The sequence below is a fragment of the Neoarius graeffei genome, chromosome 15, assembly GCF_027579695.1.
Source record: "Neoarius graeffei isolate fNeoGra1 chromosome 15, fNeoGra1.pri, whole genome shotgun sequence".
In the NCBI taxonomy this organism is placed as follows: domain Eukaryota; kingdom Metazoa; phylum Chordata; class Actinopteri; order Siluriformes; family Ariidae; genus Neoarius; species Neoarius graeffei.
Genome location: NC_083583.1, coordinates 22,793,877 through 22,865,965, shown reverse-complemented (window position 1 = coordinate 22,865,965; position 72,089 = coordinate 22,793,877). Strand labels below are relative to the sequence as shown.

Below are 72,089 nucleotides of genomic sequence, written 5' to 3'. Positions count from 1 at the left end.
GTTTTACTCTGTATAGCATTATAGCATGTATAAGCATTCTCTCCGCACTCTTACTGTGATGTAGAATTGACATCAGAGTCATCATTGAGAGAAAGCTGCGATTTTCAGTGCGGAAATGTGGTTGCCAAGCTGATGTCATCTACCCGAAATGCAAGCCGAACATACAGCCTTCTGCCACCATTACCGTAATGAAAAGGAAGGAGGAAAGGCCTCAACTTCTCATTATGGCTTTTTGAAGCTACAAAGAGGATTAATGTTGGAAATCCAGGGCTTTTCATGATGAAATGTTTGAGGAGAGATAACAGGTAAGACAGGAGAGAGAGAGAGAGAGAGTATGGCAGTTCTCTTAGCTCATACACCTTTCTATTATAGTCCCTTGGTTTCTGGGTCTCAGCAATTTCGAAACTCTACATATACTCAACTAATGTTAGATCAGCAGCCATATTAAACATTAAACTCTGGCTTGAATCTGTAATTAACAAAGAGAGAGCTTAATGTAACAGAGCTCGTGCTATGTTCTTAGCTTGTATGCTTAGCATAGTAATGCTAAGTGTATTCAAGTATAATTTTAGTCACATGGAGTCTTTTTTGTAGTGGTTATCCAATACATCTGAGGAAACTGTTAATATTCTCAATAGTCTTTACTTCTTCTTCTTTCAGCTGTTCCCGTTAGGGGTCGCCACAGCGGATAATGTCCCTCCATCTCCTCCGTATCTTTTTCTGTAGCATCAACCGTCTTCCTTCACCACATCCATAAATCTGATCTTTGGTCTTCCTCTTTTCCTTCTACCTGGCAACTCCATCTCCAGCATTCTTTCCCTGATATCTTTTTTCAATAGTCTTTATATTGTCTATTTAAAAAAAAATCTTAACAGCTACTTCTTAGCTAGCTAGCTACTGTATATCAGAAGCTCCAGTCATTAGCGAGCTCCTGCTCTTTTATATTGCAGTACTGGAGAACACAAGCTCTTTCACATACCTCGGTAGAATTCTCTCTGACGATGTCTCACTGAATGAAGAGATCACCTCCCGTATCAGGCACGCTTCTTCAGCATTTGGCCACCTCCGTAAGCACATCTTCATGAACCACAACCTCTGCATCCACACGAGGGTCATGGTCTATCATGCAGTCCGCATCTCGACCCTTCTGTACAGATGTGAAGCCTGAACGCTGTATAGGAAGCAAATCAAGTCCCTTGAAGCCGTCCATATGCGTTGCCTCCAACGCATCCTCTGAGTGACTTGGCAGGACAGGATCCCCCACATGCAGATCCTCAGTAAGGCGAACTCCACAAGCATGGAGTCCAGGATCCTCCATCGTGTCCTCCAATGGACTGGACATATCATCCGAATGGCCCCCAACCGAATGCCCAGGACCCGCTCCTGTGGAAGACCCAAGAAGCGTTGGAGGGACTTCTTGAAGTGGTTCCTGCAATCCTGCAACATCCCTCTTGCTGACCTTGAGCTCCTCGCCGAGGACCACATGAATTGGAAGCGGACTGTGTCCCAGGGAGTCTGCCGTTTTGAGGAAGAACGGACCAGGCTGAGGGAGGAAAAACGGGCCCAGAGACACCTTTGGCAATTCCTTCCCTCTGCTCCCACACCTGGTCCCTTCGCCTGTCTTCGTTGTTCCAGGATCTGCCAGTCCAAGATCGGGCTTCTCTCTCATGAGCGGGCGCATGAGAGATGGCGACAGATGGCGACAACCCCAACAGCAACAGCAGCAGCGAAGAGGAAGACCTCGTCATCGTCGAATATCGACAGACAGCCATAATGTAAACGTAACGCTCTTTTATATTTCCCAGTTGCCTAGCAACAGTGTTCACGCCTCTAACCACTTGAACAATGAGTATTTGCATGTTGCAAGCATGAATTCACAAGTACAACACTCTGTTAGTATACTTTATTAGTCAGAAATGTATAATTTGAGTCTGTTATTTATCAAGAGTTAGTGATGTAACACAAGACGAATACATTATTTAGAATGAACAGATAATGCATTTATAACACATACAAAGATGAATAGCAGCTATATTATTATTATTATTATTATTATGGGCGGCACGGTGGTGTAGTGGTTAGCGCTGTCGCCTCACAGCAAGAAGGTCCGGGTTCGAGCCCCGTGGCCGGCAAGGGCCTTTCTGTGCGGAGTTTGCATGTTCTCCCCGTGTCCGCGTGGGTTTCCTCCGGGTGCTCCGGTTTCCCCCACAGTCCAAAGACATGCAGGTTAGGTTAACTGGTGACTCTAAATTGACCGTAGGTGTGAATGTGAGTGTGAATGGTTGTCTGTGTCTATGTGTCAGCCCTGTGATGACCTGGCGACTTGTCCAGGGTGTACCCTGCCTTTCGCCTGTAGTCAGCTGGGATAGGCTCCAGCTTGCCTGCGACCCTGTAGAAGGATAAAGCGGCTAGAGATAATGAGAGAGAGAGAGATTATTATTATTATTATTATTTTAGAAAGCTTGCCAAAAAAAAAAGGTTTACAGGGCATCTGGTTGAAACTAGAGTTGTGCAACAAAGGACCACAGTCAAAGCAAAAAAGTTACACAAGCAGGAGGTTTATATACAGTACGAAGGTCATACTGTATATGAAGCGTGTGGCTATAAGCGAGTAATCAGGTAAGAAGCTTGTGGGTGTGAGAAAATATTGCAGTCAGGTACAAACAAAAAAAAAGTAATAACTGTATGAGTGGAGTTTTTAAAAATAAATACAGTCACATGTGCATCTGTAGCTGAGACCAATTTCCAGTGTTTCCAGGAACATAATGAAATGGTTCATCATTAATAAAAAAAAAAAAACAACTTCCAGTTTAGGCCATGCCCACCTCTGGTTTAAATCTGAATACAGACACTCACTCACTTCTTCCAGCTTGCCTCACTTATGTGTGTGGGGTCACTGCCATGTCAACCCCATTGCTCCACATGTCATATTCATTGGAGCATAGTTTTACACTGGTTGCCCTTCCTGCCGCAACCCTCCCATTTCCAGGCTTGGGAAACAACCATTCACACCTCATTATCTCTAGCCGCTTTATCCTGTTCTACAGGGTCGCAGGCAACCTGGAGCCTATCCCAGCTGACTACGGGCGAGAGGCGGGGTACACCCTGGACAAGTCGCCAGGTCATCACAGGGCTGACACATAGACACAGACAACCATTCACACTCACATTCACACCTACGGTCAATTTAGAGTCACCAGTTAACCTAACCTGCATGTCTTTGGACTGTGGGGGAAACCGGATCACCCGGAGGAAACCCACACGGACACGGGGAGAACATGCAAACTCTGTGGTTGGTAGAAGAGAGCAACTGGACTTGCTTGAAAAGTCTTGAAGACGTTTCGCCTCTCATCCGAAAGGCATCCTCAGTTCTGTCTGTCTAATAGGGAGTATCAAGTATTTATCCTCTCATGGATCATCATAGAATCATAGAATGCTGATGGCTGCATTGTAGGTGGCTGATGACACCCACCTCTGTTCAGTGATGGTCGTTCCAGGTTGACAAAAATGAACGAACCTCTCTGGCTAAGATGTCTGCCAGTTTTCTGGAAGTCCTCTCATACTCCCGCACCAGTTGAAGGGATCTCATCCCAAAGTACATAGAAACATATCTGTGAAGATACTCAGTCATCCAGGTACATAGTAATCTGTGGTTGGTAGAAGAGAGCAACTGGACTTGCTTGAAAACGTTTCGCCTCTCATCCGAAAGGCATCCTCAGTTCTGTCTGTCTAATAGGGAGTATCAAGTATTCAAGACTTTTCAAGCAAGTCCAGTTGCTCTCTTCTACCAACCACAGATTACTATGTACCTGGATGACTGAGTATCTTCACAGATAAACATGCAAACTCTGCACAGAAAGGCCCTTGCTGGCCACGAATCCGGACCTTCTTGCTGTGAGGCGATAGCGCTAACCACTACACCACCGTGCTGCCACAACCATTCACACCTATAGACAATTAAGCGTAGCCGTTTAACCTAACCACATGTCTTTGGACTGTGGAGGAAACCCACACAGACGTAGGGAGAACATGCAAACTCCACACAGAAAAACCACTATCGGCTGCTGGGTTTGCACCCAGAACCTTCTTGCTGGGAGGCAACAGTGCTAACCACTACACCACCCAAATCTGACACAAAACAAATATTTGGAGCACCAAACCGATACAGATTACTGTATTATGTTGCCTAATCTGGATGAAGTCAGGACCACAGATCTAGCCTGAACAGAACCAGTGATGAGAGATCATGGCAGTTTATTTACAAGTACTGTACTATTAAGTTTGCCTCGTCAGCTTCATCTTAAAAAGGACCAAGAAAAGGCTCTCATCTGAAGACGTGGCAGTAAAATAACGCTCCATGTCATCACTAAGTACCAAGACTCTAAAAACAGCCACAACGGCACTCCACCAGCGAGAGAATGTGCAGCCATGACGACCTGAGTGTGTTGCACACAAACATATCATGCCCAATACCAGCCATGTCTATTATCAACGTGATGTCAGGTAATAATCAGACACACACTCGCAGGTAATTGAAATCTGGTTTATTGAAAGCAGCAGATGAAAGGAGCGAAAGAAAACATAGCAGTATCGCTATTATAAGATAAGTGGAAGATAACTGTGTGTGTGTGTGTGTGTGTGTTTCTTTCTTTTTCTTCATTTCTCTATATTGGATACTGCAGTGAAAGATGGAGGATAGGCTGCGTCTTAGTCCCCAAGTCCCCAAAGTAAGGCTCATGGCCACACACACACACACACACACACACACACACACACACACACACACACACACACACACACACACACACACCAAGCAAATCCTGAGCTTTCAGCACTGGCTGCTGTTGGGGCAAACAGCTTCCCAAAGGTGTCACAGCAGCTGCTTCACTCCCACTATAAATAATCATGGTGACAAGAACACACCCACCCACACACACACACACACAGACGCACAACTGGCAGTAGCTAAAACAACTCCAGCACCCAAGAAAAAAATCCTGTCCCTGGGAGAGAGCTAGAGAAACCTCCAAAAGCTACAAGTCCTGCAGGCCTACAGCAGAACAGATTAGCCAATATTAACACTGAATTGCAGCCATTTATTTTACTGTCTGTGTTATTGGTTTATTTTCTCGTGACAACCGTTGTTAATATATTACTCCCCATGTCAGTTGTGATAGCATCTTGGTCTGAAATGTCAGATTTAGTTAAACACTGATCCTTATCTCCAGTCCCAGGGCGAGTTTGAAGGACACACCATGTAGGCCATGTGTGGAAAGAATGAAGCCTCGGGTTCAAAAATGGAGTCCGAAACACATTATTAATGGGTATATGAAGACTTTTTGATCCTCACAGAAGTCTTGACACAATGAGGGCATGAGAAGATTCTTCAGTCCCATGATTGTGACGCAAGAATCTAATAAGGGACAGATTTCCCCCTCATGTTATAATATTAACTGATGCTTATCTGGAGACTCCTGCATGGATATTAATATTCTCCTGTCGGCCAGCTATCTGTAAATCAGCTCCCTGTCATGTCCTCGAAGATTGGATTAGACCGCATTGGTTTAACCGACTCTTTTAACATTTCTTTTATAAGCAGAGAAGCTACTACTTCATTTTCCTGTATGACTTAGCAGTATTGCTATTTTTCACACTAAACATTTGTATAAATCGTAAAGAAATATATTACACTACAACACTATGACAGCAGCTCTGACAGTAGTGCAGAGTGTACGTTATTCACATCACAGGCTTATATTAATGCGTTATCATTTTATAGTAAAAACACATTCACAGGGACTTGATTGCTGACTCTTCATGTACTCTAAGGCTAATAATAAACAGCTTAAAATCATCCACTATCGGTAGCCGCTTATCCTGTACAGGGTCACAGGCAAGCTGGAGCCTATCCCAGCTGGCTATGGGTGAGAGGCAGGGTACACCCTGGACAAGTTGCCAGATCATCACAGGGCTGACACATAGACAGACAACCATTCACACTCACGGTCAATTTAGAGCCACCAATTAGCCGAACCTGCATATCTACGGGGGAAACCGGAGCACCTGGAGAAAACCTGTGCAGACACGGGAAGAACATGCAAACTCCACACAGAAAGGCCCTCATCGGCCGCTGGGCTCAAACCTAGAACCTTCTTGCTGTAAGGCAACAGTGCTAACCGCTACAACACCGTGCCGCCCCAGCTTAAAAATGTTATTTAATAAAGAGAAAACAGCTAATTGATATTGTAAAACGGTCTGTTATTTAATATCTGTAATGATCAGTATGTTTTCTGGCACAGGAAAGTAGCAGGACAGATATCGTCACACTTTGTGGTTTCACAATAGCATGACAAGCTCCAGTTTTCATTTTATTAACGTCAAATGAGAGAAAAAGTGACACTGGGGAGGGAGTAACTGTTTATAGCTTTACTATGATGTAATAGGAACTAGTAATAGGAACTAAATTGTTGTTGTTATTTATCGACATATTATATATCTATTTCGCTTGTATTTTTATATCTATATACCTTTAATGTAATTTATCTTTTTATTTATTCATCTATTTTTTTATTTTTAATTAAAAAAATTTTCGTGTGCATGTAACCATATGTAAATGGAATATCTGCGTTATAAATATTAAAGTTATTATTATTATTATTATTATTATTATTATTATTATTATTACTATTATTTCCTCTTCAAAGGCTGATCTTTGCCTGTTTTAGCCAAGTAGCGTGTCATAACAAATGACCAAGGGTCCTGGGCATCCACTAAATGTAGCTATTAACGGTAAAAATAAAAGTATGACATCATTCATTAAACATTAGAGTGCATACCTCCACCAAGCCACATACTATCAACATCAAAATCAAATCACTTGAACCTAGGATAGTACTAAAGCTGTCCACCAAATTTCATCCAAATCTGTCCAATACTTTTTGAGTTATGTTGGGAAAAGACAAAAAATCCTGGATCCACATACTGTACATATCCAGATTTGCATCAAAATCTATTCAATGGTTCTTTGGCCCATGACCCACCTTTCCTCAAAATTTCATCAAAATCTGTTCACTACTTTCTGAGTTACATTGGGAACAAACAAACAGAGGCGAAAACATAACTTCCTCCAACAAAATTGGTGGAGGTAATAAATAATTTCTCATTTTTGGCAAATTGTCATGGGATAAGAGGAATAAGACACTTTAGGATGTGCTGTCCTTGGAAAATAATCAACTTCAGGATGGTAATAGTATCTCCACTTCACGTCGAGCCACATCACACCATTCAGCCACTGACTTTTTCCCTATAACAGCATACCCTGCTATGTTTTATGCATTAAAAATCAACCAAGCCATGGATCAAAATTAATGTTTCTTTTTTTTAATCATACACAAGTTATTTATTTCGTGTCAGCTGCCCTGACTAAAGTTTGTTTGGTTTTTTTGTCACAACACATTATAACATATCTTTTCACAGTAGAAGACCAGTCTAATGCCAAATGGCATCATATACAGAAAGAATGAGAGTGGCCCTAATACTGATCCTTGGGGAATATCCCATCAGATATTGTGCTTTTTAGAAACAAATTCATTAAATTATGTGGAAAAATTCCAATCTAATCTATACCAAGACAGTACATTGTGTCAAATGCAGGACGAAAGGCCCAAAAGGAGAACTTTCTTCTTATCAATATTTAAATATCTGAGGTTTTTGCTAACCTTCTGTGCTGTAACCTGAATTTGAAGTCTGACTGACATTTCTCATTGATGATGTTATTGAGGAGAGCATCATTAATATGTCTAAGTTTAACGTTCTTCATGAGAGATCTAGTGGGGCTCTCCAGGACTGGTATTCTGCAGGATGATGGATTTCTAAGAGACACAGTTGCTCATGGGTTAGCGACTGTAGACAACATGAATCAGGTGGCCATATGACTCTGTGGCCTCAGCCTTATCTTATCTTCACGCTTCATCAGGGCTAGAGCCACCTTCCTCCTGCTCCTGATAAGAGCTGCCACACAGGGCCAAAAGTGCCAGAAGTCCTGCTGCCTTCAAACAACATAATCTTATCTCAGTCTTACTGCAGGTATTAAACACACATACACATAGTGTACATGTGCGCACGCACGCGCGCACACACACACACACACACACACATATATATATATATATATATATATATATATATATATATATATGTATGTGTATGTGTATGTGTGTGTGTGTGACATGTTCAAGGATAGAAAAACTTGATAACTAATATGATGACAGAAAAAACTGTTGATAAAAGAGTTGACAAGCTGTTCCATATTTATTTGAGGTGAAAGACGGGTGAGGTTGTTCTAACGGCATGTTAAACTGAGAAATTAGATAAAATCCTATTTATACATACTCTCAACTTGAGAACATCTGTGATGTTATACATTATACTTCAATTCTCTCTGTCTCTGACACTCTTTCTTGTATGTGTGTGTGAATCTCTCTCTCTCTCTCTCTCTCTCTCTCTCTCTCTCTGCCATCTTAAAGTTTGTGTCCTACTTTCAGAGCTCTTTGAAAAACAGTAGTTGGAGCGTATCGGATGAAAGATAGCAAGAGATGAGAAGAGAGAGAGAGAGAGAGAGGGAGGGAGGGAGGGAGGGAGAGGAGAGCAGAGAAAGAGAGGCCAGTGGAATCGTGTGAAGGCTTGCCTCCTTTATCACTCAGCCCGAGATGCCTGACTTTAAAAAGACACAGCAACCTCTCCCGAGACCAAAAACATCCTTTGGCTTTAATGATCAACCCTCCGTGTAAATAGCGGGACACAGCATTTCCACATCAGCAGTCTGTTTAAATGAAAATGAGAAATTTTCCCTTTTCTCTTTTCCAGTTTCTGTTTCTGCAGTCCACAAAGTCTAGGACAACGATAGCAATCTATGATCCATATGGCTGGAAAATTTCATCAACCGAACACACTAGGCCACTTAGAAGAGAGCCAAGTGACTCATTCAGTGACAGCGTAGCTTAGATGTAAAACTGAAACTATCATGAGCCACCTGTCCCATATCTGCTCTGTTACTGAAATATACGGAAAAAATTTCTGGGTCATTTAAAGCCCTTGACTAGAGCGTGACTCCTCTGCACGAAAATAAGGTCAAAACTAAAAAGGACATTAAATTATGTGTGCTAATGGTTTGGACTGGTGTGTGTGTGTGTGTGTGTGTGTGTGTGTGTAGTAGGAGGTGTCTGAAGGGCACAGTGGTGCTGAATGTAGAACAGGTCTATTTTGAGTGCTGGTGTTGGTTCACTATTAGGGTCCAGACTGCACTGTGTCCCAGGTGTCACTGCATGAGATTTCCTGCTGCACTGACACCTCATCCCATTTAGATCAGGCCCCTGCTGAGAGCTAGCTGTGTGCGTGTGTTTGTGTGCGTGTGCGCGCGCACGCGTGTGCGTGCGCTATCTCAGGGCTTTAGGACGAAGGTGAAGAAGGATTTGGACCTGGTCAGATTATCCACCAGCTTAAGCCATGTGGCAGACTTTGTGTGTCTGTATACGTATATACGGTACAACCCCAATTCCAATATACGGTAGTTGGGACACTGTGTAAACCATAAATAAAAACAGAATGGTAAGATTTGCAAATCATGGAAACCCTATATTTAATTGAAAATAGTACAAAGACAACATATCAAATGTTGAAACTGAGAAATTTTATTGTTTTCTGAAAAACATATGCTCATTTTGAATTTGGTGTCAGCAACACGTTTCAGAAAAGTTGGGACAGGGGCAACAAAAGACTGAAAAAGTTGTGTTCTGCTAAAAAAAGAAACAAAACTCTAATTTGGTTAATTAGCAACAGGTCAGTAAGATGATCGGGTATAAAAAGGGCATCACAGAGAGGCGGAGTCTCTCAGAAGGGGTTCTCAGATGGGGAGGGGTTCAGCGCTCTGTGAAAGACTGCGTGGGCAAACAGTGCAACAATTTAAGAATAACGTAACATTCTCAATGTAAAACTGCAAAGAATTTGGGGATCACATCATCTATGGTCCATAATATCATTAAAAGATTCAGAGAATCTGGAGAAATCTCTGTATGCAAGAGACAAGGCTGAAAACTGACATTGGATGCCTGTGATCTTCAGGCCCTCAGGAGACACTGCATTAAAAGCAGACACGTGTCTGTAGTGGAAATCACTGTATGGGTTCAGGAACACTTCAGAAAACCATCGTCTGTGAAAACACTTCATTACTGCATCCACAAATGCAAGTTAAAACCAAATATAAACAATATCCAGAAACCCCGTCCCCTTCTCTTGGCCCCAGCTCTTTTACAATGGACTGAGGCGAAGTGGAAAACTGTCCCGAGGTCTGACGAATCAAAAGTAGAAATTCTTTTTAGAAATCATGGACACCACGTCCTCCAGGCTAAAGAGGAGAGGGACCATCCGGCTTATTATCAGTGCACAGTTCAAAATCCAGCATCTGTGATGGTATGAATCAGCATTAGTGCACATGACATGGGTAGCTTGTACATCTGGGAAGGCTTCATTAATGCTGAATGATATATACAAGTTTCAGAGCAATATGCTGCCATCCGGACAAAATCTTTTTCAGGGAAGGCCTTCCTTCTTTCAGCAAGACAATGCCAAACCACTTTCTGCACATATTAAAACTGCATGGCTCTGTAGTAAAAGAGTCCAGGTGCTAAACTGGCCTGCTGCAGTCCAGACCTGTCTCCCATTTAAAACATTTGGTGCATTATGAAGCGCAAAATATGACAAAGATGTGAGACCCCGAACTGTTGAGCAATTGAAATTGTATATCAGGCGAGAATGGGACAACATTTCTCTTTCAGAACTACAGCAATTGGTCTCCTCAGTTCCCAAATGTTTACAGAGTCTTGTTAAAAGTAGAGGTGATGCAGCAGAGTGGTAAACACACCCCTGTCCCAACTTTTCTGAAACGTGTTGCTGGCATCAAATTCAAAATGAGCATAGATTTTTCAAAAAACAATAAAATTTCTCAGTTTCAACATTTGATATGCTGTCTTTGTACTATTTTCAATGAAGTATAGGGTTTCCATGATTTGCAAATTATCACATTGTTTTTATTTACAGTTTACACAGCGTCCCAACTTTTTTGGAATTGGGGTTGTATTATATACATCACTGTGTGTGGTTGTGAACAAATATTTGATATTAATATATGTTAAAATGTGCATGGCTTGATGAAATAGGAAGACACATTTCTGAGAGGTCCATACACAGAACTGAAGAACATTCTGAACATCAAAAAAGTGACATTGATAGAACATACCTAATATGAAATATTATTCTATCCGCATTCAGTGGATATGAACAATCACGTGCTCTGTTTGGCTACTCTACTACTAGGCTATCAGCTCATATACTGTGAGGAGAGAAAAACAAAATGGTGGAGTGTGTTGCTGAACCAACCGAGGACAAAATAAAAACTCTACTTGAAAACAAAACCCTAAAAAATATTTTAAAAACCAACAAAATATGGAATGAAAGTAAGAACGTATCTTTTTTTATTTTTCAAGAATTATTATTATTATTGCATTTTTCACAAATTGCTACTGTCATTTCGCTGATTTGTTTACATTCTAAGCGGAAATTATTTTGTTGGATGTTTTGTATAAAGTTTTTATTGATTGAATTTGCAAAACATAAAAATAAAAATGCTCTGTTTCTCAAAATCCAGTTAACATGGATAGAATAAAACAGTTATTCCACTCAATCTCGTCGTACATGGCTTATAGCTGACTCGGTGCTATGCGCCTCATCGGCTATCAGCTTATGTATGACTCGATTTCGTGGAATAACTGTTAAATATATGAATGTGTATTTTTATATGTGAAAAACATATCAAATACAATAGCATATTTCAGAACTTTTTTGGCTATTTTCATATATTGTATAAATGTACTGTATAATAGGGTTATTTCCGTATTGTATAGGTAGCTAGCTTGCTAGCTAACTTGGCTACTGGTTTTAACTCTTTACCCCTTAAAGCAGTTGCTACAGCCACCCTTGTATATGTATATACTGTTCACCCTGAGAACATATTTACAAGAAAAAAAGTCTAAAGACAAGGTTTTAGACAAGGCATCATATGTCATCATTTAGGGATATACACGGGGTTGTCATATGTCGTCATTTAGGGATATACACGCGGTCGTCATATGTCATCATTAAGGGGTAAAGAGTTAAATAAAATAGCTACACTCGTTATCAAACAATTGATTTTAATGCCACAATATTCTGTAATCACGAGACGAATATTAGTTCTTTTGCTAGTGAGTTTGCTTATCTACATAAGATCAAATATTAACGTTAAAAGTAATTTCAGCAAACAGCATAGCTGGATAATATTATCATAGTGCTCTGTTGAGAACAATTTTATGTGAAGATGTGAAAAGGCTAACAGTGATCAGGTTTGTTAGTGCCTGATCAGAGTTTTTCCTTTATGGAACCATGGACGTCTGTCACTCAGCAAAATGAGGACCATTCACCAGTTTGCTCTTTGTCCACCACACACTCACACACACACACACAGCCCATCATCTAATGCTGAGGGCTTTGAGTTGGATGGCAGTGAAACCATGTGACCATGTTGTTAAGCTGTGCCCAGCTGGTGTGAACTCACTGGCACAGATATAAAGCCTCAGTGATGGGGTCATGATCCTGCTGTAAATAGCTCGGCCTGCCACAACCAGGACCCGCCCGCTCTCAGTTCTGGCTTAACATAAGCCCTCACTCACTGGAGAATGCAAAAGATTGGAAGATGGATAGCGAGAGAGAGAGAGAGAGAGAGAGAGAGAGAGAGTAAAGTACAAGCACTATAACCAATTATATTTGTCACTTGTGCATGGATGTAATAGGTTTATGAGTCATATGTGTAGTCCCTGAGGAACTGTCATGTAAACATTACCTCAGAAGGGAGACGCAAATGGAGGTTTACTAGTGTGTGCACAACATAACTGTGTCCTTTAAAAGGGGAAATATAATTGGCATGATTTGTCTGACATTTTACTTTTTCAGCTTCGAACTAGATCTATGAGGCTAACGTAGTTGACGAGCACTTTCTACAAGTACAAACCAAAATCTTGCTTCGAACTGCAACTAATATCATTTTAAAATCAACAAGCTAGCCAAGGTATTACATATTAATGGCTTTCAGTGGAACTACATAATCATCTGCTCTCAGTATTGGCCAGAAAAGTGTACAAAAGATATCAGATTCTCTAGAGTGTCTGATGTGCTTTGTACACTTTTCTGGCTACATGCTTCAGAATGGTGAAGGCTGCAATCTGATTGGTTCTCTGCACTTACCAGTAGTGGTGTGCGGTATTATCAGAATACCGATATATTGTGGTGCAATTTGTAAAAGATACATAATGTGGTGCGTTTTTTTACATACTGGTTCACTGATTTGTAGAATTAATAAAATAATGCCAGTGTTTGTGTTGAATGATGAGCTGAACGAGCTGTCAGTCATTCAGTAACTAGTTACTTCACTCATCTTCACTAACCATCTTTATCGTTTTATCATGGTTTATATTTTCGGAAATAAAACATTCAGGTTGCCTACAGATGAACTGCAGCAAAAACCGCCTTGTGCTGGCGAAGTGCAATCAGTTTCAAAGTGCGACCAATAAGACGGTAGGAAGGACATGTGTTTTCTCTCGTCTCCTCCAAAGACGACTAAAGAAACCTTTCCCTGTTTGAAATGTATAAATATGCAGGATTAGCTCTTGACGTAGCAGCACTTAAACCTCATGGTAGCCATGCAGTTAGCATTACATTACGTTAATGGAATTGAGCAGACGCTCTTATCCAGAGTGATGTACAACATACCCAAAGCAGCCTGGGGAGCAGCTGCGGGTTAGGTGCCTTGCGCAAGGGCACTTCAGCCATTCCTGCTGGTTCAGGGAATTGAACCAACTACCTTTTGGTCCCAAAACTGATTTTATAACCATTAGGCCATGGCTTCCCCTAATTAGCCACGCGGTTAGCCATACAGTTAGCCACGTAGTTAGCCATACAGTTAGCCACATAGTTAGCTGCACAATTAGCCATACAGTTAGCAGCGCAGTTAGCCATACAGGTAGCTGCGCAGTTAGCCAAACAGTTAGCAGCGCAGTTAGCCATACAGTTAGCTGTACAGTTAGCTAAACAGTTAGCAGCGCAGTTAGCCATACAGGTAGCTGTGCAGTTAGCCAAACAGTTAGCAGCGCAGTTAGCCATACAGTTAGCTGTACAGTTAGCTAAACAGTTAGCTGCGCAGTTAGCTAAACAGTTAGCTGCGCAGTTAGCCATACAGTTAGCAGCGCAGTTAGCCATGCAGTTAGCCATACAGTTAGCTATGCAATTAACCATACAGTTAGCCATACAGTTAGCTGCGCAGTTAGCCATACAGTTAGTCATGCAGTAAGCCATATAGTTAGCCATACAGTTAGCAGTGCAGTTAGCAAATTTTGTTGAAAAGAGTTCAATATGATTATAGTTGTTTCCTGATATAATTGTTTTATTTAAAGAAAATAAGAGCCATTCTTACACTAAAATTTCATAATATGTATTACAATACGCTGATCATGTATCGCGATACAAAAGTTCCCTACTTACCAGTTTACAGCAAGGAAAAAAAAAAAATCTCCACAATCAGCTTTTCAAATCAAAATATAATCACTGGACTGACAAAACATCCAACATCCAGTCTTATTAAAAAGGTTTTTTGTTTGTTTGTTTGTTTGTTTGCTGTTTTATTGAAGTCATTAGTGGTGAGTAATCAAGATAATTCTGTGTGTTTGCTTTACAGAAAAAGTTCTGTGGTTGTCTCCTCTGCCAATCAAATGACCTCATTCTGTAAAAGTATGTGGTTTTGGCTGCATTTATGAACAAAACACATCAGACTCTCTAGTAAATGCTAGAGGTCTGGCTTGCGAGACTGTCATCTGTAGAACTACCAATTTTCTGGTATAATTTTGCCTTTAAACTTTGGGAGGCAGAACCCAGAGAGTGGAATGATACCAAATTTTATGGAGGAAATAAATCATTCTGATTGTCCAAGATGGCTACGCCAATAAAGTCACAGAGTTCAGATATACAGTGACGTTTTAATTTGCTTTATAGATTACAGTAATTACAGGAAGATTATATTCAGATGTTAGGTAAGACAGCCTACGATTACTTGTTAGACATCAAAAAGAGCGAGCAAGTAAAAACAATTTCTGTGCTTTTGTGTGTTAAAAATGGTGCTCTTGAGTCTTCCCTCATTGGTGAGAGAGAATGTCAGTGCCGTGTCACCACAGCCGTTGCAACACGTATTTGCCAGTGTGAGAAGGGAACAGTATCTCCTACGGTTGCCTTGTTTGAACCACACACTTGCTGAAACTGATCCGAGGCCACTTTTGGTCCTTCAGCCCTTAGCAGTTCAGATTACAGGAGATATATCAGGAACTGACCCTTCAACCCATCTCTGTCAGTTATTCTAAGAAGCAAATCATTCAGCTATCTGCAGTATGTGCTCTTTATTTCCAAGCTGAGTGGTGTAATCACTGTGCCATGATGATCTCAGTCATGCATGCGCCAGATCTCTCTGATGCCCTGCCAGCTAGTTTTCCTGGAACAAGGCATATCTATAGGAAGGAACACCCAGCTTATCTATCCAAGAATGGAGTGCGTCTGGTCATGTGGGGTTTGTTTTGGCTGGGTGCAGTGAAATGTTTTTGTGTGAGAATGAGAGAAAGAAAGAAGCTTTGGTTAGATTGTGGCTAGATGGCAGTGAACAAAAAGAGGAAGGGGTTCTTGCAAAAATGTGTGGAGATGGCACAATGCAAGGGAGCAGCATGATGAGTCTATTCACTGGCACAGGATGGAATGGCTGCCAGTCCATTTGGCACACGAGGACGTGTGAGAGAAAGAGAGAGAGAGATGTGATATTGAACTGAGGCCAAGCTGTCATCAGGCTGCTGCAGTATCCTACCACATAAAAGAGAAAGCCAAGCATTAGACATTTTGTGTCAAGCTGCAAGCTGCTGCTTCTATCTAAAGCCCAAGCTTCAGTATTACTTCAGCAACAAAAAGATCAATGATCAATGTGAGAAGTCCAATTCTGCTCTTTATCACCACAGTGAATTGTACAGTGTGAAATTTCAGTCCAATCATTAAAGACGTTCATTGACAAACCACTAATTCAAAAATAAAAATTGATCTCTTTGTACAACTGAAGGAATAACAAATAAACAATACCAGTCCCGTGGGGTTGTTTTGTAAGCTCTTGTTTTGTCAGATTATGCCACTGTTTTCAACTGTTTTAAATCTCTCTATGACATCTGTAGCATATGTACCAAGACCACAGAGAACAATTTTGACACATTTCTCTGTACTGAGAAAATAATACTCTCTAATAATAGAAATCTAAGGGCACTCATCGGGGCAGCCAATAAGAGGCTTATTTTTTTAGCAACAGGCTTATTTTTTTAGACAATGTTTTCATGAATTATTCTGAGAAGGGCATTTGTGAGCTCAAAATCAATATATCTGGCCATTTCAAAGCTCGAACAACTGTTTTAGAGAATAATTTGTGGCTAGGTGTTACCAAGATAGTCAACATTGGTCCAAGAAAACACAGAAATACCTTCTGGAAAGTGTATATTTTTCACAGCAAGACTGTATAGCATCTTAGAACCTTCACTGGTACATTATAACAGTTGTACAGGTTTTGAGACCGCGAGTTGGCCTGCAAATCGCAAGTTCTACTCACAATCGGGTCATACCAAAGACCATCATAAAATGGTACCTACTGCTATCTGGTGAGACACGTGGCAGCCACAATACAGATGGGAGTAGGGAGTCATACGGTACTCTTGCGGTAACCAGAGGTCCAGCCAGAGTTCGTCTTCAAATGCATAAAAGGTTATACCGTTACAGAATTCAAGGATTTATTTGCACAGAGGAATTCAAGCCGTGAAAGTCGAAGAAATGGAGACATAATTCTTCCAAGTCCAGAAACCAACAATACTAGGAACTCCATACGATACAGAGGAGCAATAGCATGGAACAGTCTATCTAGCAAGGAATCAACGGCCAATAACTTAAACGAATTCAAGTGTTCACTGGCTAAATTTGACATTAGCAGAATAAACTTTGATCCTATTTAAGCCTAAACACAAAAGTTATCTATCCATCCATTATCCGTAACCGCTTATCCTGTGCAGGGTCATGAGCAAGCTGGAGCCTATCCCAATTGGTTATGGGCGAGAGGCAGGGTACACCCTGGACGAGTCGCCAAGTCATCACAGGGATGACACATAGATACAAACAACCATTCACACTCACTTTGGAGCCACCAATTAGCTTAACCTGCATACCTTTGGACGAAACCAGAGCACCCAGAGGAAACCCACACAGACAACATGCAAACTCTACACAGAAAGACCCCCGTCGGCAACTGGGCTCGAACCCAGAACCTTCTTGCTGTGAGGTGACAGCAGAGCATTTTTTAACATAGTTACTGGGAGACCAAATGGTCTCCCAGTGGCCAGATTTGGTCTCCTAGTCAATGCCAAACCAGCTTCACTGGGAGACCAAATTTTAGACCAAGTTATGTCTTATCATTTGGTTCAATCAGTTGCAATTAATTAACCAAGTACCATGTAAGTATACATTTAACAAGGAAAACTTGGCACTGCATTAACTATGTTGATATTATGCTGGCTGAAACGAGGATTCATAATGCGACAACTTGCATCACAGAATATGCCGCAGCGGTGCAGCCGCATGGACTCTGGGGCCTGTGATTGTATTGCCCAGACCAGTTGGTCTCCTAGAGGAAAATCCTTAAAAAATGCTCTAGGTGACAGTGCTAACCACTACACCACCGTGTCACCAACAATAGTTATGCATGTTATTAATTAATTTAATGTGAAGATAATTAACATATTTAAAAAAAATTTTAAAGACTGTATATGTTTTTAGTTTTTCGTATTTGTAATTGTAATTATCTGTATCTGTATATGCACAGCCCTACCAGTTCTACTCATAAACTTACCGTATCATGTTTAAATAAAGTCATTCATTCATTCCACTGTAACCGTAGCTGTGTAATAGGCGAGAGGCCGAGAGCATACATGTCAACCTTTGGTCAATCAAACCTGTATAACCAACCTCCAAAATCCGTATTTCCCTTATAAAATCCGTATAAGATGCAAATTAAAATAATTAACCTAAAATTTGAATGATAATTAACAATGATATATCCCAGTTACTTTTTCATCTCATCTCATTATCTCTAGCCGCTTTATCCTTCTACAGGGTCGTAGGCAAGCTGGAGCCTATCCCAGCTGACTACGCACAAAAGGCGGGGTACACCCTGGACAAGTCGCCAGGTCATCACAGGGCTGACACATAGACACAGACAACCATTCACACTCACACCTACGGTCAATTTAGAGTCACCAGTTAACCTAACCTGCATGTCTTTGGACTGTGGGGGAAACCGGAGCACCCGGAGGAAACCCACGCGGACACGGGGAGAACATGCAAACTCCACACAGAAAGGCCCTCGCCGGCCACGGGGCTCAAACCCAGGACCTTCTTGCTGTGAGGCGACAGCGCTAACCACTACACCACCGTGCCGCCCCCAGTTACTTTTTATTCAATATTAATAACAATAAACCTTCAGAATGAATACAAAGCTCCAATGTTTGACAAAAACACAAAGTGTTATCAGCGTAGTTACGAAGGAAATACTTCGTTGTTTGGAGACAGGTTTCACCGAGCGGCTATTATGCACGAGACTTCATATTAGCCACAAAGTCAGGAAAATCTGTTCGTAAAATTACATTATAATGACCAAATACAATGAAAAGTATTTTTCCAGTCTCACCTGTGAAAGGTAATCCCATGTGATCTCGTTTGGATGGTAAACCTGTTGGTACAGTTAAACGCAGCACATGAATGAGGCATCTTTATATTCGGCTACTGTCTAGACGCTATACCAGAGACTGTTGAAGAATCTTCACTTTGCCACATCCAATATGGCGGCGAGGATGACGTATGATTCTACGCAGAAGGTGGTGTCTATGTTTATATGTCTATGACTTCCCGGTTGGCGGGATTCTCACAATGCGGTGTGCGCATGATCAAAAGTGGAACGAAGTCTCGCTACCACAAGACAACACGCGATTTCATAAGACTCTTTACTGGCTGTTTGTGCTGTACAGTACGTTTGTAAATGTTATGCGCTCTTTTATCATCGTGGGAATTGATTATAGCTCTAAATAAATATTGAAGTTTTTTTAAAGAATCCGTATAACTTTATTTGTACGCCCATATACTACGTTTATTGAATCAAATCCGTATAAATTACGGACATTCCGTATAGGTTGACATGTATGCGAGAGTGATAGAAATGGATATCGGCGCTATGCCGATGCCCATTAAGGGACTGGTTAGTACTTGTTGGGAGACTACCTGGGAAGACCACGTCCTGGCACGGGAGGGACTTTGCCTTTTTTTTTTACATAGGTTTTGCATTTGTAATGCGTAATCATGTATTTTAAACAATTATTCATGGAATTCAATAAACACCCTAAAACCTCCAATATACATGGAGTAAATAAATGAGTAAGCATTTTTTTCATTATTGTGAAACCTGTCAAAAATATTATCTGTGGTAATCAGGTGTATGCCAAAGACGTAGCAAATAGAGATTGAGAGAATTTAAAAATCCTAGGGTACTAATTTAATTGGTCTGTGAATGCATCTAACTGCAAAGAATATCTCATCTCATCTCATTATCTCTAGCCGCTTTATCCTTCTACAGGGTCGCAGGCAAGCTGGAGCCTATCCCAGCTGACTACAGGCGAAAGGCGGGGTACACCCTGGACAAGTCGCCAGGTCATCACAGGGCTGACACATAGACACAGACAACCATTCACACTCACATTCACACCTACGGTCAATTTAGAGTCACCAGTTAACCTAACCTGCATGTCTTTGGACTGTGGGGGAAACCGGAGCACCCGGAGGAAACCCACGCGGACACGGGGAGAACATGCAAACTCCACACAGAAAGGCCCTCGCCGGCCCCGGGGCTCGAACCCGGACCTTCTTGCTGTGAGGCGACAGCACTAACCACTACACCACCGTGCCGCCCTGCAAAGAATATATTGTATATTTTTGAAAACATCACATTTTTGTGCCCTTTGAAAGTGTGTTCGGTGGTGTAGTGGTTAGCGCTGTCGCCTCACAGCAAGAAGGTCCGGGTTTGAGCCCCGTGGCCGGCGAGGGCCTTTCTGTGTGGAGTTTGCATGTTCTCCCCGTGTCCACGTGGGTTTCCTCCGGGTGCTCCGGTTTCCCCCACAGTCCAAAGACATGCAGGTTAGGTTAACTGGTGACTCTAAATTGACCGTAGGTGTGAATGTGAGTGTGAATGGTTGTCTGTGTCTATGTGTCAGCCCTGTGATGACCTGGCGACTTGTCCAGGGTGTACCCCGCCTTTCGCCCGTAGTCAGCTGGGATAGGCTCCAGCTTGCCTGCGACCCTGTAGGACAGGATAAAGCGGCTACAGATAATGAGATGAGATGAGATGAAAGTGTGTTCGTGTTAAGTGGTTGCTATTTTGAGCTTTCATTAAGCACGTCACGCAATGTTATCTGTCATAGGACATCATTCACATCATCTACTTAAAGTAAACAAATAACTCTCATCTCATCTCATTATCTCTAGCCGCTTTATCCTTCCACAGGGTCGCAGGCAAGCTGGAGCCTATCCCAGCTGACTACGGGCGAAAGGCGGGGTACACCCTGGACAAGTCGCCAGGTCATCACAGGGCTGACACATAGACACAGACAACCATTCACACTCACATTCACACCTACGGTCAATTTAGAGTCACCAGTTAACCTAACCTGCATGTCTTTGGACTGTGGGGGAAACCGGAGCACCCGGAGGAAACCCACGTGGACACGGGGAGAACATGCAAACTCCACACAGAAAGGCCCTCGCCGGCCACGGGGCTCGAACCCGGACCTTCTTCCTGTGAAGCGACAGCGCTAACCACTACACCACCGTGCCGCCCACAAATAACTCTTGCAGATAAAATGGGAAATCAATCCCATAATGCAATGTGACGTCGATGCCCAAGCACTATGCAATACAAAATCCATGGCAGTTACTAAATCAGCCGTCACTACACAATTTAATATTTTGAGTATTAACTAATTTATAGTTGTTGTTTTTTAAAGATCGTATTTAGTGAAGCACCGCAATTACCAGTGTGTCTCAGATGAACAGCATGTCTTTACTGTGTATATATTTTAAAAATTAGATAATAAGTATGATAGAAAAATTAATAGAAATTAGTATAAATACGCAGGTGATTATAGAAAATTGCACGTGCTGACTGGGTGAGAAATTCGGATTATTTCTGGATAATCACCCCGAATGACTCAGCAAAATGGCGGCCAATTGCTTTGTCACCGTAAGTGAGGAAGAATTACAAATGATGAAAGAAAATGCTGTTCCTAAAAGCACTAAAGATGCTACGAAGTTTGGTCTAAAACTATTCAAAGGTAAGGTGGTGTTGTGATTTATTTTGTAGATTTCAAAACAAAGTGTTTTATGTGACTTGGCAGAGATAGTGAGACAAGTCTGTGCTGCACCTTTATTGCATTTGCATGCCACTTTTAAAGATTGAAATAAGTTTTTTTTTAAATATGATTTTTTTTTTTTTTACAAAATAATCACCTGTGTATTTATACTAAAACAATTAATCCTTCTCAGGCTCAGTGACTATCAGTGAATAATAACCTTGGCTTCGTCTTGGTTATTAATTAAATAATATTGGCTGACTTTTTTTCATGGTCTATCAGATATATTCCATTCAGCTAGCATGATATTCAATGAGTCGAAGATGCTGAATGGAATATATCTGATAGACCATGAAAAAAAGCCAGCCAATATTATTATTATTATTATTATATATAGGGGGTGGCACGGTGGTGTAGTGGTTAACACTGTCGCCTCACAGCAAGAAGGTCCGGGTTCGAGCCCCGTGGCCGGCGAGGGCCTTTCTGTGCGGAGTTTGCATGTTCTCCCCGTGTCCGCGTGGGTTTCCTCCGGGTGCTCCGGTTTCCCCCACAGTCCAAAGACATGCAGGTTAGGTTAACTGGTGACTCTAAATTGACCGTAGGTGTGAATGTGAGTGTGAATGGTTGTCTGTGTCTATGTGTCAGCCCTGTGATGACCTGGCGACTTGTCCAGGGTGTACCCCGCCTTTCGCCCGTAGTCGGCTGGGATAGGCTCCAGCTTGCCTGTGACCCTGTAGAACAGGATAAAGCGGCTACAGATAATGAGATGAGATTATATATAGGGCGGCACGGTGGTGTAGTGGTTAGCGCTGTCGCCTCACAGCAAGAAGGTCCGGGTTCGAGCCCCGTGGCCGGCGAGGGCCTTTCTGTGCGGAGTTTGCATGTTCTCCCCGTGTCCGCGTGGGTTTCCTCCAGGTGCTCCGGTTTCCCCCACAGTCCAAAGACATGCAGGTTAGGTTAACTGGTGGCTCTAAATTGACTGTAGGTGTGAATGTGAGTGTAAATGGTTGTCTGTGTCTATGAGTCAGCCCTGTGATGACCTGGCGACTTGTCCAGGGTGTACCCCGCCTTTCGCCCGTAGTCAGCTGGGATAGGCTCCAGCTTGTCTGCGACCCTGTAGAACAGGATAAAGTGGCTAGAGATAATGAGATGAGATTATTATATATACACATTCTCTTCATATCGGTGTTCTCGAAGGCCAGCGCTAGCTTAGCTGATGTTATAAGAGTTTATAACATCAACAAAACTGACTTCATGTTAAAACTGTTAATATTATAGTCATGTTGTCTGTTGTTGCCCAAATGAGGATGGGTTCCCTTTTGAGTCTGGTTCCTCTCGAGGTTTCTTCCTCATGTCGTCTGAGGGAGTTTTTCCTTGCCACAGTCACCACAGGCGTGCTTATTGGGGATAGATTAGGGATAAAATTAACTCATGTTTTAAGTCGTTCAAATTCTGTAGAGCTGCTTTGCGACAATGTTTATTGTTCAAAGCGCTATACAAATAAACTTGACTTGACTTGGCTAGCTTAACTGCGACTTGGCGCTGTCAGTGTAGCAGTGAAGTCACCTTCCAGCCGGTGTAGCGTTCATCAGTAGTGTTAGCGAATGCTAATAAAGCGATCAAGCCAGTGCTATCGAAAGCAAGTAGCACAGGCTAACAACCGAGAAACTAAGATTTCTGTCTTTACACTCTTCTTCCATGCACGCTTACCACAGTATTTTTCATTCAGACTTAAGTATTCATTTCCCTCTGTAATTTACTTAGTTACTTTTAAAATCAGCATCGACAACTCCATACAACAGAGCTACCTGGCAGCCTGCCGCTAATCCCTTGCAAAATCCTTCGTCCTGTTGCTTTTTTGGTGTGTCTGGCTAAGTTTTAGCTGAGCTAAAGTCCCAGATCCAATAGTAACGGTGCGCCACTGCTTGTAAATACGCGTGAAGAATATCTAACGAAGAAGTTTTGGTAGCCTTTCAGGTGTTCAATGTGTCCTTCTCTTTCCTGACAAACAAAGAAATGCTTCTGCGGATGCGCAGCAGAAAACTCGCTCATTGGATATTTGTATCAGCTCCGACGTGTGACGTCATGTTGTCTTGACAACCATACGATATCGTAAACTGTATTCAATGCTCATTCTCCATTGGGTAGAGTGACATAATACATGTAGGATAAGCGGTATTCTAACAATATTGCATGCTATCAAACCAAATGAATGAAACTGGCTAGAAGAGAATAGAATACATGGTTTTATTCCATCAAAAAGTGGCCTGTATGTATAATAAATCATTGATATTCACCTCACCTTCGGTGAATAATTGTTATATAAAAGTGATAGCTGTTCATGATATTAAATGGGAAGGCTAAAAATATTCTACTACCTCTGAGTTACCTGGTATTAGTCTTATGAAATCTTGAAAATGAGCCTTATAGTACGGGCATTTATGCATCATTATAGACATAAAACTATTACACATACACACAGGAACACACACGCTCACTGAAAGACAGACAGGCAACACCATAAATGATTGCTATTTGTTGAAATCACATCTTTCAAAGCCATAATCATGTCGTGTCTCTTCTGAACAGCAAACGGGGCAAACAGAAACACAAGCTGTGCTTGCTGTGAGCCAGCTCTGTCTTTTTCAAACCACGCAAAACATACAGCTCCGTCCTTTCTCCCGTCATATAATTTGTACTTTGATTGGATTGTTTATTACATGCTGTATTGTATTCCATGTGCTTTTTCTCACTCACTGCTGATGATGTGTTACGGATGCGTCAGCATCAATAAATTAACCCCAATTTGCACAAATCCTAGGGTGCATTTCACCAAGTGTAAACATTTGACACGAGTGTAAATGAAAGGCTGTATGAAACTACACTCTGAGCTCGGAAAAAATCAACCCCAGGCTCTACTTCATACCATTCTCTGTATTTAAGAGCCAGTAAGATGACGTGAATGTCAAATATTTACCCTTATTTTGTTACATTAACTTTTTCCTTGAAAGTCAAGGAGGGCTAAGACATTGGTTATGTATAAATGTTAAATTATAACTGGCTTATTATTTGTGAAGTGTAATGATTTCACTCACTATGTCATAAGTTTGACATTCCCCTTAGAATTGCTGTGCTGTCTGGCCAAGTTCATTGCACTATTCCAGGTCCTGATGAATTAGTTTCGTTTGGCCAGGCGTCCTGTAGGGCTTTTTGTCCTCTGTGACTGGCTGTCTGTGCGTGTGAACATGTGGGCTGGCGCAGGTGTTTGGGTAACTCTCTACATCTCCGCCACTTCCCCAACACAATAACTGGCTTGTTTGCGGCCCTATCCTCCTCATGCGGTGGCTCTGAACTGGCTTTACAGGTGCTGTGAGTACACACACATGACGACCCGAGTTTGTCACACTTCTTCAGAAAAAGGAAGCAAAAGAATTTGCTAGAACTTATATATATATATATATATATATATATATATATATATATATATATATATATATATATATATATGGAGGAAAATGTTGCATCCTGTTGTACCATTTTAAGATCCTCTTTGTAGAATTATATATATATATATATATATATATATATATATATATATATATATATATATATATATATATATATATATATATATATGCACAATATGTCACACTTTCTTTCTGTCTTTAAAACACTTTTTCTCATATTTTTCCAGTCTTGTTAAATGTAATTTACTAACCAAGACAGTTATCATCACATTTTTAAATAAATTATTTTACAAAAACCAGCACTAGTCCTGAAAATTGAATTTAAATTTAAAACTCCTGATTATTATGTCGCACAGTGGTGTAGTGGTTAGCACTGTTGCCTCACAGCAAAAAGGTTCTGGGTTCGAGCCCAGTGGCCAACGAGGGCCTTTCTGTGCGGAGTTTGCATGTTCTCCCCGTGTCCGCGTGGGTTTCCTCCAGGTGCTCCGGTTTCCCCCACAGTCCAAAGACATGCAGGTTAGGTTAACTGGGGACTCTAAATTGACCGTAGGTGTGAATGTGAGTGTGAATGGTTGTCTGTGTCTATGTGTCAGCCCTGTGATGACCTGGCGACTTGTCCAGGGTGTACCCCGCCTTTCGCCTGTAGTCAGCTGGGATAGGTTCCAGCTTGCCTGCGACCCTGTAGGACAGGATAAAGCGGCTACAGATAATGGATAGATGGATGGATGGATGGATGGATGGATGGATGGATGATTATTATGTCCTGACTCATTGTGTCCATCTGGTGCAAGGAAAAAAAAAAGTGTAATGTCAGATTTTTCACCACCCTCTTCCTTGAACGTGTAAACTCTAGCCATTACTTAATCCATAATCTCACTAACACATAAAAGTGCACTGCATCATTTCCTGTGTTTTCTAATGAATAAATACACACACACACACACACACACACACAGAGCATCTCAGCAGTGCCCTTGCGTGCGCCATGCTCTAATGGAGCGTGTTATGGTGCTGATGAGAGCAGGGAGGCAGTTGCAGGTCGCTGACATTTAGCAGAAACTTGCCAGAGCTTCATCACAATCTTCAGCACAGTCAGGCAGAACCAGGACACACACCTGCCTCAACAAGGACCCTGTAAATACAGCAGGTTGCTATGGAAACCCAGGTGGAGGGCTGCATCCCGAACCCATATGGTGGAGGCGGTTTGAATGCAGTTGAGGTGGAAATCTGTTCAAAGAGAAACACTCTGTCCTGCTAACACCATGCTGGTCCATTCAGCATTTCTATGACAACCAGGAAGCATGCTTTATGGTGGGTTTGGTTCTTCTGTGGCGCCAGCATGCTTGGTGTCTTTCATGATTTCTGAGGAGGCTGTTTTTCCCATATTCCAAACAGTTTGCGGTGCTTTATGTCAGCAAATCAAGCTGCATCCTCCCATACATAACTAAGCACATCACGTTTGACATTATAATGACACTCATAATGTCTCACATATCCTTATATTTAATTATGTTTCTATTGAGTTATTGTGAAGATCCAAAAATCCTGAGTCCACTACCAGGAGCTGTTTTTATTATTACATCATTTATCAAAAACTACTGCAAATTTGACAAGTTACATTTCTCACATGTTTACATCATCCTTCTTTAATATAAACCGTGATAGCAGTAGGCAGAATAACACATAACATAAGATGTAGTGCTTGTGTAGAACTTGTACAGTGGTGCTTGAAAGTTTGTGAACCCTTTAGAATTTTCTGTATTTCTGCCTAAATATGGCCTAAAACAACATCAGATTTTCCTAAAAGTAAATAAAGAGAACCCAGTTAAACAAATGAGACAAAAATATTATACTTGGTCATTTATTTATTGAAGAAAATGATCCAACATTACACATCTATGAATGGCAAAAGTATGTGAACCTTTGCTTTCAGTATCTGGTGTGATCCCCTTGTGCAGCAATAACTGCAACTAAATGTTTCTGGTAACTGTTGATCAGTCCTGCACACCGGCTTGGAGGAATTTTAGCCCATTCCTCTGTACAGAACAGCTTCAACTCTGGGATGTTGGTGGGTTTCCTCACATGAACTGCTCACTTCAGGTCCTTCTACAACATTTTGATTGGATTAAGGTCAGGACTTTGACTTGGCCATTCCAAAACATTAACTTTATTCTTCTTTAACCATTCTTTGGTAGAACGACTTGTGTGCTTAGGGTCGTTGTCTTGCTGCATGATCCACCTCCTCTTGAGATTCAGTACACGGACAGATGTCTTGACGTTTTCCTTTAGGATTCGTTGGTATAATTCAGAATTCATTGTTCCATCAATGACGGCGAGCCGTCCTGGCCCAGATGCAGCAAAACAGGCCCAAACCATGATACTACCACCACCATGTTTCACAGATGGGATAAGGTTCTTATGCTGGAATGCAGTGTTTTCCTTCATCCAAACATAACACTTCTCATTTAAACCAAAAAGTTCTATTTTGGACTCATCTGTCCACAAAACATTTTTCTAATAGCCTTCTGGCTTGTCCACATGATCTTTAGCAAACTGCAGACGAGCAGCAATGTTCTTTTTGGAGAGCCGTGGCTTTCTCCTTGCAACCCTGACATGCACACCATTGTTGTTCAGTGTTCTCCTGATGGTGGACTCATGAACATTAACATTAGCCAGTGTGAGAGAGGCCTTCAGTTGCTTAGAAGTTACCCTGGGGTCCTTTGTGACCTCGCCGACTATTAGATGCCTTGCTCTTGGAGTGATCTTTGTTGGTCAACCACTCCTGGGGAGGATAACAATGGTCTTGAATTTCCTCCATTTGTACACAATCTGTCTGACTGTGGATTGGTGGAGTCCAAACTCTTTAGAGATGGTTTTGTAACCTTTTCCAGCCTGATGAGCATCAACAACGCTTTTTCTGAGGTCCTCAGAAATCTCCTTTGTTCGTGCCATGATGCACTTCCACAAACGTGTTGTGAAGATCAGACTTTGATAGATCCATGTTCTTTAAATAAAACAGGGTGCCCACTCACACCTGATTGTCATCCCATTGATTGAAAACACCTGACTCTAATTTCACCTTCAAATTAACTGCTAATCCTAGAGGTTCACATACTTTTGCCACTCACAGATATGTAATATTGGATAATTTTCCTCAATAAATAAATGACTAAGTACAATATTTTTGTCTCATTTGTTTAACTGGGTTCTCTTTATCTACTTTTAGGACTTGTGGGAAAATCTGATGATGTTTTAGGTCATGTTTATGCAGAAATATAGAAAATTCTAAAGGATTCACAAACTTTCAAGCACCACTGTATCTCATAACTATGAATCAACTTGAATTGACTCATTAAATCAATAAGTTTTGCCAGATTTTTAATTTTCTTGTGTAAACAGGATACATTTAACAGTTATTCCACGAAATCGAGTCGTACATGAGCTGACAGCTGACAAGGCACGTAGCGCCGAGTTGGCTATAAGCCATGTACAACGAGATTGAGTGGAATAACTGTTTTATTCTATCCACATTCACTGGATTTTGAGAAACATTTTTATTTTTTGCAAATTGGATAAACAAAAACTTTATACAAAACATCCGACAAAATCATTTACGCTTAGAATGTAAACAAACCGGCGAAATGACAGTAGCAAATTGTGAAAAATGCTATAATAATAATTCTTCAAAAATAAAAAAAAACAAGATACGTTCTTACCATCAAATACTTTCATTCCATATTTTTTTGCTTTTTTTATTTTTTGGGGTTTTGTTTTCGAGTAGAATTTTTATTTCGTCCTCGGTTGGTTCAGGAACACGCTCTGCCATTTTGTTTTTCTCTACTCATGGTATATGAGCTGATATCCTAGTAGTAGAGTAGCCAATCAGAGCGCACGATTGTTTATATCCAGTGAATGAGGATAGAATTATAGTTCTTATTGATGGCAGTGAATCTAATATCTATCGATATCTATCAATAGCTCAACAAATAGTCAACAAAAATCAAATCTATTTCACCCTGTAGAATCACCTGACACGACTGTTAGTGATTGGCTGTATGAATCTACAACCTGGGATAGAAAGAAATCAACCCTATCACTGTAAAAAATGATTTGTTGTTTTAACTTAAAAAAGTTAGTTTCGGGCTGCCTTAAAATTTTGAGTTCATTGAAATTCATATAGTAAGTTAAATTGTTCGCCTCATTGTGTTAACTTACTATATGAATTTCAATGAACTCAAAATTTTAAGGCAGCCCGGACACTAACTTTTTTAAGTTAAAACAACAAATCACTTCTTCCCATTATTGTGTACAACCCCAATTCCAAAAAAGTTGGGACAAAGTACAGATTGTAAATAAAAACGGAATGCAATAATTTACAAATCTCAAAAACTGATATTATATTCACAATAGAACATAGACAACATATCAAATGTCGAAAGTGAGACATTTTGAAATTTCATGCCAAATATTGGTTCATTTGAAATTTCATGACAGCAACACATCTCAAAAAAGTTGGGACAGGGGCAATAAGAGGCTGGAAAAGTTAAAGGTACAAAAAAGGAAGAGCTGGAGGACCAAATCGCAACTCATTAGGTCAATTGGCAATAGGTCATTAACATGACTGGGTATAAAATGAGCATCTTGGAGTGGCAGCGGCTCTCAGAAGTAAAGATGGGAAGAGGATCACCAATCCCCCTAATTCTGCACCGACAAATAGTGGAGCAATATCAGAAAGGAGTTCGACAGTGTAAAATTGCAAAGAGTTTGAACATATCATCATCTACAGTACATAATATCATCAAAAGATTCAGAGAATCTGGAAGAATCTCTGTGCGTAAGGGTCAAGGCCAGAAAACCATACTGGGTGCCCGTGATCTTCGGGCCCTTAGATGGCACTGCATCACATACAGGCATGCTTCTGTATTGGAAATCACAAAATGGGCTCAGGAATATTTCCAGAGAACATTATCTGTGAACACAATTCACCGTGCCATCCGCCGTTGCCAGCTAAAACTCTATAGTTCAAAGTAGAAGCCATATCTAAACATGATCCAGAAGCGCAGACGTCTTCTCTGGGCCTCATTTAAAATGGACTGTGGCAAAGTGGAAAACTGTTCTGTGGTCAGACGAATCAAAATTTGAAGTTCTTTATGGAAATCAGGGATGCCGTGTCATTCAGACTAAAGAGGAGAAGGACGACCCAAGTTGTTATCAGCGCTCAGTTCAGAAGCCTGCATCTCTGATGGTATGGGGTTGCATTAGTGCGTGTGGCATGGGCAGCTTACACATCTGGAAAGACACCATCAATGCTGAAAGGTATATCCAGGTTCTAGAACAACATATGCTCCCATCCAGATGACGTCTCTTTCAGGGAAGACCTTGCATTTTCCAACATGACAATGCCAAGCTACATACTGCATCAATTACAGCATCATGGCTGCGTAGAAGAAGGGTCCGGGTACTGAACTGGCCAGCCTGCAGTCCAGATCTTTCACCCATAGAAAACATTTGGCGCATCATAAAATGGAAGATACGATAAAAAAGACCTAAGACAGTTGAGCAACTAGAATCCTACATTAGACAAGAATGGGTTAACATTCCTATCCCTAAACTTGAGCAACTTGTCTCCTCAGTCCCCAGACGTTTACAGACTGTTGTAAAGAGAAAAGGGGATGTCTCACAGTGGTAAAAATGGCCTTGTCCCAACTTTTTTGAGATGTGTTGTTGTCATGAAATTTAAAATCACCTAATTTTTCTCTTTAAATGATACATTTTCTCAGTTTAAACATTTGATATGTCATCTATATTCTATTCTGAATAAAATATGGAATTTTGAAACTTCCACATCATTGCATTCCGTTTTTATTTACAATTTGTACTTTGTCCCAACTTTTTTGGAATCGGGGTTGTATTTTTCTTACTACCAATTGTGCTGTTTTTGCACGTGGTTCGACAAAAGTCCAAACTGATCCAAACATACTGACTTTTGTTACAGTATATACAGTAATATGATGACAATAACATGATAAATACCAAAAATGAGCTGATATTAGTAGATGAGCCAATCAGAGCGAGCGATTGTTCATGTCTAGTGAATGTGGATAGAATAAAAGCGCATAGGATTCAGTGATATTCTTCATGCTATACTGCTACAGTTGACAGTGCTGCTAATACTGTCATATATTTTCATGACCAGAGACCAGAGAAACATCCCTTCAGTGGGTTCTCTTTAGGGACTTGATTTGTGTAGTAGCTTAGGGATATAATAGTTGGATTAGGAATGCCCATGTGCTGCCAGTTGAATAAAGCATATGATAGTTTTGCAGCGAAGATGGCCAACTGTCAGACTCCATTAAGTATGGAACAAATCACTGCAGGCTGGTGTGTCGAGGCCCGACGTGAAATGGACCAGAGACACTTTGAAGTTAGCGGCACATCCTGAACTGTTTCTCAAAGTATTTTATTTCTCTTATACCACAACAATTTTCCAACACCAACGTTTTTTCATTTATTAAAGAAGGCATGTCATCATTTTTATTCATCTGAAAAGCAAGTTCTTTCCTGTAAGCACATTACCAGAATTACTGTAATAGCTGCTGTTATAAAAATGAATGAATCAAACTTTCTGGCCGATCAAATTTGAGAATTCAACAGTCCTGTGGTATAGTTTAGTAATTTTTCTGGTTAATTTCACATGATTCAAATCACAAGGTAATTTCCAGGTTTAGTAGGTGTGTTTCTGCAGCGCATTTCTGCCAGACTGTGCAGTATGTTATGATACACAAACAGGTCTGTGATCCAAAATTTGTTTTAACTTAAAAAAGTTAGTACCCGGGCTGCCTTAAAATTTTGAGTTCATTGAAATTCATATAGTAAGTTAAATTATTCACCTCACTGTGTTCACTTACTATATTAATTTCAGTGAACTCGAAATTTTAGGGTAGCCCGGGTACTAACTTTTTAAAGTTCAAACAACAAATCATTTTTTACAGTGCACTAATTCCACTACCAGAAGACTCATACTAACTAAGCACCTATTCTTAAATTGGTTATCATTTTTATAGGGTACCAAGTGAACAGAACAGGAACTGGAAATAGTTTACACCTTTGATTAAATCTGATCATTGCCTGAACCTTTACACCCACGACAATATTAAAAATGTTCAGCGAGATAAATGACCTTTCTGTAAAGAGTACAACAAGAAATCAACGGGAAAAATTAATAAAAGTCTACCAAAGGGTTTTTTCCCTCTCTCTCTCCTTTCAAATGCCTTTTGCTGGGAGCATTTTAATGACATCACAAATTTTATTTCATTTATTTATTAATTCACAGTCATGTTATCTATTATCAATATACTTCTTACTCTACCTGTGATCCAAATAAAATCTGCTGTCTTCAAGTCAGGCAAATACGAACTGGCCTCATAGTTACTATCTATACATATATATAAAGAAAATTATTCTATCCACATTCACTGGATATGAGCAATTGCACACTCTGATTGGCTACTGTACTACTAGGATATCAGCTCATATACCATGAGTAGAGAAAAACAAAATGGTGGTGCGTGTTGCTGAACCAACCGAGGATGAAATAAAAACTCTACTCGAAAACAAAACCCCAAAAGAAACAGAAATAGCTGAAAGAATATAGTCTCCCCCCCCAATATCTCCTGTTCCACACTCCAGCCCAGTCAGTGATGGTAATTCACCTTTAAGTTGGTTTGCCAACCACCAAAAACGCTAAAGAAGAAGAAGACCCCAAAAATATTAAGAAAAAAGCAACAAAATATGGACTAAAAGTATTTGATGGTAAGAACGTATCTTTTTTTTATTTTTCAAGAATTATTATTATAGCATTTTTCACAATTTGCTACTGTAATTTTGCCAGTTTGTTTACATTCCAAGCAGAAATTATTTTGTTGGACGTTTTGTATAAAGTTTTTATTGATCGAATATGCAAAAAAATAAAAATAAAAATGCTCTGTTTCTCAAAATCCAGTGAATGTGAATATAATAAAACAGTTATTCCACTCAATCTCGTTGTACATGGCTTACTACCAACTTGGCGCTACGCTCCTCATCAGCTATCAGTGCAGGTACGACTCGATTCCATGGAATAACTGTTAATTATCTGCACATAGGATATTAAGATATTTTAAAATATTTTTTTAAATTGTCTGCATTTAATAACACCATCTTCTTGAATAATATGTATCAACAATAAGTCAAATTCTACAAATTGTACAAGTATCATGGTGTGGTTGATAGATGATGAATACCATGGTGTGGTCCCTGACATCAGACTCAGTAAATTTTTGGACTTTATTGCGGCATCAGTTATTACCAAGGATCGATTGTGACTCATTAGTTGTCAGAAATATTTTAAGATCATAAACTAAGCCCACATTTTGACACTTTATTCTGCTGCAGTGTACAGAGTCTGTTGGACTAACAGATGTATATCAGATTAAAGAAAAAGTTTTGCCGAAGTTCAAAGTAAACATAAAAATAAGTTAAAGTCCTTCCCGCGCCATGTGGGGCATCAGGCAGCGCTGATCTCCGTTTCCGTAGCCCTCTGCCTCTCACATATACTACCGTTCAAAAGTTTGGGGTCACCCAGACAATTTTGTGTTTTCCATGAAAAGTCACACTTTTATTTACCACCATAAGTTGTAAAATGAATAGAAAATATAGTCAAGACATTTTTCTGGCCATTTTGAGCATTTAATCGACCCCACAAATGTGATGCTCCAGAAACTCAATCTGCTCAAAGGAAGGTCAGTTTTATAGCTTCTCTAAAGAGCTCAACTGTTTTCAGCTGTGCTAACATGATTGTACAAGGGTTTTCTAATCATCCATTAGCCTTCTGAGGCAATGAGCAAACACATTGTACCATTAGAACACTGGAGTGAGAGTTGCTGGAAATGGGCCTCTATACACCTATGGAGATATTGCACCAAAAACCAGACATTTGCAGCTAGAATAGTCATTTACCACATTAGCAATGTATAGAGTGTATTTCTGATTAGTTTAAAGTGATCTTCATTGAAAAGAACAGTGCTTTTCTTTCAAAAATAAGGAAATTTCAAAATTACCCCAAACTTTTGAACGGTAGTGTAGCTAGGGTTACAGTGGGGGGCTAGTCCTCTGGTAATCACAAGAGTTTAACTCCCCACTCGCATCTGTATTGCAGCGTGCCTTGCCAGATGGTAGTAGGTACCATTTTTATGATGGTCTTTGGTATGACCCGACCGTGAATAGAACTCACGATTGAGAGGCGGACACACTACCACTAGGCCACTAGCCGGTAAACATAAAAATACAGCATAAAAATTGGTGTTCGTGTTTGAATATGGCAGCTGTAATGAGCCGAGAAATTATTTTCCCCAATTTAATGGAGCCAAACCAGCTTTTAAGTATACATGAGCAAAATATTCGGTCGCTGCTGCGGACCAGGAGGGAGGAAATGGATAGAACGACGTTGGGGAGACATTTTTATAGGCTCGTGTTGTTGGTTTTTGGTAGCATTCGGCTAGCTGTGAAGCATGAACGGACGTGACGATGACAAAACAGCCCTTGTAAAAACCCCAGCTCACCCTGTGTTTGGAGGAAAAGTGTTCTTGTTATGACGCGTGACCATAACCGCATGCTTTTCAGCTTTCTTGTGATATCAGTCAGGTCTGAACATTGTCTTCATTTCGACACCAACTGAAATTGACAAAAAAAACCTTTTGTGGTTTCAGTAGGCCTTGTCCAAAGCATCCACCTCTGTGCTACTGTATGTGTTTTTTTGTACGCGCAGGCGGTTTCTGAGACGCGGAACTGAAAGTGATACAGCAGAAGTGAAAGTGTGTAAGCCGGGGATTTCGCATAGCCGTTATAAGGGAGTTTTTTTCTAAGGTTAGATGGAATGTCATCACTCATTTGGCCTTTAGAAAAATGTCGGTTTGTGCTCATGTGGCAAGGTATGATGACAGACATTGAGAGCGGTGTGGTTTATCGAATTTGTAATTATTCTGAGTTTCTTCTACTCTTGAACACTATGCAACTTGATACTGTGTGTTTGTGTTTTGCTTCCATAGTACTGGTTACTGAGTGAAGTAGCTAAGCAGAAACCTCATATTTTGGCTTCCTGTGGGACAAAGAACACTACAAGGGTTTAGAAGGCATTATTATATAGAGACGAGAGGACCGTTTAGGATTTAACTTTTGACCGTTGCTACGTTCCAACTGTTATCAAACAAACCACCATGAGTCATAACTCACACTATTATCTTTATATTTTTGTCGGCAGGAAATGCAGCTGCTTTACGGCTGTGTAGATGTATCCAGTCTTACATCAGCGTGAAGAGGCTGAAAACCCACTCAGATATGGATGAGAGCAGCAGAGGGGAAAATAAAATGTGGACAGCGAGATGATTAATATGCGTCCGCACAGGTGGTGCCTTCTAATTTATGCTGATGAATTCTGAGCCAGACAACATGATCTCTAATCAGTTTCTCATCGAGCAAATGGTCACTCCGTTCGCAAAAAAAAAAAATCCAAAAAACAATAACAATCTACATTTCTTGCTTTTGACGTAAATGAAAACAAAAAGATGCATGACAAGTATTTTTGTTCATTACCATATTATATCCATTTTTTTATGCATGCACATTCATTTTGTATTGTCTTTGTCTTCTGTCGTGTTTGTAACATTTTGTGCACCATCTGTGTAGGTTGTCTAAAGCCGAGGCAGCTGAAGTGTGTCTGAAATAGAGCTGGAAACTGGAGCAGGCCTGACCTGCAAGGAACGAAAAAGAAGCTCTGGCAACTTTATCCTCCACATGTGGCTTTAAAAAGCTTGAACAGAGCTGCCCAGGAGGACCACAGAGCCCCACCGCTGCCAGCTGAGATGACAGGGTAACCCAAAGCCCTCTGGAGAGGCTCCATTTCACCCACATAGCGCAATCATTTCTCCTCTCACCATCCCTTGCTGCAGTCACCTTGGCACAGCTGTAGGAGACGTGTGATCAAGAAAGGCCTGAGTGAGTGTTATTGGAAGAGGCCAAAGGCCCAGGAGATGGAATTAAAACAAGTTCTGTGATGTTTTGGCAACCCTGCTCTTAGTGACAGGTACAGTTCAGGGACATGTTTTTCTGGAAGCACAAGTAGGACACTGTTGAATCATAATGATCAGCTGTGTCTGAATAGCTCGTGTCCCCCTTGAGAAGGCTCATTATAAGAACCTTAGAAGGTATGAAAAGAGGGTTTTGCCTGCATTTGGCAACAACATATCAGCAAGATGGAGGGCTTCCATTGTAGCTGAACAGTTTCCCTGGTTACAAGGGCTAAACCTAGCCTACATCATCTCTCAAGCTAAACACGGTGTTTCAATAAGAATGGACAGAGACAACAAGAGAGGTGTTTTCAGAGAAACAAGGCTTAAATACAGATGGATGAGACAGTAAAGGAAAAACCAACATAGTGTCTTAATTGGGCCACCACACGCTGGCAGGAGAGCTTCAGTGGCACAGATTCTAGATTCAAGTCCCTGGGATTAGGGGGATGGACTCTGTTCTTCCCAAAGATATTCCCTCAGTTGGTGTTCTGATGAGGCAGTGGAGAGCAAGTCACTCTGGTGGCAGTGAAAATCTCACTCCAATATTTCCCATAGGTGTTCAATTGGGTTGAGATCTGGTGAGTGTGAATGCCATCGCATATGCTCAAGAGACCATTCAGTGGGCCCTTGTGTCCTGTGGATGGAAGTGGGGGCATCCTGGAAGAGACCACGCCCATCAGGATAGATGATAAAGGTGATATTGGTAGCCATAACCATATTGGTAACATTTTCACTATAAGGTCCTGTATGAATTTTTATTAGATTTGTGATTTGCAATATTAATAAAGATCATTTACATCATGAAAGGTGTGTTTAGAAAAGATGCAAGTTAAAGCAAATTATATTTAACAGTTATTCCACAAAATCGAGTCATACAGTGGGGCAAAAAAGTATTTAGTCAGCCACCAATTGCGCAAGTTCTCCCACTTTAAAAGATGAGAGAAGCCTGTAATTTTCATCATAGGTACACTTCAACTATGAGAGATAGAATGGGGGGAAAGAATCCAGAAAGGATTGGTAAATTCCTTGGTAAAATAAGTATTTGGTCACCTACAAACAAGCAAGATTTCTGGCTCTCACAGACCTGTAACTTCTTCTTTAAGAGGCTCCTCTGTCCTCCACTCGTTACCTGTATTAATGGCACCTGTTTGAACTCGTTATCAGTATAAAAGACACCTGTCCACAACCTCAAACAGTCACACTCCAAACTCCACTATGGCCAAGACCAAAGAGCTGTCAAAGGACACCAGAAACAAAATTGTAGACCTGCACCAAGCTGGGAAGACTGAATCTGCAATAGGTAGGCAGCTTAGTGTGAAGAAATCAACTGTGGGAGCAATTATTAGAAAATGGAAGACATACAAGACCACTGATAATCTCCCTCGATCTGGGGCTCCATGCAAGATCTCACCCCGTGGGGTCAAAATGATCACAAGAACGGTGAGCAAAAATCCCAGAACCACACGGGGGGACCTAGTGAATGACCTGCAGAGAGCTGGGACCAAAGTAACAAAGGCTACCATCAGTAACACACTATGCCGCCAGGGACTCAAATCCTGCAGTGCCAGACGTGTCCCCCTGCTTAAGCCAGTACATGTCCAGGCCCGTCTGAAGTTTGCTAGAGAGCATTTGGATGATCCAGAAGAGGATTGGGAGAATGTCATATGGTCAGATGAAACCAAAATAGAACTTTTTGGTAAAAACTCAACTTGTCATGTTTGGAGGAGAAAGAATGCTGAGTTGCATCCAAAGAACACCATACCTACTGTGAAGCATGGGGGTGGAAACATCATGCTTTAGGGCTGTTTTTCTGCAAAGGGACCAGGACGACTGATCCATGTAAAGGAAAGAATGAATGGGGCCATGTATCGTGAGATTTTGAGTGAAAACCTCCTTCCATCAGCAAGGGCGTTGAAGATGAAACGTGGCTGGGTCTTTCAGCATGACAATGATCCCAAACCCACCACCCGGGCAACGAAGGAGTGGCTTTGTAAGAAGCATTTCAAGGTCCTGGAGTGGCCTAGCCAGTCTCCAAATCTCAACCCCATAGAAAATCTTTGGAGGGAGTTGAAAGTCCGTGTTGCCCAGCGACAGCCCCAAAACATCACTGCTCTAGAGGAGATCTGCATGGAGGAATGGGCCAAAATACCAGCAACAGTGTGTGAAAACCTTGTGAAGACTTACAGAAAACGTTTGACCTCTGTCATTGCCAACAAAGGGTATATAACAAAGTATTGAGATGAACTTTTGTTATTGACCAAATACTTATTTTCCACCATAATTTGCAAATAAATTCTTTAAAAATCAGACAATGTGATTTTCTGGATTTTTTTTTCTCATTTTGTCTCTCATAGTTGAGGTATACCTATGATGAAAATTACAGGCCTCTCTCATCTTTTTAAGTGGAAGAACTTGCATAATTGGTGACTGACTAAATACTTTTTTGCCCCACTGTATATGAGCTGATAGCCAACGAGGCACGTACCACTGAGTTGGCTATAAGCCATGTACGATGAGATTGAGTAGAATAACTGTTTTATTCTATCCACATTCACTGGATTGTGAGAAACAGTGCATTTTTATTTTTATTTTTTGCAAATTCGATAAATAACAAGATCAACTGTGAGCTACTGCTCAGTTACGTATCCCCCTGCTCTCACTTGTATCAGAATGCAAGCGATCGAAGGAATAGGACACTTATGAATGTTGACTTCAACAAATAATGAACCCTGAAACAAGGAAGTAAAGAGCAGTGTCTCTCTCCAGGGATTTCAAATAGCAACCTGGTAAACTGTCATTTTGAAATAGCATTTTGCTTCTTGAAATAGCGTCAAAATCCACCCTGTATGTTTCGTAAATACATTCAGTTGGTAAACAAGAAGTCGATGTGCGACAGACCTGAAAATGATAAACAAGGTATAGAACCCCAAGCTGAAGCTCAGGACCAAATATCAAGCAGTTGTGATTTGTAGTTGCTGAGAAAAGTGCTGCAAAAATTTTGTAAATCCACCCTATATGTTTAGTAGATACATTCAGTCGGTAAACAGGAAGTCGATGCGTGACAGACCTAAAAACTGTATACACAGTATAGAACCCCAAGCTGAAGTTTGCTACCAAATACCAAGTGGCTATGATTTGTGGTTGCTGAGAAAAAGGGTGTTTCAGACGGACGGAGATACGGACAAATGGATGGACAGACAGAGGTAAACCAGTATAACACCCCCCCCCCCCTCGGAGCGGGGATATAATAAAAACTTTATACAAAACGTCAGACAAAATAATTTCCACTTATAACGTAAACAAACCGGCGAAATGACAGTAGCAAGTTGTGAAAAATGCTATAATAATAATTCTTGAAAAATAAAAAAAGATACATTCTTACCATCAAATACTTTTATTCTATATTTTGTTGTTTTTTTTTGTAATTTTGGGGGGTTTGTTCTCGAGTAGAGTTTTTATTTTGTCCTCAGTTGGTTCAGCAACACGCTCCACCATTTTGTTTTTCTCTACTCATGGTATATGAGCTGATAGCCTAGTCGTACAGTAGTCAATCAGAGTGTGCGATTGCTCATATCCAGTGAATATGGATAGAATAAACAATAATATAAACTAAGGCAAATTGAGAATTCTAAATTAAACCCTAACAAATGATATGTTAAAGACACAATTCTGTATATTGTTTTGTTTGTTTGTCCCTTTTTTGTACTTTGGTTGCTTTTCCAACTAATAATCTCCTTCCCCGGTCACTGTTTTTTTTTTGGTGGATGACCTCTAGACAGAGTCACGGTTATGTTTAAATAATAGATTTAATGGTGCTACATTCAATCCTTGATCAATTCTTTTCCAAAACTTTGTCTTTTAACAACATTTAATTGCACACAGGTCAAGTCCATTCAACTGGTACTGGGACTTCTGATGGTGACTGATTGCCTCCAGAACTAACTTCGCTCAACTTTGGTGAGTACTTATGCAATCACCCATTTTGTTTTTTTTTTTAAATATTATTATTTTTATGAATTTGAATTTATTTATTTATTTCTCATCTCATTATCTCTAGCTGCTTTATCCTTCTACAGCAGGGGTCTTCAATCCTATCCGCAAAGGGCCGGTGTAGCTGCAGGCTTTCATTACAGCCAAATTGGAGGCTCACTTGATTGTTGACTGGAGACGAGGGTGAAATGATTAAACAAGTGAAATCAGGTGTAGCTCCTGCTTGGTTGGAATGAAAGCCTGCAGCCACACTGGCCCTTTGTGGATAGGATTGAAGACCCCTGTTCTACAGGGTCGCAGGCAAGCTGGAGCCTATCCCAGCTGACTACGGGCGAAAGGCGGGGTACACCCTGGACAAGTCGCCAGGTCATCACAGGGCTGACACATAGACACAGACAACCATTCACACTCACATTCACACCTACGGTCAATTTTAGAGTCACCAGTTAACCTAACCTGCATGTCTTTGGGCTGTGGGGGAAACCGGAGCACCCGGAGGAAACCCACGCGGACACGGGGAGAACATGCAAACTCCACACAGAAAGGCCCTCGCCGGCCCCGGGGCTCGAACCCAGGACCTTCTTGCTGTGAGGCGACAGTGCTAACCACTACACCACCGTGCCGCCCCTATTTATTTATTTATTTATTTATTTTTATTTTCGAACATGTATAAAAAAATTTATGTAACTATTTGTACATACAAAAGAAAGAAAACGAGAAATCAAAAAAATAAATAAAAATAACATAAAGAGCTAAGACATTACAAAACACTGCACACTGTTCGAAAAAGGAGTGGGAAGAAGTAATATAGTTTATAATTTAAACTATAAACTATATTGATTTTCCATACACTTCAGCACTATGGAATATTGTGGACTGTGCTGCTAGGAACTGAAAACTTGCATACAGCATTCTACAATCACCTTTACACACAGTTCCACTTATTAGCATATGACGCAGTCGTAACCATGTGCTTTAAAGGATGAATCTCTTGCAAGATCATCACCAAACCTGTTCAGTGTGAGCTTGCATCAGAATTGAAATAGCAATAATAATTCCTTTATCTATATAGAACCCTTGGCAACTTTTGAGCACGAAGCAGGTTCAAGGATTTTTTTAAGACATGCAATAATAATTATTTTATTTACATGGCCATTTCTTTGCATTAAAAGCTTAGTATAATATGGAAAAACATAGATAATTATAAAAAATATGGACACGACATGGCAAAAGCATATACTATATGCATATAATAAACATGGCCTCCACTATATTTAAATGTTTATAATATATATACATTTTAGAAATGAATTCCAAGAAGTTTCAGTCCAAAAATGAAAAACCTTGCAGCAAGCTGCTTTGAGAACATGAAAAAGGTAGTTACAAAGGCAAAGGGTGGACATACACATCTCTCTCTCTCTCTCTCTCCCCCTCCCCTCTGTCTCACCGTCTCTCTGTCTCACCCTCTCTCTTTCTCAAGTTACATGTCAATCCTGAAATACCAGTGATTCTGGCCTCTCTTGCTCTCCGGACCTGCCTGATCCATCCTCATGCCCTGCTTCTGGCTGGAGTCTCATCATATTGCTCCATATGGACAGTCGAAAGACACACTCTGGCTCTGGCCACTTACAGTTTTGCTATAATGGCTGAGGATTACAATTGCCATGATAACTTTAGGACTGCAGTTGTCATGAACAATTCTGCACTCAAGTCTCCATCACTGAACAGCTGATAACTTCAACAAAATAGACTTCATGCTAAAACTATAATGAATTTCCTGGTTACACAGTTGTACTTTGTGACTTAGTAGGACAGAGTTATAGAAGCGAGTTATTTATAATCACGCTACCGGTTATCACCCAAATAAAGATGGGTTCCCTTTTGAGTCTGGTTCCTCTCAAGGTTTCTTCCTCGTGTTGCCTGAGGGAGTTTTTCTTGCCACTGTCGCCTCAGGCTTGCTCATCGTGGATAAATAAATTTATTAGGGATAAAATTAGTTTGTATGTTTAAAGTATTTATTTTTCCGTAAAGCTGCTTTGCGACAGTGTCTGTTGTTAAAAGCGTTATACAAATAAATTGAGTTGATTCAAACTGACTTGACATACAAGATATTTTTGTCAAATATTTACAGTTAGGTCCATAAATATTTGGACAGAGACAACATTTTTCTAATTTTGGTTCTGTACATTACCACAATGAATTTTGAACAAAACAATTCAGATGCAGTTGAAGTTCAGACTTTCAGCTTTAATTCAGTGGGTTGAACAAAATGATTGCATAAAAACGTGAGGAACTAAAGCATTTTTTAAACACAATCCCTTCATTTCAGGGGCTCAAAAGTAATTGGACAAATTAAATAATTGTAAATAAAATGTTCATTTCTAATACTTGGTTGAAAACCCTTTGTTGGCAATGACTGCCTGAAGTCTTGAACTCATGGACATCACCAGACGCTGGGTTTCCTCCTTTTTAATGCTCTGCCAGGCCTTTACTGCAGCGGTTTTCAGTTGCTGTTTGTTTGTGGGCCTTTCTGTCTGAAGTTTAGTCTTTAACAAGTGAAATGCATGCTCAATTGGGTTGAGATCAGGTGACTGACTTGGCCATTCAAGAATATTCCACTTCTTTGCTTTAATAAACTCCTGGGTTGCTTTGGCTTTATGTTTTGGGTCATTGTCCATCTGTATTATGAAACGCTGACCAATCAGTTTGGCTGCATTTGGCTGGATTTGAGCACACAGTATGTCTCTGGGGGCGGCACGGTGGTGTAGTGGTTAGCGCTGTCGCCTCACAGCAAGAAGGTCTGGGTTCAAGCCCCAGGGCCGGCGAGGGCCTTTCTGTGTGGAGTTTGCATGTTCTCCCCGTGTCCGCGTGGGTTTCCTCCGGGTGCTCCGGTTTCCCCCACAGTCCAAAGACATGCAGGTTAGGTTAACTGGTGACTTTAAATTGACCGTAGGTGTGAATGTGAATGGTTGTCTGTGTCTATGTGTCAGCCCTGTGATGACCTGGCGACTTGTCCAGGGTGTACCCCGCCTTTCGCCCGTAGTCAGCTGGGATAGGCTCCAGCTTGCCTGCGACCCTGTAGAAGGATAAAGCGGCTACAGATAATGAGATGAGATGAGTATGTCTCTGAATACCTCAGAATTCATCCGGCTGCTTCTGTCCTGTGTCACATCATCAATAAACACTAGTGACCCAGTGCCACTGGCAGCCAAGCATGCCCAAGCCATCACACTGCCTCCGCCGTGTTTTACAGATGATGTGGTATGCTTTGGATCATGAGCTGTACCACACCTTCACCATACTTTTTTTTCCATCATTCTGGTAGAGGTTGATCTTGGTTTCATCTGTCCAAAGAATGTTCTTCCAGAACTGTGCTGGCTTTTTTAGATGTTTTTTAGCAAAGTCCAATCTAGCCTTTTTATTCTTGAGGCTTATGAGTGGCTTGCACCGTGCAGTGAACCCTCTGTATTTACTTTCATCCAGTCTTCTCTTTATGGTAGATTTGGATATTGATACGCCTACCTCCTGGAGAGTGTTGTTCACTTGGTTGGTTGTTGTGAAGGGGTTTCTCTTCACCATGGAAATTATTCTGCGATCATCCACCACTGTTGTCTTCTGTGGGCGTCCAGGTCTTTTTGTATTGATGAGTTCACCAGTGCTTTCTTTCTTTCTTTCTTTCTTTCTTTCTTTCTCAGGATGTACCAAACTGTAGATTTTGCCACTCCTAATATTGTAGCAATTTCTTGGATGTTTTTTTTGTTTTCGCAGCTTAAGGATGGCTTGTTTCACCTGCATGGAGAGCTCCTTTGACCACATGTTTTCTTCACAGCAAACGCTTCCAAATGCAAGCACCACACCTCAAATCAACTCCAGGCCTTTTATCTGCTTAATTGAGAATGACATAACGAAGGAATTGTCCACACCTGCCCATGAAATAGCCTTTGAGTCAACTGTCCAATTACTTTTGGTCCCTTTAAAAACAGGGTGGCACATGTTAAGGAGCTGAAACTCCTAAACCCTTCATCCAATTTTAATGTGGATACCCTCAAATGAAAGCTGAAAGTCTGGACTTTATGTCCATGTCCATTATATAACTATAACTTGAATATGTTTCAGTAAACAGGTAAAAAAACAGAATTTGTGTCAGTGTCCAAATACATATAGACCTAACTGTATATATTTCTAATATTTATATCAAATTCAGAAAGAAAATGCAAATCTTTTGATCTGATACCATCGTTCATTTCACTATTCATATCTCCACTATCTGGCCATTTTTGGTCATTGTAGTAATAGAGGTGAAACATAACATGCTGAACTACTTTTCTTTGCATTCTTCATTTCATCCTAAGGCTAGCTAAACTTTTGAACTCAACTTTATAAGTCAACTTTATTAACTTTATTTTAACTTTGTCACTATATACAATTAATTAGTATATAATAATAAATAATAAAATAACTTAATGCATGATAAATCAAATCCACTGCTGAAATGTAACATATTTATAACATGTAACATACAGTATATTGTGGCACGGTGGTGCAGTGGTTAACACTGTCACCTCATAGAAAGAAGGTTCCGGGTTTGAGCCCAGTGACTGACAGGGGCCTTTCTGTTTGGAGTTTGCGTGTTCTCCTCGTCTCCGCGTGGGTTTCCTCCGGGTGCTCTGGTTTCCTTCACAGTCCAGAGACATGCAGATTAGGTTAACTGGTGACTCTGAATTGACCATAGGTGTGAATGTGAGTGTGAATGGTTGTCTGTCTCTGTGTGTCAGCCCTGCGATGACTTGGCGATTTGTCCAGGGTGTACCCCGCCTTTCGCCCGTAGCCAGCTGGGATAGGCTCCAGCTTGCCTGCGACCCTGTACAGGATAAGCGGCTCCAGATAACGGATGGATGGATAATAATAACTTAATTAATGCATGATAAATCAAATCCACAGCTGAAACATAACATATTTATGTCACATATATTGTGGCATCGTGGTGCAGTGGTTAATGCTGTCACCTCATAGAAAGAAGGTTCTGGGTTCAAACCTCATGGCTGACAGGGGTCTTTCTGTGTGGAGTTTGCAGTGTTCTCCTTGTGTGGTGTCCTCTGGGTGTTCCAGTTTCCCCCACAGTTCAAAGACATGCAGATTAGGTACAATGGGGGCCATTGGTGTGAGCTGTTGTGGTTTCCCAGCTATATATATATATATAAAGCTAAAAAATTATCTCATCTTATTATCTCTAGCCGCTTTATCCTGTCCTACAGGGTCGCAGGCAAGCTGGAGCCTATCCCAGCTGACTACGGGCGAAAGGCGGGGTACACCCTGGACAAGTCGCCAGGTCATCACAGGGCTCTCATTATCTCTAGCCGCTTTATCCTTCTACAGGGTCGCAGGCAAGCTGGAGCCTATCCCAGCTGACTACGGGCGAAAGGCGGGGTACACCCTGGACAAGTCGCCAGGTCATCACAGGGCTCTAATAAATTATATATCTGCATATAGTTCTTAAATCTAACAAGACCTCAGCCTGACTAAACACTGACATATACAAGTCAGTGTATCTCATATCTTAACTTTCATTTCCAATTTATTTCTGGGCTTTGGTGTTGCCCGAACATGCTATGCTATCAATCTGCAGTTAGCACTCCCATTTTTCAGAAAGGGAAACATGTTACAACCATAAATCAGCCATTTTCTTACAGTGAAGTAAGCACCTAAATAGGCATGATGAAGTGAGATTTAATACTGTCTTCTTCTTCTCAGCGGGGGGTTGTCAGGCTTTAAGCCACACCATTCACATTCACTTCCTTCAGACATCTTGGCAGAACTGAAAATGGTGGTTTTAATTATGACTACTGTGAGATATAAATCAAAAAACGGTCTGTCTCTCCTTATACTGTATACAATGTAATTTCCATACAGTTTGAACAGACATTACAGCAGGCATGGAGGCATTTCATCCACCGGTCATGCCATTTTCTAAATGGAGCAACACTAACCCAGTAATGATGACTGAATCTTCACAAGGAAACTCAAATCCCTGAAGCATGATCTCACTTCCATTACCCAGAGCTCTCTGCTTCTCTGCACTGGATGGTGTGATCGAATTTGTGGCCATGTTGGTGCAGGGTTGGGTTGGGCTGCCAGCAGACGGCCAGGCTCTGAACGTGACTCACTAAGTGTGTGGAGCAGCTCTATGTCTGGGTGGCGAAACCTGATCCTCTACTGACGGCACAGGAAACCCTGATGCCATTCCGACTAAATGGATGATGTCATCGTTCCATTAACCACAACAACATCTGCAGCTTTGAAAGAGAGAGGGCTACTGTAGACTGCCATTTAAGTCACTAACTTATGTTATGAATAATTAATTTGTCCTGCTATTAGCAAAGGTTACTTCCATTGTAAAGGTCACATTCATGAAGGTAATGAAGGGTCACGTTCATTCGTTGTAGTTTACATCTATAATTTGGCACCAGAAGAGCTCACCGCATTTCCTTTTAACAAGATTTAATCATAAATAGCTTTTGATTTCAAACATTCAGGAGTCAGGGTGTGTTACAGTCAAGTCTGACATGACAGTTATGTCATTCACACCTGAATATAAATATAGCACATGGATATTCTCTCTTTTCTCTGTTCATGAATCATGCAGAAGCTGTGGCTGGCCCACTTGCCTTCACCTTGTTCTGATGTGATGACTCAGCATGGCGCAGCACTACTCAGCCGAGTTCGATCCTCCAAGGAAGTGTTACGGCTTTATCCGATAACGACTGTCCTTGACTGTCTTTGTTTGTTCTTCTGAGAAAAGTAGAGCATATTAGAAGAATGACTGTTTAATCCCTTGTAGCTTTAGTGCATTTAGTATAGAGTTGATATATTTAATCTGTAAGTGCCATATTGAATATTTTGAATATTGAAAATTTGCATGGCGGCACGGTGGTGTAGTGGTTAGCGCTGTCGCCTCACAGCAAGAAGGTCCGGGTTCGAGCCCTGTGGCCAGCGAGGGCCTTTCTGTATGGAGTTTGCATGTTCTCCCTGTGTCTGTGTGGGTTTCCTTTGGGTGCTCCGGTTTCCTCCACAGTCCAAAGACATGCAGGTTAGGTTAACTGGTGACTCTAAATTGACCGTAGGTGTGAATGTGAGTGTGAATGGTTGTCTGTGTCTATGTGTCGGCCCTGTGATGACCTGGCGACTTGTCCAGGGTGTACCCCGCCTTTCGCCCGTAGTCAGCTGGGATAGGCTCCAGCTTGCCTGCAACCCTGTAGAACAGGATAAAGCGGCTACAGATAATGAGATGAGATGAGAAAATTTGCATAAACATCTCATGGCACAAGTTTACAAATTATGTTTGTAATCAGGCATATACTATCTGTGTTTAAAGGACTAGAATTTCTAGACTCTGTTATCTGCCTGGGCTATATTAAGGCCACAATTTTACTTTACTAAGCAAGAAAAAATATTGAGGAACAATACTGAGAAAGACAAAAGGAGAAGTGTGAATGTAGCTTGCTATTCAGCTGGCGAGGAACTTTGCTACTTCCTTACATAACAATTGGAAAACAGTTTGAAATCATTGGCTTGATTCATGAGTCAAAGGTTATAAAAACATAACTGTTATCAGGAGACAACTCAAACAGTGACCTGGGATTTAATTGTTTAAAACAAGTTCGTTTTGTTTCAGCAGTGCATAGACCCATAGCAGTGTTTGAGTTTGTGTAAATTGTGTTCATTTTCCCCCCTCTCAGTTTTATGCAGAGTTAGGTTTGTTGATGAAAACTGCTCTTTTTTTCCCCCCGATGTTCATTACAACCCTTGTTCTATGGCAAAAACAAAATGATAACTAAATAAAATGTAGCCCATTTACTAAAATCCCTGACAAAAGTAATGAAATGTTCTCAAGGGATAAAAAAAAAATGAAAACGTGTCAAAAAAACCTAAACTGTAGAGTGGACAAATGTCCAATTTCCCCCTCATCTTTGTTCGCTTACATTGCAGTGATTATAAGGAGACTGACTATACAAGGGAATTAATTAGGTTATTTTTGAATCCTCATTTAAAAGAGACCACAGGGGGTCCCTTTAAATGAGCTATCCGACCTTGCTGTCAGAAAGGCATGGCTCTTGTTGCCCACCCCCCTTCAGAACTGCGATTAGATTTGGCAGTTAACTTTAACTAAGTGAGGTTGGATTGAATCCAAGTATATCACTGAACAGTTAAGGGTTAAGGGCCCTACATTAGGTGTCTGAACTCCAACCTTCGGGTTACAAGTGTTTAGTACTGCCAGTGCTTTTCTGAGGAAAGTAGTTGAAGCATGCTGAAAACATTGCTAGAAACCACTGAATCATGTCATAGACTAATTTGCATATTTATATATTTATCATGATAATTGGCATATCAAATCACAAATTAGGGTACTTGAAGAAGGAAAAAACATCCTTAGAACTTTCCCTGAGGAAAAAATAGAATAGAAATTTATTAGAGTATAAATAATGGAGTATAATTTTTTTTCTTACACAAAGTCATCACGGGCGGCACGGTGGTGTAGTGGTTAGCGCTGTCGCCTCACAGCAAGAAGGTCCGGGTTCGAGCCCCGTGGCCGGCGAGGGCCTTTCTGTGTGGAGTTTGCATGTTCTCCCCATGTCCACATGGGTTTCCTCCGGGTGCTCCGGTTTCCTCCACAGTCCAAAGACATGCAGGTTAGGTTAACTGGTGACTCTAAAATTGACCATGAGTGTGAATGGTTGTCTGTGTCTATGTGTCAGCCCTGTGATGACCTGGCGACTTGTCCAGGGTGTACCCCGCCTTTCGCCCGTAGTCAGCTGGGATAGGCTCCAGCTTGCCTGCGACCCTGTAGAACAGGATAAAGCGGCTAGAGATAATGAGATGAGATGAGAAGTCATCATTGGTCATGGCGCCATAAACTCAGCTTTTGCACATTTACAAAATAGCATACTTTCTATCAAGAACACAAACAAGAAAGAGTGACAATGAGTAGTCTTTAAGAAGAGTGTTAAAATGGAGAACAAACAAGTGTGAGGTTGGGACAAATAGTGGTGATCAGTGATTCCATCCATCCATCCATCCATTATCTGTAGTCGCTTATCTTGTACAGGGTCACAGGCAAGCTGGAGCCTTTCCCAGCTGACGATGGGCGAGAGGCAGGGTACACCCTGAACAAGTCACCAGGTCATTGCAGTGATCAGTGATTGGACATTGTGAAACGGTATTAATCAGAGCTTGGTAGCTGGGAACAATGATCAATGATTGGTCACAAGGACATTGGTCAGGCATTATGGTGAATTGAATGAACATGGTTCCTCAACTTGCTTATCAGCAGCAGTGGCATGAGCTGGAGAGCTGTATCAAGTTCAGGACAGTCATTAACATCTGCTCCAAAACTCACTCGGCTCTTTTTTGAATTGAAATCGCTAAAGGGGTCTAAAAAGTTGCCAAATCTAGTGATAAAGTCTCTAAGTTGCCAACAGTGCCAGTGTAATCACTGAGTGTTGGAAATGTTTCTTTAAAATTCTGCTTCATGTTGATATGAATGCATTATATACCGTAGTTGCTGCAGATTTTTCAGTTGCAAAGTCATGCTGCAACTTTCCCGTTCTACTACATCTCAAAGGTTTGCTGCTGGATTCAGGGGACCAGGGCAGCCTTTGAAGTAAACTAAACGCATTGTCATGTTTATAGAGCCAGTTTGAGATGGCTTATGTTTTGTGACATGGTACATTATCATGCCATTACAAGATGGGCAAAGTGTGACTATAAAGGGATGCACGTAGTCAGCAATAATACTCAGGTAGGCTGTGGTATTCAAACGACACTTGGGTGGAATTAAGGGGCTCAGCATGGCCCTGTCCACATGGCAACGGATTCAGGTGAATCTGATAAAATTGTTTATCGTTTCGGCCTGGCGTCCACACGGCACCGGCGTTTTGGGTGCCCCAAAACGAAATCTTTTGAGAACGGGTTCCAGAGTGAAAAAATCTGGCAACGGTGCCGTTGCGAAGTCATCTGGATGAGTAGAACGGATTTGTTTACGATGACGTCACAACCACATGACTGTCAGTGCTTCACGCTGGGTAGAAGTGTAACGAACTCGATACGAGTTGTCAACAAATCCTATAACTTGGTTCATGAAACACGCTTACAAAATATTTTCACTGTGAATATTTATTGTGTAATGGTGCAAAGTGAGAGAGAGAGAGAGAGAGAGAGAGTGAGAGAATAGCCCTTAGGGCAGAGTCTTTAGTCCAAACACTGTGGAAGCAGTACCAAACTGCGCACCGCCCGTGCGCTTTCCAAAAACAATCCCGCTAGCAAAAATAGAAAAAATAAAAGGAGCGATCTCACCTCTTCAGATGTTGGTTTAAGTCCAACAATACATTCCTCAAAAAGGGCATAGAAGAACAAAGTAATCCATCAACGTGTAGCACTCAATTTATTCCGGACCATTAAAGAATTCTGGAGGATATCAGAATGTTGGTGTACCGGCTTCCATCTACCCCCATTCATTCCTCTTTCCGTGTCTTTCGTTTTACGCTACTGATTAATAATCAAAACTTTATGTGGCTGATGCTACAGAAGAAGGGGTTTATGCGCATGCGTCTACTTCTTCGATTGTTCTGGTGTCTCCAATGGGACCGTCTTACAGCACATGTAGTGGTGTGGCATGTGTATTGCATCGTTTTCAGCAAGCGTTGCGTTGCCATATGGACCTGATATTTTACTGATCCGTTGCCCATGTGGACGCGATATTTTTACAAAAAAATCTCGTTGCCGTTGTCATGTGGATGTAGCCTATGTTTCAAGAAAACATTACCCACACCATTACACCACCATCACCACCAAGCAGCCTGAACTGCTGACACAAAGCACATCAGGTCCTTGGATTCTTGTTGTTGATGCCAAATTCTGATTCTGCCATCTGCTTGTTGCAGCAGAAACTGAGATTCGTCAGTGTTACATATGGACCCGCCAGCACTCAGGATTCATTTTCCCACAATTCACAGCACCCTTCTAACATGCCTACCATGGACTACAGCACCCAACACACACCTCACTGCTCACTGTCACCTGATTACTGATTGCACACACCTGGACTCAATCACCACTACACACTATATAAGCACACTCACAGCATAAGGACTTTGTGAAGTAAATGCTCAGTAGCTATTGTTCTGCACCCCATAGCCTTCTTTTCCTGGAAACTTACCACCACACAACAGAACTATGTTATTGCTAACCAGGAGCTTTTGGCTGTCAAATTGGCGCTTGAGGAGTGGTGACACTAGCTGGAGGGAACCACATATCCATTTGCAATTTTAAAAGACCACAGGAATGTGGAATATCTCAAAACTGCGAAACAACTGAATCCACATCAGGCCCATTGGGCCTTATTCTTCACCCGCTTTCAGTTCATTATAGCCTGCATGCCTGGTTCCAAGAACACAAAATCTGACTCTCTGTCCTGTATTTACCCATCCACATCACCAGATCAGGATCCAGAGCCCATTCTCCTTCCAACGTGCAACATCAGAACATGCAACATTTATCTAATCTTTAATGGTCCAATTTCAGTGAGCTTGTTCTTGGCTGACAGATGTGGATCCCAATTTGGTCTACTGTTATTGTAGCCCATTTGCCTCAAGATTTGATGTTGTGTATCAAATCTCTGAGATGCTTTTTTTACTCACCACAGTTATAAAGAGTGGTTATTAGCTCATCCGGCCTTATATTCACGTGTAGACTCATCTGTGTTGGTAAACGACATTATAGAGACTAAACTTTTGTTCCAACACATAAGGTTATCGACGACCTTTGAGCCTCTGCTCCAATCACGTAAAGTCACGTGCCGGAAGCAGAGGGTCATTCCTTGACAAGGACTGGAGTAAGCCAGTTGAAAATTCGGGTAAGTCCGAGTCCTTATGTGTTGGAACAAAAGTTTAGTCTCTATAATAAGCTCATCCGGCCAATAGGCGATGAGCTTATGCCATCATGTGTTGTCCGTCCATTATCCGACGTCCATCTGGTGTCGTCCACATTTCACGAAAATCACTTCTTCTCTCTCAATTCTTCACTGATTTTTATTCTTTTTGGCAGGAAGGTAGGTCTGCCAGGGGTACATATAGCTTTTAACCAAATTTGCATAATTGCAATTAATAATGAAGATATAGAGTAATTTAAGCCCTAATGAGCAGTTTCCACACAAATCACTTTTTCTCCCTCAATTCTTCACTGATTTTGATTATTTCTGGCATGAAGGTGGGGGGGCGGCATGGTGGTGTAGTGGTTAGCGCTGTCGCCTCACAGCAAGAAGGTCCGGGTTCGAGCCACATGGCCAGCAAGGGCCTTTCTGTGTGGAGTTTGCATGTTCTCCCCGTGTCCGCGTGGGTTTCCTCTGGGTGCTCCAGTTTCCCCCACAGTCCAAAGACATGCAGGTTAGGTTAACTGGTGACTCTAAATTGACCGTAGGTGTGAATGTGAGTGTGAATGGTTGTCTGTGTCTATGTGTCGGCCCTGTGATGACCTGGCGACTTGTCCAGGGTGTACCCCGCCTTTCGCCCGTAGTCAGCTGGGATAGGCTCCAGCTTGCCTGCGACCCTGTAGAACAGGATAAAGCGGCTAGAGATAATGAGAATGAGATGATATATATTTCAATCTAGAAAGACTTAACATGATTGCAAAGTGGTCACAAAGTGAGCGCCTACAGTGCACAGCTCATAGCCAGCAGTGTCCAGCGAAAAAAAATGACTTCCATGAACTCAGCCAGATCCCTGAATTCCCAGAAATGATGTGGTGTGCTGCTGGTGCTGCTGCTAAAGTGTGTGTTTAGTCTCATGCCATAAAACAATCTGACATAATTACTGTAGCTGTGCAGAAAACTGTGTTGCTAACGCAGTAATGAATCCAAGGGCAATTAACTCAAATGAGTCACTTTCTACAGACTGGAAATAACAGTCATTTCTAGGAGGACAAAGTACAATACAACTGATTTGCTACGTTACAGTTGTTTTCCTGCACTGGGGGGAAAACATACTGGAAAACTGTATAAAACTTCTTCATGTACTTGATGCCAATCACTTAGCCTCAGAGGACAGGTGAGGGCAGAGTGTGTGATATATCTGTGAGGCAGAATTAAAGAGCAGAGTGTTTGGCAGCTCTGCACATGGTGAGGAGTAGCTCTATGCCGCACCTCCGTGTCCTCTGCCTGCCTGGCTGTTTATCAGCTGCAATGAGCCCATATATCTCAATGACACAGCACTCTGCAGGACAGGCTGGAAGCAGGCCAAAATGTCCTAATTTAAATAAGGGCACAGAGAAATGATTTTTTAGAGTCTTTTTTTTTCTATTTATTTGTGACTTTGATGTATTTATGGTTGGTAAGTTTGGCCACTGCTTCTGGAAATAGCTTGCACAGATCAAATTAGCTAAAACATCTGATATTGCGGCGGCACGGTGGTGTAGTGGTTAGCACTGTCGCCTCACAGCAAGAAGGTCCGGGTTCGAGCCCCGTGGCCGGCGAGGGCCTTTCTGTGTGGAGTTTGCATGTTCTCCCCGTGTCCGCGTGGGTTTCCTCCGGGTGCTCCGGTTTCCCCCACAGTCCAAAGACATGCAGGTTAGGTTAACTGGTGACTCTAAATTGACTGTAGGTGTGAATGTGAGTGTGAATGGTTGTCTGTGTCTATGTGTCAGCCCTGTGATGACCTGGCGACTTGTCCAGGGTGTACCCCACCTTTCACCCGTAGTCAGCTGGGATAGGCTCCAGCTTGCCTGCGACCCTGTAGAACAGGATAAAGCGGCTAGAGATAATGAGAGAGAGAGAGAAAGTATAGGACACTTTAACGATGGAATAAAAACATGTCTTCTATTTCCTTCTAACAGGTTTCATTCATTTGGTTTGATAGCATGCAATACTGTTAGCATATCGCTTATCCTACGTGTATTACGTCACTCTATCCCATGGAGAATGAGCGTTGAATATGGTTTACGATATTGCATGGTTGTCAAAACAACATAACATCACACTTCAGAGATGTAAAACTTCTGCGCGAGCGAGCGACTGGGACAATCTGTAAACAAATATGGCCACCAGGTTTGCTTCGTTAAATACGGAAGATTTTGAGAGAATTTCGAAAGTGAAAGATGCGTTGAACACCTGAAAGGACCGTGCATGTATAGTAATAATAATATTGGCTGGCTTTTTTCATGGTATATCAGATATATTCCATTCAGCTAGCTTGATATTGAACTCGTCTTCAACTCGTTCAATATCATGCTAGCTGAATGGAATATATCTGATATACCACGAAAAAAAGCCAGACACTAGTATTTAAATATGTACAGTATATAACTGGTTCAAATAATAATAATCTCGTTTATTAATAAATTCCATCCATTCATCTTCAGTAACTGCTTTATCTTGGTCAGATATTATTGTAGGTATATTGGACATCAATTGGGAATACACTCTGGATGAGATGCTTGCTTGTCCCAGGGACTATATACACATTCAAACTAGGGGCAATTAGAGTTAACACTCTCCTACTGGCAAGTTTTTGGGCAGTGGGAGAAAACCCACACATCATGAACCTACATGCAGTCAGTAACCCAAGCTCAGGATTGAACCTGGTACCTCTGTACAGTGAAGTGGCAATGATACCCACTGTACCACATGCTCTCAGGCCAGCCTTCTGCTTTAATACCTCCTTCACATGTTGGGGTATGGGTCCTAAATTGGAGGAATGGTGCCAATCTACACAAAGGAAGACCTGATCCTAACTGATCAACACGGCTGCTCCATAAGGTTAAAGTTTTCAGCTAGTTGGTAAAGTTTTGTTTGGGTTTTGTAAATTACAGTCATAGTGCAAGTCATAGTGCATCCTAAACCACATTTGCAAGACCTGAATGGTTTAAGGCATATATTTATAGGCAATATGGTCTGTGTCATAGTCTTCCATTACTTTACATTTCCACTTAGTTTTGTATTTCAGGGAAAATTGAAGAAGCAAATGTTGGCTATATTAGCCGATCTTACCAAACAACATCTGGAGCAAAGGGAAAATAGCTTAATTATTTCATACTGAGGAATAAGGCGATATTAAGATAAAACTTTGCTTATTCAATAAGTACAGCTGCAGTCAGAAGTTTACATACAGTGACATGAATGTCATCTTGGATATGAATGTCATGGCAATATTTGGGCTTTCAGTAATTTCTTTGAATTGTTCTTTTTCTGTGGCAAAATGTACAGCATATATCTTTAATTAAAAAAACACTAGAATTTGGTGCACAAATTTTAATTTTCTTTGGGTTTTCTGCAGAGCATTTTTTAACATAGTTACTGGGAGACCAAATGGTCTCCCAGTGGCCAGATTTGGTCTCCTAGTCAATGCCAAACCAGCTTCACTGGGAGACCAAATTTTAAACCAAGTTATGTCTTATCATTTGGTTCAATCAGTTGCAATTAATTAACCAAGTACCATGTACGTATACATTTAACAAGGAAAACTTGGCACTGCATTAACTATGTTGATATTATGCTGACTGAAATGAGGATTCGTAATGCGGCAATTTGCATCACAGAATATGCCGCAGCAGTGCAGCCGCATGGACTCTGGGGCCTGTGATTGTATTGCCCAGACCAGTTGGTCTCCTAGTGGAAAATACTTAAAAAATGCTCTGGTTTTCTGAAATCAACACAGGGTCAAAGTTATACATACAGGGTCAAAAATTTACATATACTCACTTAGATTATTAATTCAGAGGTGCTGAAACTTCCAAAATGTCTTTTATCTTGCCAAGGCCGAGGTCTCTTAACTTCCTGTTAGTGATTATGATTGACTACAGCTGGTAGCTTCTCTGTGCCTTCATAAAAAGGTTTTGTTTGCAGCACTCACTGGATTGGCCAACACACAGTAAAATGGGAAAGTCTAAGGAGCTCAGTGCAGATCTGAGAAAGAGGATCGCAGATATACACAACTCCAGAATGTCTCTTGGAGCCATTTCTAAAGAACTGCAAATTCCAAGATCAGTTCAAACAATTGTATCCAAGTTATTGTGATGTGTAATCACTTTGCTTCAAGAAAACCCAAACTGTCACCCTCAGCTGAAAGGAAATTTGTTTGGATGGTCAGGAACAGCCTGGGAACCACCATGGCACAGCCCTGCCATGAACTGGAAGTGGATGGATCACTGCGTACAGTTCAGATCACCATGGACTAAGAGGCTGCTATCCAAGAAATAACCCTCTGCTCCAAAACTGACACCTTCAAGCTTAACTAAAGTTTGAAGCTGACCACACAGACAAAGAAAAAGCCTTCTGGAGGATAGCTGTATGGTCACATGAGACAAAGATTGAGTTATTTGGCCACAATGACCACCATGTACAGAGGAACACTGTACCAGCTAGTAGTGGTGGTCAGATCATCATGCTCTGGGGCTGTTTTGCTGCCAGTGGAACTGGTTCATTGCACAAAGTGGATGGAATAATGAAGAAGAAGGACTACCTCAGAATTCTTCAGCATTAACCATCAGAAACTTGAACACGACTTGGGACTTGGGAGTTAAAACAGGACAATGAACCCAAATATACATGAGAGCTGGTTGTGGAGGATAAAGCAGGCTAACATTAAGCTTAAAACAAGTCCTGACTTCAACCCTATTGAAAATATATGGACCGTGTTTATAAGTTGAATCCATGCCAAGAAAAAATTTTTTAATTGAACTCTACCAATTCTACCATGAAGAGTCGTGAAATATCCAATCAGAATTCTGCCAGAAGCTTGTTCGTGGTAAACAAAAATGTTTGGTCAAGGTGAATCTTACGAAGAGACATTTTACCCAAATATTAGGTGTGCTGTATGTATCATTTTGACCCTGTGTTGATTTCAGAAAACCCAAAGAAAATTAAAACTTGTGCACCAAATTATAGTGGGTTTTTTTTTATTAAAGATGTATGCTGTACATTCTGCCACAGAAAAAGAACAGTTCAAAGAAATTACTGAAAACACAAATATGTCATATATCATATCCAAGATGACATTCATGTCACTGTATGTAAACTTCTGACCGCAGCTGTAAGGAATATAAACAATAGGGCATGATGTTATATTGAAGTATAGTGAATACTGAAGTTATTATTTTAACAGCATGCCCTGAAGTGTTTTATTCTTCTTATTCCACAGCAATTTGCCAGGGATTACAATTTTTTATTACTTCCAGGACAGTAAGTAATAATTTTATTTTTTATCCACTTATAGTTCTGTTTAATGTTGTGGAACGTCCATGAAATGAGTTAGTTAATGCAGCTTGTTGTCAAGAAACTGCAAAAAGGCAACATTCTCAGTCCTGAAAACTTTTCTGTGATTACAAAGTGAAAGAAACACTGCAAAGCACTGACACTGGTGACTCCAAAAACGAGAAATAAAATTACTTACAGAAAACTTTAAAAAAAAAACCTTCAGAAAATTTTTTCTTATATATAATCATTAAAACAAGTAGCCTGTGCATGGAAAATGAAGATACGTACTAGTATGCCAATGTGCAATTAAATCTGAGTGTCTCCAGCTGCAACCTACTGCTGTTCTCTACTTCGAGTTTTGTTGTTTTAACTGGGTCGACCTGCGACCCTTGTCTTTGCTGGGGCCGCTGGAATTTCGTCACAAGGAAAACACAAACAACAGCTGTAGCTTGTTTCCCCAACTCAAGAAAAGGTCACATTTACAGTGGCGCGCATCCAAAGGTTGTGTGCTTGGAGTGATTTCAAAGAACCTTATCACTCTGAGCCTTTCTCAACATCCTAAATATAGTGATATTATCAGGTTTGTCCACGCTATGGCTGCTGTTCTGTAAAGAGACAGATGATCACAAACATTTGTCTTACCAAAGTCCATAGTTTATTATAATATGTGTCTTTTTATGATGTTCCTGTTTGTGTCAACGGTCTCATTAATAAAAGGCACTGAGAACTGTAAGAATATAACGTAAGCTCTGTGGAACTGCATCGTGGGGTGTGTAGCTGAGCTTGGTGCTTTGTGCAGTGCTCGGTTTCACCTTGCTGCATTGTTATAAATCTGATTCCTGCAGGGCTGATTGAAAGGTTAATGGCCAGAGTGGGTCAGACGAGCTGTGCTTCATGACTGACAGTGACTAACGCGGCTGCTCCGTTTCCAGGAAACTCAAGTCTCCTTCATTGTATTGATCCTGTCGTGCTGCTCTTGTTTTCAGAGTTAATGGAAGAACCAGTGCATGTTACTATATTACTGCAAACACATCTCATTGCTTTTGAGGCTAGTTCTTTTCATAGTGAACTCACTATGATCATTATTTACAGGACATAGAGGTACATTAGTGGATAAAAGGCTAAAGAATTCATTTATGCCATTTATTTACATAATCCAAGGGTAATCCTTCAAGACATTGATTATTTAGCGTTGCACTAGTGTTTTATTGTGGGCATAAAAGGATGCACATGGTCAGCCACATGCATCCATCCATCCATTATCTGTAGCCACTTATCCTGTTCTACAGGGTCGCAGGCAAGCTGGAGCCTATCCTGGCTGACTATGGGCAAGAGGCGGGGTACACCCTGGACAAGTCGCCAGGTTATCACAGGGCTGACACATAGAGACAAACAACCATTCGCATTCACACCTACGGTCAATTTAGAGCCACCAATTAGCCTAACCTGCATGTCTTTGGACTGTGGGGGAAACCGGAGCACCCAGAGGAAACCCACACAGACATGGGGAGAACATGCAAACTCCACACAGAAAGGCCCTTGTTGGCCACTGGGCTCGAACCCAGGACCTTCTTGCTGTGAGGTGACCGTGCTAACCACTACACCACCCTGCCACCATCCAGCCATGCATGCATGCATGCATCCATTATCTATATCGCTTATCCATTGCAGGTCATGGGTGAGCTAGGTCATGGAGCTGGTCATGGGATAACGTTAGCTCTCTTGCGTCATCTTAAAAGTGATGGGAACCTCGTGATTTTTTTGTGAGTTGTAAGAGAGATTGTCTAACTTATCATCAGATCTAATTCACATACAGAGCACAACTACTTGTGGAATCCAAGGGCGAAACAGTCCAAACTTTGGGATCTAAAAAAAAGAAAGAAAGCCTTTCAGGAGCTCCATCACCTCCTTTTCCTCTTCAGCAGCCATCTCCTGGTCCATGTCCTTTTATCTTTTTTGCTGAGGTGAGAATTAAATGATTATATTTTTGGTATTATGATTTTGTGATGTACAGTTAGGTCCATATATATTTGGACACTGACACAAATTTTGTTTTTTACCTGCTTACTGAAACATATTCAAGTTATAGTTATATAATGGACATGGACATAAAGTCCAGACTTTCAGCTTTCATTTGAGGGTATCCACATTAAAATTGGATGAAGGGTTTAGGAGTTTCAGCTCCTTAACATGTGCCACCCTGTTTTTAAAGGGACCAAAAGTAATTGGACAGTTGACTCAAAGGCTATTTCATGGCAATTCCTTCGTTATGTCATTCTCAATTAAGCAGATAAAAGGCCTGGAGTTGATTTGAGGTGTGGTGCTTGCATTTGGAAGGTTTTGCTGTGAAGAAAACATGTGGTCAAAGGAGCTCTCCATGCAGGTGAAACAAGCCATTCTTAAGCTGCGAAAACAGAAAAAAAACCATCCGAGAAATTGCTACAATATTAGGAGTGGCAAAATCTACAGTTTGGTACATCCTGAGAAAGAAAGAAAGCACTGGTGAACTCATCAATACAAAAAGACCTGGATGCCCACAGAAGCCAACAGTGGTGGATGATCACAGAATAATTTCCATGGTGAAGAGAAACCCCTTCACAACAGCCAACCAAGTGAACAACACTCTCCAGGAGGTAGGCATATCAATATCCAAATCTACCATAAAGAGAAGACTGTATGAAAGTAAATACAGAGGGTTCGCTGCACGGTGCAAGACACTCATAAGCCTCAAGAATAAAAAGGCTAGATTGGACTTTGCTAAAAAACATCTAAAAAAGCCAGCACAGTTCTGGAATAACATTCTTTGGACAGATGAAACCAAGATCAACCTCTACCAGAATGATGGAAAGAAAAAAGTATGGCAAAGGTATGGTACAGCTCATGATCCAAAGCATACCACATCATCTGTAAAACACGGTGGAGGCAGTGTGATGGTTTGGGCATGCATGGCTGCCAGTGGCACTGGGTCACTAGTGTTTATTGATGATGTGACACAGGACCGAAGCAGCCGGATGAATTCTGAGGTATTCAGAGACATACTGTGTGCTCAAATCCAGGCAAATGCAGCCAAACTGATTGGTCGGCGTTTCATAATACAGATGGACAATGACCCGAAACATAAAGCCAAAGCAACGCAGGAGTTTATTAAAGCAAAGAAGTGGAATATTCTTGAATGGCCAAGTCAGTCACCTGATCTCAACCCAATTGAGCATGCATTTCACTTGTTAAAGACTAAACTTCAGACAGAAAGGCCCACAAACAAACAGCAACTGAAAACCGCTGCAGTAAAGGCCTGGCAGAGCATTAAAAAGGAGGAAACCCAGCGTCTGGTGATGTCCATGAGTTCAAGACTTCAGGCAGTCATTGCCAACAAAGGGTTTTCAACCAAGTATTAGAAATGAACATTTTATTTACAATTATTTCATTTGTCCAATTACTTTTGAGCCCCTGAAATGAAGGGATTGTGTTTAAAAAATGCTTTAGTTCCTCACATTTTTATGCAATCATTTTGTTCAACCCACTGAATTAAAGCTGAAAGTCTGAACTTCAACTGCATCTGAACTGTTTTGTTCAAAATTCATTGTGGTAATGTACAGAACCAAAATTAGAAAAATGTTGTCTCTGTCCAAATATTTATGGACCTAACTGTATATGTCAGTTATTAGTTATAGCATATGTGATTGAAGCTAGTAGCATTTTTAAAGAGATTTTAAAAGTGTTTATCATTAACAGAATAATGTGGTTATTTTGACTTAAATGTTAAAATAATGGCAACTTATCTTTTGACCAGTGTATCTATTCAGTTTTGTTCCAGAAGTGATACTTGAGCGAAATAAAGGCTGAAGCCAAGACAAAAGTGACAGCTACAAATGTTTCAGTGTCCATCTTTGTGGTGTCTGTCTCCATCACAATAGATTTGCTCTTATTTGATTGGTTGTTGCCAATTGTCTGTTGCCTTAATTTGTTGTCCTGTGTCTCACCTGGTTGCCCATTGCTGGCAACATTGCCCAGCAACATTGCCCAAAAACTTGCCCTGTGTATCATCAGCCTTCAAGTCATAAGATGTTCGATTGGTATTAATAGGCCCAAAGTATGTCAAGAAAACATTCCCCACACCATTACACCACCTCCACCAGTTTGAATTGTTGACACTAAGCAAGTTGGATCCCTGGATTCATGCTGTTGATGGCAAATTATGCCAACATTTTTCTACGCTTCAACCAGCCAGTTCTGGAAACTGATGGTAACTATAGCCTCAGATTCCTATTCTTGGCACCCAATGTAGTCTTTTGCTGATGTAATCCATTTGGCACATGGTACATTCTGAGATACTTTTCCATTCGCCACAGGTGTAAAGAGTGGTTATTTGAGTTACCGAAGCCTTTCTGTCGGCTTGAACCAGTCTGACCATCCTACTCTGACCACTTTCATCAACAAGACATTTTCACTTGCAGGACCACTGCTTTTTTTTTTCACCCGTGGCACTCCTTGTAAACTCTACAGCAGGTTCTAAAATACTCAAACCAGCCCAATACAGCTATGAGACTAATGCTCATAAATAATGGAAGTAAATGCTAATTCTAATAACTAATGGAAGTTAAAACAGAAAAGATGTAGTGTGGGGACGTACTGGCCAGCAACTTTGCTATTTATTTATAAACCTAGCATTCAAACCCGATCTGTTACAGAAAGACAGCTCAAGCAGAGAGCTAGGACTTACATAGAAAATGCTGCAGCATTACATTTTACAGGATGTACCTGATAATACCAAGATTTGCATCAACTCTTAATTTGTACATTGCCTTACGTATCTTACCTCATGACCAAGACTCCTTTTACTGAATTTTTTCCACCATTGTTATACGTCTTTTTATATTTCCTATTTTATGCTATATTGCAGTTTTTTTTCCAAAGTTGCACAATATCCTCGGAAATACCTCACGTACTTACATCTATACGGTCTCTGTGTAGGAGTATGCTTCATTCAGGGTTTTTTTTTCAGTACACAACTAAATCATCCTGAACTTCACTTGCTTCAGATCACATTGGTAAGTTCTTAATTTAATTTAAAAAAAAATAATTCCGGCGGCACGGTGGTGTAGTGGTTAGCGCTGTCGCCTCACAGCAAGAAGGTCCTGGGTTCGAGCCCCGTGGCCGGCGAGGGCCTTTCTGTGTGGAGTTTGCATGTTCTCCCCGTGTCTGCGTGGGTTTCCTCCGGGTGCTCCGGTTTCCCCCACAGTCCAAAGACATGCAGGTTAGGTTAACTGGTGACTCTAAATTGACCGTAGGTGTGAGTGTGAATGGTTGTCTGTGTCTATGTGTCAGCCCTGTGATGACCTGGCGACTTGTCCAGGGTGTACCCCGCCTTTCGCCCGTAGTCAGCTGGGATAGGCTCCAGCTTGCCTGCGACCCTGTAGAAGGATAAAGCGGCTAGAGATGATGAGATGAGATGAGAAAAATAATTCCACCCCTGATCTAAGAGATATCTTGTAAAACATTATGACTGCAAATATGACCGTGGAACTTCTTTACATCTTGTGTGGAATGAGACCAAAATGTACAGTCAAAATGTTCCAGTTTTCCAGCATGGCTGCTCCCATAATGCTCCCACAATCAGCTACACTGTAAAATTTTGTTCATGTTTATTATTAGCACTGTGTCCAACACTATACGGGCAAGTCTGTGTGACATCACTCAGGAATTGGGTGTAGTTTGAGGCAAATATTTATTGAAAAGATTTTGGGTGAGATAGACTTGCATTATGGTTATATACTAAACAGTTATTCCACAAAATCGAGTCGTACATGAGCTGATAGCCAACGAGGCACGTAGCTCCAAGTTGACTATAAGCCATGTATGACGAGATTGAGTGGAATAACTGTTTTATTGTATCCACATTCACTGGATTTTGAGAAACAGAGCAGTTTTATTGTTAGTTTTTGCAAATTCGATAAATAAAAACTTTATACAAAATGTCTGACAAAATCATTTCTGCTTAGAATGTAAACAAACCGGCAAAATGACAGTAGCAGTTTGTGAAAAATGCTATAAGGTCCGGGTTCGAGCCCCGTGGCCGGCGAGGGCCTTTCTGTGCGGAGTTTGCATGTTCTCCCCGTGTCCATGTGGGTTTCCTCCGGGTGCTCCGGTTTCCCCCACAATTCAAAGACATGCAGGTTAGGTCAACTGGTGACTCTAAATTGACCGTAGGTGTGAATGTGAGTGTGAATGGTTGTCTGTGTCTATGTGTCAGCCCTGTGATGACCTGGCGACTTGTCCAGAGTGTACCCCGCCTTTCGCCCGTAGTCAGCTGGGATAGGCTCCAGCTTGCCTGCGACCCTGTAGAACAGGATAAAGCAGCTAGAGATAATGAGATGAGAGATGAGACGTTCTTACCAGGGTGGCACGGTGGTGTAGTGGTTAGCACTGTTGCCTCACAGCAAGAACATCCTGGGTTTGAGCCCAGCAGCCAGCGAGGGCCTTTCTGTGTGGAGTTTGCATACTCTATCTGCGTGGGTTTCCTCTGGGTGCTCCGGTTTTCCCCACAGTCCAAAGACATGCAGGTTAGGCTAATTGGTGGCTCTAAAGTGAGTGTGAATGGCTGTCTATGTGGTAGCCCTGTGATGACCTGCCGATTTGGCCAGGGTGTACCCTGCCTCTTGCCCATAGTCAGCTGGGATAGGCTCCAGCTTGCCTGTAGGACAGGATAAGTGGCTATGGATGGATGTTCTTACCATCAAATACTTTTATTCCGTATTTTGTTGTTTTTTTATTTTGGGTGGTTTTGTTTTCGGGTAGAGTTTTTATTTCGTCCTCGGTTGGTTGAGCAATACACTCCACCATTTTGTTCTTTTTCTTCTTTAGGGTTTTTTGGCGGTTGGCAAACCAATGTAAAGGTGCATTACTGCCACCAATTGGGTTGGAGTGTGGAACAAGAGATATTGGGGGGGGGGGACTATATTCTTTTAGCTATTTCTGTTTCTTTTAAATACTTGATATTGCCATTTTGTTCTTCTCTACTCATGGTATATGAGCTAATAGCCTAGTAGTAGAGTAGCCAATCAGAGCGTGCGATTGATCATATCCAGTGAATGTGGATAGAACAATATATGTTAGCCTAATAGCTACAGTCTAATGAAGCAAACACTCAACAGAAGGCATGTCGTATCTGATCAACTACATGTGGAATAAAAGCAAAATTAGATTGTAGATTCGATTTTTTCCATTAATATGTTCATAAATTCCTCTTAAGTAGCACCAAGATTCCCAACTTCATCAAATCTTTTTTGCTTCCAATCATTCTTACAAACACACCTCTGTCCATGAATCTGAGTTAGATCCCACTGGCCTTATTAAATTTCCTCTTTTCCCCCATTTCCCCCAGTATCTGCATGCTTTATATGTAAGTAATGACACAGACAGGTATTACGAGTGGGCTGTTGCCATGGCAGACAGTAACTCCAGGGCTCAAGCATCTTCACTCCTGCTGGCTGAATTGACACCCAGCATAATAGACTGCATTAGAGACTTCATTAGAAGTGATACCACTGGGGCTGAACCATAGGTAGGAGAGACTCTTCAGACCCTCAGTGCTCATTAGGCTTTGTCCTATTCATAACTCAAGACCCCATGCGGACAGGTAGCATTATGGGCCTGTTATGGTGTCCTCATCTACAACACTCATGGTTGCTATTCAGGGAACACCTCAAATCAGGAGAGCTGATTTTGGATCAGGTTGCTCTGTTGTTCATACTAATCAGAGTCACATGAATAGATCTTTTATTGGCATGTTCACTGCAGGTGAACAATGGCCTTTTACAGTTTGATGTCGCTACATTTATCACAGATGACTTGGTTGTCTCAGTCAGTTGTTGAAGCGCTCGATCAAATTCAAGCCTGGTTCCTGTATTTCCATGTACAGCTTGTATGAACTATATGCAATTTAAAGCATCACTTCAGCCAATGTATGATGTTTGGTGTCTGAAGTTTGTTTTTTGCTTCTTTAGTTTAGCACTGGAGCTATGAAGTCAGAAAGCAGGCTTGTAGTACTCGAGTCCAGGACTCTGACTCGAGTCCGACTCGTGACCTAATTTTAAGGACTTGTGACTCGACTTGGACTTGAGCACTGATGACTCAGTCTTGGGGGTGGTACGGTGGTGTAGTGGTTAACACTGTCGCCTTACAGCAAGAAGGTCCTGGGTTCGAGCCCAGCGGCCAGCAAGGGCCTTTCTGTGCGGAGTTTGCATGTTCTCCCCGTGTTTGCGTGGGTTTTCTCTGGGTGCTCCGGTTTCCCCCACAGTCCAAAGACATGCAGGTTAGGTTAACTGGTGACTCTAAATTGACCGTAGGTGTGAATGTGAGTGTGAATGGTTGTTTGTCTCTGTGTCAGCCCTGCGATGACCTGGCGACTTGTCCAGGGTGTACCCCGCCTCTCGCCCATAATCTGCACCTTCTGCACTTACATCCGTAAGTAAAATACTTTGCACGCCCTGACAAAGGGAACGCACATTCATCTGTTCATACGTCATGTTCAGGAACAAACTAATGTTAATGGTGCTAAAACAGCCACCGTCAAATGGTGTGGTTGGAGTTTTGTTCTCGGACTCAACTCAGATCAGTAGTGGACTCGAACACTGGGGACTCAAGACTGGACTCGGACTTGAGGTTTAGTGACTCGATTACAACACTGTTAGAAAGTAAGGGATGCCTGAAGGTTCTAGTTGTTCTAACTGAAGGGTTAACTCATTACATACTTGCCTCAAATCAAATTAAGTTTTTAATTATAGACTCAAACAGATAGCAAAAGACTTTGACACTCCATGACATGCTAATCTATAAACATTCATATTTGTCTGTATTGTCAGATTTCACTAGGATTTTGAACTAAGCTAGTCATAACTAAACTAATTAAATAAAGCACCACACCATTATGTTGTCTCCTGTTCAGTGCATCAGACTGAAATAAATAGCTTTATTTGGAATATAACCTAATTAATTTTTATCAAATGCATTGATGGAGATATTTGCAAACATCTTTCTTCATAAACATAGCCCCAGCGTCTAATGAACTGATTTAGACTTATCTTGTTAATATAAAGAAGATATCCTGAATACTTAGGAGAGAAATAGCAGGGTAGAAAAAGAAAGTGAGCCAGATAACAGATTCTGATAAATGTTCTTCAAATAATGAATAATTGACGAAGCCTATGTAGGAGCAATAAAAAAAATGTTGGCGCACGCACGCGCATTACTGAACACACTCCTGGGGCTAAGCCCCCCCATCTCTCAATCCTAGTGACGTCCATGGGTATGTGTACAAACAAAATGCTAACTACATCATAATCTCATCCACATCGAACATAAAGTTGTGTGTTCAGCCTTCCTGTTAGTGCTAACAGAGAAACTGAGTGCGGATTAAACTTCAAGATCTTTGCTACAACTGTTAGGATTTGTGTGAAAATCTGATGATGTTTTCGGTCATATTTATGCAGAAATATAGAAAATTCTAAAGGGTTCACAAACTTTCAAGCACCACTGTATAATACAGAAAGTCAACTATCCATTCTTATCACTGTTGTGACACTGTTGTGACACTGTTGTGAGCTCTGTGCCCACTTCGCTCTACTTTATGGATGGAAGCATCAAAGAATGCCTTCTGTTTTTCAGAGTGGCAAAACGGTCTAATGGTGATGATACACGGGGCAACTTTTTGGGCAATGTTGCCGAGCAATGTTGCTGGGCAATTGCGTTTTGACTCTTTTCTATTGAGATTGGGCAACATTGCTTCTTTCTGAATGGTTTTGATAATCTCTGGCAACTTTTTGAGATAAGCCAATCAGAACGCGAGTATCGAGTCATGTGACCTCCGGTGAGGTTCGGATCAGAAATTTCAAACAAATATGGCGGCCGCTCAGTGTCAGTGGAGTGAAGAGATGGAGAGACTCCTCATCTGTTTTTACACCGGTAAGTTGTTATTTTAATATTCTATATGGAGGAATTTACCTCACCAAAGCTATAAAAAACAACAGACAGCTTGATTAAATGGTCACAGCAAAAATTAAGACATCGATTTTTTTTTTTTAGCTAACTGTAAACTGCTGTTGCTAACTGTTGTTGCCCTGAAAAGTTGCCCTGTGTCTCACCTAGTTGCCCGTTGCCAGCAACTTTGCTCGGCAACATTGCCCAAAAAGTTGCCCCGTGTATCATCACCATAACACTTTGTTGTCATTCAACTGACTTACTATGCCATTTTCAATTGACATGACTGCAAGGTTATGTAGTCGTTGCTGCCCCATTGTTTGACGCAGCCAGGTGTGCAGCTGACGCAATGCACTGAAGGACCTTTCACAAGAGCAACTGCTTACAGGCACTGTCAGGGCAACTTGGAGGACTTCCTTCAGAGAGGGAAACATGTCTGAGTTTAGGAGGTTGTGCACAGCTAACATGTCTTGGGGTGGATATCCAGAATCTGCTTTGCAAGCAAGAAAGCTTCTGGCAACAAGGACCTCCTCTGTTTTCAGGTCTATGACATGTGCCTGGCAAGTTCTTCCAAGCTGGATTCATTCAAGAAGTTCTCAGACTTAGGGCTGCATGCCTGGATGCCTTTTAGGAGCCCTGCATCTACACTGGAAAATCTTAGTTCAAGCTCACCAACCATCCTGTCCACACGGGGGAAAAGCAACTCCATTTTAAAGACCTCTGAACTGACTAACTCAGTGCGAGAACCTACGGTTGTCTCCAACACAAAATCATCCATCTTTTTCTGTTTCTGCCTTTTCTTGGCATGTGGTTCAGGAATACTGTGTGTGTGGCACAGAGCCTTGGTTCTCTCATACAGTTCTGTGGCAAATGAATCTGCACGCTTACCCTTGAGTGTGTCACACTCAGCATCCTTTCCAATCAGAGCTTCTGCCAGGTCTAAAGTCTCCTTCTGAAGGAGTTTGTGGAGTCCTTCAGTTATAGACAGAAGTGTCTGAAACATCAGAAGAGCATAGATGGTTGAGAAGCGTGATAGCTTTTCTTTGATACCAACAGCCATGGGAGACCCAGTGACAAAGAGACATTCAAAAATGGCAGGTAAGGTCTGAAGAACTGCATTGATTGACTGCAGCCGGCATGCCCAACGAGTGTTCGAAAGTTGTACAAGCTCAATTGCTGCCAACCCAAGCTTGGACTGAGCATCTTTGAACTTATGGTGATTCACCAGGGAAGCGGTAAAATAAGAATATACACATTCCAACAAATCAAATAGCTCCACAGCCTCCAAAACAGCCCTGAAAGTGTGGCACAACACTAGGTTAAGCTCGTGTGCATAACAGTGTACATAGATAGCTTCAGGATGGAGCCTTCTAAAACATGCCTGCACACCTCCTGTGGGTCCACTCATGACTGCTGCACTGTCATAAGTCTGTGCCACACACTTGACATCAGCAAGGCCATTGACCTGGAGCTGCTGCTGCAGCTTGTCTGCAATGGACTGGGCATCAAATGTCATTAATTCTGAAAGTGCTAGGAAACGTTCCTTTACTTCGCCCTCTGACACGTATCTAACACAAACAGCCAGCTGCTCTGATCGCCTATCTCTTGCTTCTCATCTCATTCTCATCTCATTATCTGTAGCCGCTTTATCCTTCTACAGGGTCGCAGGCAAGCTGGAGCCTATCCCAGCTGACTACGGGCGAAAGGCGGGGTACACCCTGGACAAGTCGCCAGGTCATCACAGGGCTGACACATAGACACAAACAACCATTCACACTCACATTCACACCTACGGTCAATTTAGAGTCGCCAGTTAACCTAACCTGCATGTCTTTGGACTGTGGGGGAAACCGGAGCACCCGGAGGAAACCCACGCGGACACGGGGAGAACATGCAAACTCCACACAGAAAGGCCCTCGCCGCCCCCGGGGCTCGAACCCAGGACCTTCTTGCTGTGAGGCGACAGCGCTAACCACTACACCACCGTGCCGCCCTATCTCTTGCTTCATCTGCCATAATGGAATAAAGTTTGGAATGTTTAATCTCAGACACTATGATGCTGGTCACTTCCTGAGCACAACACTCAATCATCTCATTCTGAGATACTGGTGAGATGTACGTGGCGTTTGATGGAGGATTGTAATTTTGCAGGAATGGATCAAACTTCATCAAAAGCCCCATGCAAGCAAGAAAGTTGCCTCTGTTTGTGCTCGCTTCACTTTCATCATTGCCACAAAAGGGTAGTCCCTGAGCCCCTAACATTGAGGTAATTGCAACAATTCGCTTCAGATAGTCCCTTCTCTCTGCTATCTCATGTGCATTTGCAGATACCATCATCTGTACAACATCTCCCTGTTGGCTAGTTGCCTGATATCCTTTCCATGCAACAACACTGTCCTTATGGGACTGTGTCATGTCATGCTTATTAAAGACAGACAAAGCTTTTTTTTCCAATTTCTGCAACCACAACTGACCAAAGCATCATGCTTGATGTTTTTGCCAAACACTCTGCATGGGAAGCAGAAAGCAGCATTCAGGTTGACTGAATACTCTAACCATGTGTATTTAGCAAACCAGCTGTGGTGAAATGCCCTCTTCTGTTTACCAAAGATGTCTTGTGGATAGCTATTCAGCTTTACCTGTCTGGGCCCTGTGTCTTTATCACCTAAATCACTAAGAGAAGATGCTGCAGCTTCTTGATCCTTTTCTTCCTCTTGGCCTCCTTGCTCACCTTCTGTCTCTGTTTCAGTTTCTTCTCTCTCTAGATCTATTTGCTCGACCTCCTCTGAATCTGGATTCACTTCCTGTCTCTGACTTGAACTTGCCTGATGCTCATTTTCCTCCTCAGCCTCTCCTGCCTCACCCTTCAAGGAATTCAAAAACAAAATTAACATGATGAAACCCTGAAGTTAAATTAATATCATATCTTCCAAGATTGCTAGATGACGTTGGGAATGGGGTTAGCCTACCACCAAAATAAATGCACTGGCCGATTATCTGACATGGCAATGTACAGGAGGCCTACAGTAGCCTATGACTGTTCTCATTAAATTAAATTATTATAAAATAATCATTAATTCATTAAATATTTTGTTGTGTAGGCCTACTGTATGTAAGCTGGCCTATCTTTAACATCCCATGAGACTAGTTTAGACTATAGGCTAAGCCTAGACAGGGAATACAAGTCAAGTTGGCCAGAACTGAATATGAAATAAGGGGCTAGTTTATGCCATGCAAGATGGTTAATTCAACAGAAACAGAGGTGCACTAAAGGCAGTGTTGCCAGATGTACGATAATTGTCGTATTTGTACGATAATTTTGCCCTCTGTACGATGTATGATCAATAATGGGAAAAAATCTGAAATGTACGATAATTTCAAAGTTTTCAGTTGGTTATCCAAACACGCATCCCTCTCTCTATCTCTCTGACCCCCAAGAATCATTTCGCAGGCTTTCCACTCAGGCGCCATCAAAAGACATACACAGAACGCACACACGTAACCACGTAAACACGTACACGTAGCCATAGAAATGTATGCATCATTACCACACACAACTTTTGAGCCTAGCAGCTAAGCGAGAAGAGAGAAACTGTCGACAAAGAGACGTAAAAAGAAAAGTGCCTAAATGAGTTCAGAAAACGAAGGGGAGGATGAAAGTGGAGGAGCAAAGAGAAAAGCAGTATCCGAAGAGCAACGGAAAAGTAAGCACAGGCCACAGACTTACCGGACAGAGTGGGAGAAAGATCCTAAATTTTCAGGATGGCTAAAACCTTTGCCGGGAAATGATGCTAAGGCATATTGCCATTGTTGCAACATTCAAATGGTAGCAGAGAGCACAGTTTTGCGACCTGGAGGTTGAATTCGAATCTTTTTTTTTTTTAAGATATTTTTTGGGCTTTTTTCACCTTTATTGGATAGGACAGTGTAGAGACAGGAAATGAGCAGGAGAGAGAGACAGGGAGGGATCAGGAAATGACCTCAGGTCAGACTCAAACCCAGGTCCCCAGATTTATGGTGTGGCACCTTATCCACCTGAGCCACAACACCCCCAATCTTTCTAGTCTTACGGTAATTGTGCATTTACTTTCTCTTTGTGTCATAGTTTTCCCTCTACTACGGGAATATTGCGAATTACTGTTTAAAAATTTAAGTAATATTCTTTGGAAATTAAAATACAGCTAAAATAACTATATTGTCTGCGTTTTGTTTGTGTACGATAATTTCTCACAAAAAACGATAATTTTGAGGTTTTGGTACGATACTTGCATATTTCCTATCTGGCAACACTGACTAAAGGCGTTGATCAGACAGGAGCAGCTGAGTGGGCCATCGCTTGCCATTTGCCTTTATCCAAGCTTGATTAAGGTATATAAATATGGGGATTACTTTATTTTCACTCTTATATCATTCAACTGGAGGTGGATAGCCTACTGTGCATGTTATCTTTTTTCTTTTTAATTCGGTGGGTTTTTGATAGCCTGCACATCACTGCTGATATGGTGACTTCTGACACACCCACCAAACGAAAGAAAACAAACTCAGAAGCTTATTGCAAAGGCCAATGCGGTCACAATGTTTTGAAATGTTTTCCTACAGTTTCCATTCTTATGCAGTGCGTTGTCATCTTTAACTCGAGGAAAGCATTGTGGGCTACTACGTTGCGGCCAAATAGGCTACCTCGTTCAATTAGTGGCCTAGATCAAACCGTAGCTAA

At 41.4% G+C, this 72,089-nt stretch overlaps 1 long non-coding RNA gene across 1 annotated transcript; it reads left to right on the top strand.

The window, feature by feature from the left end:
• Positions 1–36,360: 36,360 nt before the first annotated feature.
• LOC132899278 (uncharacterized) lies at positions 36,361–59,361 on the top strand. Its single transcript, XR_009656676.1, has 3 exons — positions 36,361–36,862; positions 40,051–40,125; positions 59,069–59,361. It is a non-coding gene; the product is annotated as an uncharacterized LOC132899278 (long non-coding RNA).
• The last annotated feature ends 12,728 nt before the right edge of the window (positions 59,362–72,089 follow it).